The sequence below is a fragment of the Phyllostomus hastatus genome, unplaced genomic scaffold (assembly GCF_019186645.2).
Source record: "Phyllostomus hastatus isolate PE091 unplaced genomic scaffold, TTU_PhHast_1.1 phas_contig_38, whole genome shotgun sequence".
Classification (NCBI taxonomy): Eukaryota; Metazoa; Chordata; class Mammalia; order Chiroptera; family Phyllostomidae; genus Phyllostomus; species Phyllostomus hastatus.
Genome location: NW_025333869.1, coordinates 17487220 through 17559308, shown reverse-complemented (window position 1 = coordinate 17559308; position 72089 = coordinate 17487220). Strand labels below are relative to the sequence as shown.

Sequence of the window (72089 nt, the reverse complement as noted above, 5' to 3'; positions counted from 1 at the left end):
GGAGTGAGACAGACCACACAATCCAGGGTTTCAGTGCGGGGAAATAAAGCCTCAAACCACGATTGAAAACACCTGTGGAGGTTGTGGCGGTAGCGGGAGAAACTCCCAGCCTCACAGGAGAGTTCGTTGGAGAGACCCACAGGGTCCTAGAATGTACACAAGCCCACCCACCTGGGAATCAGCACCAGAAGGGCCCACTTTGCTTGTGTGAAGCAGAGGAAGTGACTAAAATCTGGCAGAGAGTGGAGCAAAGGCCATTGTTCCCTCTCGGACCCCTGCCCCACATACAGCATCACAATGCAGCAACGTGGGTTGCCCTGCCCTGGTGGACAGCTAAGGCTCCACCCCTCACTATGTAACAGGCTCATCAAGACAAAAAAAGGCTCAAACGAAAGAACAGATCAAAGCACCAGAAAAAATACACTAAGTGACGAAGAGACAGCCAGCATATCAGATGCACAGTTCAAAACACTGGTGATCAGGATGCTCACAGGATTGGTTGAATTTGGTTGCAAATTAGATGAAAAAAAATGAAGGCTATGCTAAGTGAAATAAATAAAAATGTACAGGGAACCAATAGTGATGGGAAGGAAACTGGGACTCAAATCAACGATGTGGACCAGAAGGAAGAAATAAACATTAAACCAGAAAAGAATGAAGAAATAAAAGTTCAAAAAAAAGGGGGGGAGGCTTAGGAACCTCCAGGACATCTTTAAATGTTCCAACATCTGAATTATATGGGTTCCAAAAGGAGAAGAGGAAGAGTAACAAGTGTAAAAATTATTTTGAACAAATAACAAAGGAGAACTTCCCCAATCTGGTGAAGGAAATAGACTTCCAGGAAGTCCAGGAAGCTCAGAGAGTCCCAAAGAAGTGGACCCAAGGAGAAACACACCAAGGCACATCATAATTACATTACCCAAGATTAAAAATAAGGAGAGAATCCTAGAAGCAACAAGAGAAAGGAAGACAGTTACCTACAAAGGAGTTTTCATCAGCCTGTCAGCTGATTTCTCAAAAGAGATCTTACAGGCAAGAAGGGGCTGGAAAGAAGTATTCCAAGCCATGAAGGACAAGGACCTACATCCAAGATTGCTCTATCCAGCAAAGCTTTCATTTAGAATGGAAGGGCAGATAAAGTGCTTCTCAGATAAAGTCAAGTTAAAGGCGTTCATCATCACCAAGCCTTTATTATATGAAATGTTAAAAGGATTTATCTAAGAAAAAGAAGATGAAATCTATGAATAGTAAATGACAACAAACTCACAACTATCAACAACTGAACCTAAAACAAAAACAAACTAAGCAAACAACTAGAGGAGGAAGTTAATTATAGAAATGGAGATCACTTGGAAGGTTATCAGTGGGCAGGGGGCGAGGGGAGAATGTGGGGAAAGGTACTGGGAATAAGAAGCATAATTGGTAGGTACAAAATAGGCAGGAGGATGTTAAGAATAGTATGGGTAATGGAGAAGCCGAAGAACTTATAGGTATGACCCGTAGACATGAACTAAGTGGGGAGAATGCTGGAGACAGGGGGGTACAGGGCAGAGGGGTTAAAGGGGAGAAAAAATGGGACAACTGTAATAGCATAATCAATAAAATATACTTTAAAAGAAAAGAATGAGGTTGACATATCTGGAGCTCTTCCACTCCCTTACTGCTAAAACTCACGTGCAGGATTTAGGGAGTGAGATCCTGAGCAAAAAACAAAGGCAGGCCAGCCTTCTCTTCAGCTGTTTACAGAGATGCTAGGGTGAAGTCTAACCTCAGAGAGACACAGGGTCCTAGTACTTATACAGGGGCTAGGATGGCACTGGAGAAGGAAAGGTTGCTCTGTGCAGCAGACAGTGCAGGGCACCAACAGTGAAGAGAGCGAGGCTCTCTGTGGTCTCCATGGTACGCACGACTACTTGTGACCTTGGCCAAGACCCTGATTCAGCTATATCCACTACCCCCATAGTGAAATGAGAGAAGTAGACTTAATCACTCCTGTTGCCCTCCCAACTCTCTGCTGAGATGGGAGCTTCAACACAGGCAAAAGGTTCCATCTCAACAGCTTATGCCTCTTGCAGGAGGGGCTCAGGCGTTTCTTACCACAGGCCACCTTGGCAGTGGGGTCCTGCTTGAGGTGGGCATCTAGCACTGCATCACTGATCTGATCACAAATCTTGTCTGGAAAGGAATGAACATGTGTAAGAATCACAGAAATACTAGGTATAACAAACCATTACAAATATGTTGTCAGTTTATATAACAAATCTACCTAAGAGGATACTTTTTAAAAATGTTTGAAATTTTTTTGAATTTAATTTCTTGTTGTGTCTGCCTACTTTTGTATGATGTATAAAATCATAGTATTCTCTAAAAAAAAAAGAAACACACACATTCTTCAAACTAAAAAGTCTCTCATTCCTCAACATATCCCTTTTAATTCTAAGATCTAGAAAAGTCCTGTATATAGAAGCTAAAGTAGTCAATAACATCAGTGAGATTAGGTGCCAAGATGTAAAATCAGAAGGGACATGCAGATGCACTGTACTGCAAGTTCCACAAGATGCAGTCTGTGGCTGTAAAACACCATGCCTAGTTCCATGACTCTACCCAGAAGGACTCTGTGAGAGAACATCTGTATATCACTACTGTTTTGCAGACCATTTCCACAAGCAGCTCTCCCATCCTCCCACAATCACTCAGTCTCCTAAAGCCTAGGTGTTCTAATAGCTGGTTTTGACCTCCTCAGTCAGTCAAGGTGGTACTGACAACAGTTCAGCATGAGCTGGCATTTGACCTTGTTCTGTATTTGCCTTAAAAGCTCTACATAGATGAGCATGTAGACCACTCAACAGCACTGTGGAAAAATCTGCTCTTGCTTTGGAGTTATGTGAACTGCCAAGGTTCACAAATTCAGAAATAAAAGTGACATCTATTTACACATACTACATTCATTTAGTGTTCAAAATAACCATAAGGTCTGCTCTTAATAAATTAATACAATTTATTCCAGAATTATTTAGATATAATTGGTCTATGAAAACTTTGCATATAATTAACATACACAATGTGGTGAGTTTGGATGTACGCATGCACTCGTGTTACCATCACCAGATCAAGGTAACAAACATATCTATCACCTCTGAAAGTTTCCATGTGTTTCTCTTATTTTTTAAAGTTTCTAAGTTAAGAATTTGGATCCAGAATCAAGTAGTTCTCTCACAAGCACATATTAATTCTATACTTTAAAATGTTAATTTGTCATTAAAGGTGAACTGCCCAATTTTTCCTTCCAGAAAGTGGTATTAAATATATGGTTGCACCTAAAGGGTATTATGCTAAGTCAGACAGAGAAAGACAAAAACCATGTGATTTCACTAATATCTGGAATCTAAAAACAAAATAAACAAACAAAACAGAAGCAAACTCATAGATACAGAGAACAAACTGATGGTTGCCACAAGGGAGGGAAGCTAGGTTATTGGGTAAAAAGGGGGTAGGGGTTAAGAAGTACAAATTGGTAGTAACTTTACATGGGGATGTAAAGTACAGTATAGGGAATATAGTAATAGGGAACTATTAATATTGTAACAATTATGTATGCTGTCAGATGGGTACTAGACTTATTGGGGTGATCATTTTGTAAGCTATATAAATGTTTAACCACTATGCAGTACACTTGAAACTAATATAATATTGAATGTCAACTGCAATTGAAAAATTACAAAAGAGAAAAAAACACACACATTTGAGTTTTTCTATCTATCCACCCACAATGGCAGATCTGGTTGTAAATCTAAGTTTGTATGAGCCCACAGCCTCTATGTACCCCTACTAATACAGACCTCCCACAGCTGAAATACCCACTTTAGGCTTACCCATCAGGACTCTTAGGAGCTACTCACATACTGATCATGATGACTCTACTTGTTGAAAGGACACAGGTCATATGGCCCCGGTTCACACAGGGAAATGGGATAAGGGATATTAGGGATAAAGCTGGAGTCGAGCAAGGGTATCAAGTTAGCTTGACAGACTAAAACGTCATCTAAGGAGGCCCTTCAGAACTGTTTCTTTAGGCTTTGGAAATTTTTATCACTGTCACTTAGTAGCCTTAAGATAGTCAATAGTTAGTTTTTTTGGAAGTTAAAAAAGAAGCATTAATTTTATATTTTTGATGGAGAGGAATTTAGCACTGGAATAACAAGCAGAAAGTCACCAAACCTTAGTGAAAACTGACTTAGTTATGAGGACAGTTAATTTTTACTGGCAAGTGAAAGAATCAGACAAACTGAAGGTCTGCTGTTCAGCAGAGAAAACAACCGATTGGCTGGAATTTTCCTTCTCTGTCCATTGAGCACATTGCTGTCTGTACCATGGGAACACTGGCTACTTCAGGCCAAAATAACCCACTTCCTCTAGGTGTAGCAAACCCCAACCTATACATGGCCTTCAAAAGCCAGGGAGCTATCCAGAATTTGCCAGACATAGCAATGGATCTGAGATTTTGAGTACAGTGAACCTATAAACTTTATAAAACTGTGTATAATAAAAGAGGCTATTTACATTGAATTCAGGTAAGTCACTTACAAAACCCAAGGTTTCCCAACAGTGGCACTATTGACCTTTGGGGCCAGAAAATTCTTTGTTGTAGGGGGATGGTGTTGTGCATGCAAGGCATTCAGAAACATGTCCAGCCTCTACCCACTGAATGGCCATATATCAATTCCCTTCCATAGTTCTGACAACCAAAAATGTTTCTAGATGTTCTTAAATATCCTTAGGTGAAAAGAGACAAAATTGCCCCAGTTGAGAACCACTGACTAAAGCATATGGAAGGAGTAGTGTATTTTGAGATGTGTAATGATGAGTTACAAGGTACGGAAGTTAAATCTCTTTGAGAAAGAACAAGAATGAGGAGGATGAAGAAAAAAGGTAGACTTGGTGGTAAGTTACCCAAAACTTCAACTACTCAAATGAATTTTGAAGAAGCACTTAAATACATAAATCAGTGTGTCTAGCCCCCTGGAGTTTTCCTAGAACAATGGTGTCAAAGTGTGTTTCCCACACAAACAGCAGATTGGGAACCTACTAAAAATGCAGATTCTCGAGCCTCATTCAAGACCTACTAAATCAGAAAGTTTGGGGGTGGGGCCCCACACTCATATTTTACTCTGAAGTTTGAGAACCACTCTTCTAAAACTTGAGGCTCTGATTATGGTCTTCACTGTCACCACAGAAGCCTCCCTCATTTCCCCACATCACAGTTCCCCTACCTTCCAGGTACCAAAAAAAAAAAAAAAAAAGCTTGAATTTTCTTCCTCTTCAAGAAGTCATCTTTACTTCTTTTAGATAACATATCTGAGACTTCTAGAACCTAGAGATCAATCTTAGCACCTATTAGAACCCATGGCCATTCATTTCTAAACTACATGTGCTTTTGTCCCTGGCCAGTATGGCTTAAGTTGGTTGGAGCATCGTCCATGTAACCAAAAGGTTGTGGGTTCAATTCCCAGTCAGAATGCACACAGGAAGGCAACCAATCGATGCTTCTCTCTCACATGAATGTTTATCTCTTCTTTCCCCTCTCTTTAAAAGCAATGAAAAATGATATCATATGAAGATAAACAAACAAACAAACAAACTATATGTGCTTTACACAAAAAACTTAGTGATCCGCGATCTTATTTGAGGGAATCTTCTCTGTTGACTTAAGTTGTTCATTGATAACAAATTAAAGATTTACTAAAAAATACACAAAATGTTTGTAGCTAATGACACATTTTATGTCCATGAGTATCTTTAGACAACCAGCTGCATGTTCTCTGTCACAGCCCCACCATGCTGAGATGCCCGGGATGGTGGCAGCATGAACCCTCAGCTTCATTAACTTACAATTTATCATTTGCATATGTGACTATTTTACAAAACTACAAATATAGTGAAAATACTTCATATTGTTTGTCCAGAGATCCCTTATGGTAACTAACACAAACTGTTTTAAGACTTCTAGTAAAAGCAACTCACTCAGCACAGGTCACCTTTGGTCCCAGTTAACCTACTTACCTGGGTGTCCCTCTCCTACAGATTCAGATGTGAACATGAAGGCTCCTTCTACACTTAGAGAATTGTCACACAAGCCATCCACTGGTCCATTCATCTTTTCACAGTTCTTCACCCAGCTTCTTCAAGGCAACAGTTTTAAGGCTGTTACTTTGCCTCAGTTTTTTTTTTCTTAAATTCAACAGACTTGTCTCTGGCAGGACCACAGGGAGTACTTCTGCCTAACTGCCTGTGAGCATTCGAGAGTAAGGTGAGGATGGGTGAGAAGGGAGGGAATGAATGTGGATGTGTCACTCCCTCTGACTGGTCAGATCTTGCTCCTGAGTGACTCCTATATATGGAAAAGTGAAAGTGCCTGCATAATCATGTGAGAAAACTGGAGGAGTCCATTTCCTGGGAGAGGGGGGGTCTTCTTACCTTGAGGAATTTCAGTCTTTAACTCTAATTTCCCAAGCCTTAGCATCTGGTCAATGTATGGGGAAGAAGGTTGTACAGATTCTGTAGAACTGAAGTTCTTTGGGCCTCTATTTCATCTCTGCAGCTAATCTCCATATTGTTCCAAGGTTAACATCCCATGTTGGAGGGTGGGGAACTGTGGTTACTCAGGGATATAAATGGGCAGCAAGAAATCATTTTTCCAGAAATATAGTTAGGTAAAACAGGGTGCCTCTGCAGCTGGGTGCTCCCCCTACTCCCCCACACTTTGCCTAGATTGGGCTCTTCCCCTTCTTCCATCTTCTCAGAGCAAAAGCATGTACCTGCACTCTAAGTCTGCTTAGATGTTACACAACAGATTCATTTTCGAGGGAAAGCTTTTGAGTTCACATTTTTCTGCTAATAGAAATCACCTAAGCTGTCAACTTCTCTACAATGCTGTCAATCACAATAAGAAGGAAGATGTTTAAAAAGCATCTGGGCTTTTTAAAAGAGAACAGTGTGTGTTTTGGAAAGGACTCTTGAGGGAAATTGCCAGAGTTAGTTCCCCAAAGTATCCAGATGATAAATTAAAGATATACATATTCATCTCTATATACTTGATAAACATCCTGCTCACATAACTCTTGCAGTATTTTTGCTTTGACCAAAAAAATGTAATAAACAGGATTATATCTTTAACCAGTTTATGCACTAAATGATAGCATTTCTCCACTCTCTCCCACTCTCAGATCTAGCTGCATCCTCAGGCCCAAGGACAATAGGGAACTAAGATCACAGAAAATGAGAATGGGTGGAGATAATCACTAGAAAGCAATGAAAAGTAATCAACCAAAACTTGATGCATCAAAGGGTAGACTGTGGGAAGCAAAAAATAGGATGTAATAATTCCAACTAACAATGCTGGTGGCCAAATCCTCTCTGTACTTATAATATGAACATTAAAATTTTTTTTCTGGGGCTTCAGTTCTTGATTTTTGCCAACTGATCATCAGCAGCAGTAATGAAAACCATATTGAAGTGACCTCTTCAGAGATAAAGTAAGACACTTTACATATATGTACTTAATCCGAGGCATTTAATAATGAATAAGCTGGAATGCTCAGGCACAGACTGCTGAAAGTTCAGAGAGGAAAAGACGCCGAGATGGGATGGAAAAATGAGTAATCAAACAGGGACTTTAGACAATATAGCCTGGTCCTTGGTCAGCACACAGGAATTCCCCTGTTTGCACTTAAACTATTTCAACATTGCTGTCTCTTTGTAAATTTCTTCTGGGTACATTGGTTCCAAATCTGGAGGCAATATGAGCTAATGTTTAATGTGAACTACAGACTGAGGTTATCCTACCAGTTAGAACTGTAGCCATTATGTTATAGATATGTTTTGAGAGCAGGGTGAAGTTTAAGTATCAAGTACTCATCAAGGTTGCAAGAAGTCTGAAAACAAAGCAACCTAACTGCCCTCTGAATTCCAAAATGAATCATAGCATCATGGAGTGGGGAGGCACTGGTGGGGTTGCGGGGGAGCATGTTCTGTACAGAGAAGTGACACTTTCAGAAGGCTTCTGCAGCCGGACACAAATTCAGAGTGAGGGAAGGATCTGGAAGATGCTAGTTCAGTACCCATCTCATGTATGAGTCTTACACGACACCTCTACTACATAAATGCTAGACCACCTTATATCCTTCAGCAGACTAATGTTAACAAGAAGCATATCAAGCATGGTGCTGGGAGTGCAGGCTTCAGGCTGGATCTCAGTTTTGCTTACCTACTATGCACTCTGGGCAGGCTTCATAACCTTTCCAGGCTGCTGTTTCATCATCTGTAAAACAACTAAACAATTACCTAACTCATAAGTGTTGTGAGAACTAAATTACGTCATTTGGGTGGGTAATGAGCATAGTGCTATACACAATAAGAGTTTGATAAATATTACCTAATATTATTATTAAGTATCTTCTGTGTACACGTATATGATGTTTTTCTGAGCAAAAATAGGACATTGTATACAGGCAAACCTCAGAGATACTCTAGGTTCTGTTCCAGATCACCCAGTACTGCCACAATAAAGTGAGTATTGCAATAAAGTATGTCATAATCTTTTCACTGGTGGAGGGTCTTGCCTTCAATTTGTAAAATATGCAACATACTGTGAAACACAATAGATCAAAGCATAATATGTTATTTTGTATCTTGCTTCCCTCCTCCAAAATACTGCAGTCCTCTTCACATTTCTCGATACAAAGAGACTTCACTTCTTAGCATTTGAACAATATCCTACAATAGGATATATTGGGTTGGCCAAAAAGTCCATTTAGTTTTTTCCATAAAATAAAAGATATGTTTTTCATTTTTATCAATAACTTTATTGATTTGGATATTTTGAATATGTTGGCTATCTCCTACTATTGGCTTTTAGTGGGTAGAGGCCAGGGGTGCTGCTAGATATCTTCCAATGCATAAGACAGTCTCACAGCAAAGAATTATTTGGCCTAAATAGCAATAGTACCAAGAAACTCCATGAACCACTTTTGATATGTTTGATCAGTTACAACACCGTCATACACTGCACAGATCTTGTTTTGCATTTCAGTAGTGTTATTACCTTTCTTGAAATAATAAGGCATAATACACTAAAAACGTTGTGCATTTTTTCCATCTTCAATATTAAAATGGCTGTACAAAAATTCACCAATTTTAATGTTTTTTTAAATGCACTCGATGTGATAGCTCTCACAATACAATCTAACAAAATTGTTTTGGATGAATTTAAAGACAACTAAGCACTACTACAGCTGTTGCACATTAAAAAGTAAACAAACTTTTTGGCCAACCTGATATCAACCATTCATCCCCTGATGGCTATTTTCAATTTCTCTGTTTAATATTACTGTGCTGCTGTAGTGAAGATATTTAGTCATCAGCACACTTTTGCAAAAGATAAAATGCAAGGCCCTGGCAACACTGAATTAGCAAAAAGATTTCCATTTTATAATAAAGTTTTACCAGTGACATAAAAGAAGTAGCAGAAAAGGAAGAAATACTTCAACCAAGAGTTAAAATCATAGCTTCAATCTGCTCCTTTCAAAAAGAATTGGCAGATCTTGGCAATGATGTACTTATTTAGAGTTGAACTCACAAGGACTTAGTAGCCCTAATTTGTTATTATAAACTCAAATTAAAGCTTTCCTTATGCACAAACTGTCCTGTTCTCCCTTATGCATGAATTGTCCTACTCCCCCCCCCCACCCACACTGCCAGCCCCACTAGCGACCAAAATCCAATTCAATGTGTCAAAGGCCTACAGTTGATTTCACTTTAGCAACAACCTTCAACTCTGAATCTTTGCTAACTAGCTTCTGAGGAAACTTGGCTTTGAAAACAAATCTGACTTTTAGCCAGATTTATCTTGATGAATCTCTGAATGAAAAATACCAGGGGGAAGACCATGTTGCCAATAAACAGTGCATGTAAGCCACACTGAGTGGTTTCATGAAGGAAATCTGAGGGCACCTGATCCCAGGTAATACCATGAGGCAGCAGAAATAGTGGAAAACGCCTGGCCATGTGGTGTCCTTCTCTGGCCCCTGCACTGCCATGCCTGATGGCTGTGCCACAGGCAGGAAAAAGGGTAGTTTTGATGACCTAAAACTTGGGCAGAAGTGGAGTGTGCATCCAACTGAAATGCTGTTTAAATGAGAATGTTTCTAAACTTTGGCAAGAAGCTCCCCTAACCTAAATGGCATTATAACCACACGGAACATTATCAAGATGATTTATTTCTTTGCCCTTGTTAATTTAAGCACAAACCTTTCTACCATATGTTATCCTGGAACATGAATTACTCATTTATGAAAGAAATATAAAATTGATTCAGACAGTATATTTTTAAAATTTTAGGTAATTGCAGCAATATGTCATCTTCATTCAGTAAAAAGTCCAAATAAGCACCATGTATGCAAATAGCTACTCTGAAAAAGAATAGAGAAATATGGAAAGGCTTCATGGAAAAAGCAGAACCTGAGCTGGACCCAAAGGAATTAAATATATATTTTTAAATTGTTGCAGGGGAGGGAGGTGGAGATGGCAGGAATTATAGGAATTACAGGGGGACAGTAAGGCTCAGAGGCCAGGTCGGAGGAGGGCTGGAAAGCCAGACAAGCCAAGAGTTGGGACTCAGTGGTAAGTAGCCATGCAGAGGCAAAGAAATGGGAGTTTCTACCTGACAGAGAAATCCAAGCTAGATTAATGAAAGAAGATTCCAAAATTAGAGACAAGAGTTAAAACTCCTGCCTTGATCCCAAAGTAAACTGAAGAGGAACAGTCTCTGAGATGGTCATATAATAAAAAGCAAATCCAAGATGGTGGAGGAGTAAGTGGAAGCTACACTAACCTCCTCCCTGAACCAATCTGGAATTACAACTAAACTGTAGAGAGATCATCTAGAATAACCCATCTGAACACTAATTGGAGAGAAGCCTTATAACCACAGACAGACAGAAGAAAACACTTCACTACAATGTGACTGGTAGGTAGTGCATAGGAAATTCAAGAGGGCTGGCTGGGCTCCTGTGGGCAGGAGCTAAAGTGACAGAGGGATATTTCAGCGGTCAGGGGTTCCCCCTGAGAAGTGTGGTGTCTAAACCCCAAGCTGGGATCCCTAATATCAGAGCTGAAAAGGAACTCAGGTAACATCCAACTGTGAAAAGCAGCAAGGTTTCTGTCTACCAGAGAGAGATGGCTGGAGTTGCAGAGCCTCTTTGATGCAGACCCCGGCTTGTGGGGTCCACCATGTTGCGGATGTGACACAAGACATTCACACGGACTACCGAGTCCTGTGGAGGAAAAGGGCGAATGACTTCACTCTCAAGGGGAGCAAAAGCCATGGCCTCTGCCATGACAGCCCTTTATTGGGTTTCTCTGCACATTACATGATGGTACTCTTTTACTATGTACAGGTTGGCTTTAGGTGGTTACCTTTTACAGAAAACAAAGGAGCTGATGCTGCTAATCACATCACAGAAGAAGGATATTTGCAAATGAAAACAGAAAAGTAGTTGAACTGGTTACACTCCGTACTGGGGAATTATAGCATGGATTTTAGGAAGTTACAGTAAGCACTTGCTGTCTCAATTCAGGGTGAGGGAGTTTTAGCAAAAGCTAGTCTCAAAGCAGCCGAGGTACATTGCAGGCCTCATTCCCCATGGGAGAACCTATTAGTGGGCACGAGTCCTGTGCATCTTCAAGTGGAAGCTGGGGCCATGCCACACAGAACAGTCTCCTACACCTCTTAAAGGGCCAATGTACAAAATTTCATTTGCAACTACTTACCCTGGGCCCCAGCAAAGAGAGGGCAGAGTGGACTACAGACACTTGAGGGGAGCCTGGGGTTGGTGGCTCTGAGGAAAGAAATGAAAGAACAGCCACCAGGATCCCTGTGCTGAGTCATTCTTCATACAACAGGAGTCATCTCTCTCAAGCACAGCACCCCTGTCTGAATGGCATCAGCCTAAAGGGAAGCTACACCCCGACCCACAGGAATTACTCTGCCTCATCCTGTGGTGCTTACACCTGGTTGCTGATTACAGCTTAAAAAAATCCATACATATATTGTCATTTTTCAGAACTTTTCTTATTGAAATCATCCCCTCTGCCCTGATGGCTGTGGTTCAGTTGATTGGGCATCGGTCTACAAAACAAAGCATTGTTGGGTTGACTCCAGATCAGAACACATGCCTAGGTTGTGGGTTTGCCCCCCCACCCCCAGTCAGGGCATGTACAATAGACAATCAATTGATGTTTCTCTTCCACATCAATGTTTCTCTCCCTCTCTTTCTCCCTCCCTTCCCCTCTCTCTGAAAATAAATAACTAAAATCTTTTTTAATTAAATAAAATAAAATCGTCCCTTCCCCCAAACACATATACTCCTAACTTCCAAGGCTTGAAAACCTGGAGGTTATTTCAATTTCTAGTCCTTTATTATCCATATAAAATTTCCCACAATAGTGCCTTGGAAATCTCCCCCTTCATTTCCATGTCCATAGCTAGTCACCTTTGCACTGACCCTTGTCATCTCACATTTGAGTTAGGCACCCACTGGGCTGAACCTCCCACCTCAACATACCCAGAAGGCAATGGAATGACATATTTAAAGTATTAAAAGAGAAAATAAACTGTTGATAAAAAATTCTAACCAAAGTATCAATAGTTAAGAGATCAATATCTCATATTCAATAATGTATAAGTAAACTGTACAGATCTATAAGAAATAGAGGACTTGAACAACATTATAGATGAGCACTAACTGATGAAAACTGCACCCAACAACAAAATACATACTCCTCTCATAAGCCCATGGAACACTTTTTATGATAGACCATATATTACATGACAAAACAATTCAGTAAATTTGAAAAGATTAAAATTATACAAACCATCTTTTTTTTTTGCAATGGAACAGAGTTGGAAATCAGTAACAAAAGGAAAACCACATAACTTACAAATACAGGGAAATTACCTACATAATCTTGGACAATAATGGACTGAAAAGAAATTACAAGGGAAATTAGAAAATACTCTGAGATGATGGAAAATTAAAACAAATCATATCAAAACTTACGGTACACAGCAAAAGCAGTGCACAAAGGGAAATTTATAGCTATAAATGCTTATATTTTAAAAAAGAAAAATTCCAAGTCAATAACCTAATTTTATGCCTTAATAACTCAGAAAAGGGAAAGCATGTTAAACCCAAAGTTAGCAGAAGAAAATAATAAAAATTAGAGCAGAGATAAATGAAATACAAATGAGAAAAACAAAACAATCAACAAGATGAAAAGTTGGTTCTTCAAAAAACTCAATGAAACTGATGAATGTTTAGTTCAATGAAAAAAAGATACCAAAGAGAGAAGACAAATTATTAAAACCAGAAATAAAAGTAGTGACATTACTACAGAACTTACAGAAATAAAAATGATTAGAAGAGAATGTTATGGATAATTATATGCCACTTAGATAACCTAGATGAAATGGACAAAATTCTAGAAACATACAAACTATAAACATTGAATCAAGAAGAAATAGAAATATGAAAGACCTATAGCAAGTCAAGAGAATGAATCAGCCATCAAAAACCTTACAATGAAGAAAAACCTAGGAACAGGTATCTTCACTGATAAAACCTCCCCCAATTATTAAAGAAGAATAAACACCAATCCTTCTTAAACTTTTCCAAAAGATAAAAGAGGAGGTAACACTTACTAACTCATTCTATTTCACCAGCATTACACTGAAACCAAAGCCAAAGACATCAGAATAAAAAAAAAGTTATAGCCCAATATTCCTTATGACTCTACAAGAAAAAGCCTGCAACAAAATATGAGCAAAAAATATTCTAGCAAAATTTTTATACACCATGACAAAAGAAGATTTATCTGAGGAACGCAAGGGGATTAAAATATAAAAATCAATATAACATATTGGTGGAATGAAGGGGAAAAATTGCACAATCGCATCACATTTGATGTAGAAAAAGCATTTGAAAAATTCAAATCTTTCATGGTATAAACACTCAACAAACTAGAAGTAGAAGACAATTTCCTCAACATGATTAAGGGCACTTATGAAAAACCTATAGCTAACATTATACTCAATGGTGAGTAACTAAAAGCTCTCTCCCCAAGATCAGAAACAAGACAAAGATGCCCACTTTCACCATGTCTGTTCAACATTGTACTGGAAGTTACAGTCAGAGCAAATGGGCAAGAAAAAGAAATAAAAGGCTCTGAATTAGAAAGAAAATAGTAAAACTACCTTTATTTGCAGATAACATAATCTTGTAGATATGGATTTCTAAGGAATCCACATACAAAACAGAAACCGAACAATAAGAACTTATAAACTAATTAAACAAAATTTCAGGATACATAACCAACACACAAAATAAGTTGTGTTCCATATACTAGCAATGAACAATGTGAAAACATTTTAAAAATTTTTTTCTCATTTACAATAGAATCAGAAAAAGATAAAATAGGCTGAAGACTTGTACAATGGCAACTATGAAAAATGCTAAGAGAAGTTAAAAAAATGTAAGTAAATGGAAAGATATCCCATATTCACAAACTGGAAGATGATACCATAAGATGGCAATCCTACCAAAAGTAATCTACAGATTCAAAGCAATCTCTAAAAATCCCAGTGGCCCCTTTTGTAGAAATGTAAAAAACATATCCTAAAATTAACATGGAGTTGCAAGGGACCTCAAATAGCCAAAACAATCTTGAAAAAGAAAAAGTCGAAGGACTTACTCTTTCCAATTTCAAAACTTACTACAATGCTACAACAATCAAAGTAATATATGATATTGGCATATGGGTAGATATATAGACTACTAGGATTGAATTGAAAGTCCAGAAATAAATTCACAGATCTATGGTCAATTGATTTTTGACAGGGTGCCAAAACCATTAAATGATGAAAGAATACTTCCTTCAACTAATAGTGCTGGGACAATTAGATATCCAGTTGCAAAAGAATGAAGTTAAATTCTACCTCACACCGTATACAAAAATTAATTCAAAATAGATGAAAGATCTAAATTAAAGAGCTAAAATCTTAGACTAACACATGAATAAATCTTCATGACCTTAGATATGTCAATCAGGTGTAGGTATGATATTAAAAGCACAAGCAACCAAAGAAAAAATAATTAATTATACCTTATCAAAATTAAATACTTTGTGCATCGTGGGACACTATAAATAATAAAAGTGACCTAGAGAATGAGAGAATACTTGAAAATCACATATCAGATAAGGATCTAGTATCAAGAGTATATAAAGAACTCTTACACTTCAATAAAAAGAGCAATGAAAGAGTAAGAAAGAAAAAAGAGAGAGAGAGGGAAGAAGGCAGGAAGGGAGCAAGGCTGTAGAGGATACCGGCCAGAAGTATCCATCTTGGCTGTGGATGCTCGTCGAAACAGGAGAAAAAACATATACAGAGACAACTAGTTCCTGTGGGGAAATAGGAACAGAAGGGCCACTCTCTCTAGTGGAGAGCGCGCTGTATCTATTCCCAAGCAGATTTTTATTGAGAATACAGACTTAGTTTGTGGATTCACAGACTGGCAGAAAAGACCAAAAGAAGTAGGTGACTTACAAAGGTGCAGACAGAACTCCTGCTGTGATTCTGGGCAAAGTTTGGAATTTTATCATTTGAAAGGTCTAATAGGGCTCAAAGGGCTAGTTTTTGTTTCCTGGTTTGAAGTGATAGTTGCACAGCATTGCCTATGTACTAAAATGTCACTGAAATGTATACTTTAAATGGTTAATTTTATGTTATTTAAAATTTTCCCTAATAAAAAAAGCAAAATAAGAGATTAATGAACTCAGGATTATGATTAGTCTGGGTGGAGGCATGATGATGAGTGACACAGGAAGGAAAGTGGCCTATTATTAGATACAGGTTATTGTCAAGAGTCAGCTTACATTCCCACAACTAACAACTTACTCAAAGGGGAAAAGCTAAAAGCTTTTTCCTTAAGATCAGGAACAACATAAGGATGCCCACTTTTATTCAATATAGTATTATAAGTCCTGGCCATAGAAATCAGACAAAGGAAGAAATAAAAGATATCCAGATTGAAAGAAGTAAAACTGTCATTATTTGTGGACGACATGATACAATATGTAGAGATTTCAAAAGATTCCACCAATAAACTACTAGAACTGATAAATAAATTCAGTAAAGTAGCATGATACAAAATCAATATTCAGAAATCAGTTGCATTTTTATATACCAACAAAAAACTTTAAGAGATTTTTTTTAAAAATTGCATTTACAATTGTATTAAAAAGAGTAAAGTACCTAGGAATAAAATTAATTGAAGAGATAAAAAAGAAGCCTGTATTTAGAAAACTATAAGACATTGAAAAAGAAATCAAAGAAGATAAAAATAAATGGAAAGGCATACTATGTCCATGGATAGTAAGAAATAATATCCTTAAAAGGTTCTTACTACTCAGCAATTTACAGATTCAATGCAGTCCCTATCAAAATACCAATGGTGCTTTTCACAGAACAAGAACAAATAGTCCTAAAGTTTATATGGAGCCACAAAACCCTGAATAGCTGAAACAACCTTCACAAAGAACAACAAAGTTTGAGGTATCATGCTACCTGATATCAAACTATACTACAAGGCTATAGTAATCAAAATAGCATAGTACTGGCATAAAAAAAACAGACACATAGATCAATGGAACAGAATACAGAGCCCAGAAATAAATGCATGCCTACATGGTCCACTGATATATGACAAAGGAGGCAAGAATATACAATGGGGGCATTAACAGTCTCTTCAGTAAAGGGTGTTGGAAAAACTGGACAGATACATGCAAAAGAATAAATTCAAAATGAATTAAAGACAAATGTAAGGCCTGAAACCATTAAACTCCTAGAAGGAAATATGCACAGTAAACTCTTTGACATCATTTCAGCAATATTCTTTGGATATGTCTCCTTGAGGAAGGAACACAAAAGAAACAAACAGGTGGGACTCCATTAACTAAAAAATTGTTGCACAGAGAAGAAAACCATCAACAAAATGAAAAGACAACCTACCAAATGGAAGAAGATATTTGCTTATGATACATCCACTAAGGGGTTAATATCCAAAATTTATACGGAACTCATACAACTTAACACCAAAAAACCTCAAACAATCCAATTTTCAAGAAAAGAACAGAGGACCTTTATAGACATTTCCCCAAAGAGAGGATACAGATAGCCAATAGACATATAAAAGATGCTCAACATCACATCAGGGAAATGCAAATTAAAATCACAATGAGATATCACCTCACACCTGTAAGAATGGCTGTTATCAATATATCATGACTTCTGGCCAAGATGGAGGCATAGGTAGATACACTTTGCCTCCCCATACAACCAAAAGAAGGACAACAACAAATTTAAAAATGAAAAACAACCAGAACTGACAGAAAATGGAACTGTATGGAAGTCTAACAACCAAGGAGTTAAAGAAGAAACATTCATTCAGACCAGTAGGAGGGGCAGAGACAGACAGCTGGGGTGGAGAGGACACATGCCAAGGCAGTGGCTGGACCACCCAGGCAGGTAAGGTGGTGGCTGGCAGAGAAGACAGTCTCACATTTGTATGTAGATAAACTGGGAGGAATAACAGGGGAGTGAGACAGACCATGCAACCCAGGGTTCCACTGCAGGGAAATAAAGCCTTAAAACCTCTGACTAAAAACCTGTGGGGTTGAAGCAGCAAGAAAAACTCCCAAACTCACAGGAGAGTTCACTGGAGAGACGAACAGGATCCTAGAATGTACACAAAACCACCCACCTGGGAATCAGCACCAGAAGGGCCCAATTTGCTTGTGGGTAGAGGAAGAAGTGGCTGAAAGCTGGAAGAGAGCTGAGAAGGTGGCATTGTTCCCTCTCAGACCCCTCCATCTCATACAGTGCCACAACATAGTAAAGTGGGTTTCTTCACCCTGGCAAATACCTAAGGCTCCTCCCCTTACTATGTAACAGAAGCACTGAGACAAAAAATATGGCCCAAATGAAAGAACAGATCAAAGCTCCAGAAAAAATACAACTAAGCAATGAAGAGATAACCAACCTATCAGATGCAGATTTCAATACACTGGTAATCAGGATGCTCACAGAAATGGTTGAGTATAGTCACAAAATAGAGGAAAAAGTGAAGGCTATGCAAAGTGAAATAAAGAAAAATGTGCAGGGAACCAACAGTGGAGGGAAGGAAACTAGGACTCAAATCAACTATCTGGACCAAAATGAAGAAATAAACATTCAACCAGAACAGAATGAAGAAACAAGAATTTTTTAAAAAAATGAGAAGAGGCTTAGGAACCTCTGGGACAACTTTAAATGTTCCAACATCTGAATCATAGGGTTGCCAGAAGGAGAAGAGTAACAGCAAGAAGTTGAAAACTTATTTGAAAACATAATGAAGGATAAATTCCCCAATTTGGCAAAGGAAATAGACTTCCAGGAAGTCCAAGAAGGTCAGAGAGTCCCAAAGAAGTTGGACCCAAGGAAGGACACACCAAGGCACATCATAATTACATTAGCCAAGATTAAAGATAAGGAGAGAATCTTAAAAGCAGCAAGAGAAAAGGAGACAGTAACCTACAAAGGAGTTCCCATAAAATTCTCAGTTTATTTCTCAAAAGAAACCTTATATGAAAGAAGGGGCTGGAAAGAAGTATTCAAAGTCATGGAAGGCAAGGAATTATATTTGATATTACTCTATCCAGGAAAGCTATCATTTAGAATGGAAGGGCAGATAAAGTACTTCCCAGATAAGGTAAAGTTAAAGGAGTTCATAATCACCAAGCCCTAATTATATGAAATGTTAAAGGGACTTATCTAAGAAATAGAAAAAGATAAAAAATATGAACAGTAAAATGACAAACTCACAACTATCAACAACTGAACCTAAAAAATAAAAACAAAAATGAATTAAGCAAATCATTAGAAGGGGAACAGATTCACAGAAGTAGAGATTACATGGACGGTTATCAGCAGGGAGTAGCAAAGGAGAGAATGGAGGAAAAGGTAATAAGAAGCAGGTATAAATAGTAGGTACAAAACAGACAGGGGGAGGTTAAGAATAGTATGGGAAATGGAAAAACCAAAGAACTGGTATGTACAATCATGGACATGAACTAAAGTGAGGGAATGCTGATGGGAGGAGCGGTAGAGGATGGAGGGGAATAAAGGGGGGAGGAATGGGACAGCTATAATAGCATAATCAATAAAATATATTTAAAAACATAAAATAGAATACTCAAAAAAAAAGAAAGTGAAAAAATATCACCAAACAATAAGTGTTGGTGAGGATGTGGAGAAAAGAGAACCCTCATAAACTGTTGATGAGATTGCAAATTGGTGCAGCCACTATAGAAAACAGTATAAAAATTCCTTAAAAAATGAAAAGTTGAACCACCTTATGACCCAACAATTCCACCTCTAGGTATGTATCTGAAGAAATCCAAAACACTAATTCAAAAAGATATAAGCATCCATATGTTTATTGCAGCATTATTTATAATAGGCAAGATATGGAAGAGGAATGGAGAAATAGTACATATGTACAATGAAATATCACTCAGCCATAAAAAAGAACTAAATCTTGCCATTTGCAACAGCACAGATGGACCTAAAGGGTATTATGCTAAGTGAAATATGTCAGAGAAAAACAAATGCCATATGGTTTCACTTATATGGGGAATCTAAAAAACAAAACAAATGAACAGAAACAAACTTGGATACAAAAAGAAATTGATGTTCGCCAGATGGCAGGTGGGTGAGGGATGTTTAGTCACTATGTTGTACACCTCCAGAATCTAATATATTGTATGTTGAGTGTTACTGAAAAGAAATTTTTAAATAATAATAAACAATAAAAATAAATAAACACCACTCCTTACCCACTCAAAAGAGTCATCTTTTGCTCTTGGTGATAGATTTTACATTATGCCATAATTATTCCATGATGAGTGCTTATTAATTACATTATTATTATAGATTAAATAGACTAACAAAATTGAGTTATGCAAGGACCAATGAACAGTGTATATAATGAAACATGATTATGATTAAACAATTGCTATGTAGTTGAAGTCCAAATCAAAGATATTTTAAAAAATCATCTGGCTCCATAATGGTCAAAGGGGCTCAGGGGGCTGGGAACCACATCCCCTGATAAATGGTGCTGTGCTTCATTTGATGTGGTAGCCACAGCACTAGTTAAAGGCTTGACCTGCTGTAGGTGAGGAGAAAAGGAGAAAGTGATGGTGGGGACAGGTAAGGGTTCATGTGTCTGGATAGCATTCCAGTCCAGGTGAATTGGTTGCCAGAGTCAAGGGTAACTTTCTAAAACTGGAAAGCAATACAACATCCCCCAAACCTCTGGACTTTCTGAGGTTGGTTTCTCACATAGAAATAAAAGCAAAATATTTCACATTAAATGGTGTTGTGAACTTCTAATCACAATATTCAGTTATATTAGGATTCTTTTTAAAAAGAACATTTATTGGTTTTTATTCTGGTATAATTTATAGAGACTGTGGAAAAATTTAGAGAAAGGGAAAGATCCCATAATGTTGTGCCATAGTAATGTCAGATACTAATAATAAGGGAAACTGGGTTAGGGATATACAGAAACATTGTACCGTCTTTGTCATTGGTAAATCTAGAGCCATTCAAAAATTTAAAAAATATTTTTAACTAAATATCTACCCTGGCTCAATCATTCCTGTATTCATTCGCTTCACTCACAGTATTATTTACTGAGCACCTACTATGTGCCAGGTACTGCTTCTGAAGATACAAAGATCAAAAAACCCCAACATGATTCCTGCCATCAAGGAGCTTACAGTGCAGTGGAAAAATGAAATAAACAACACTAAGGGATTGTTAAATCATAGAAGGAAGGTGTCAGTCACCTCCTTCAAAATTAAAAATTTCAAATCATGTGCATGTCTGCATTTGTCATTACTGTGGAGGGCCTACCATATTTCTGATATATAGTGGGTGTATAATTCATGTTCAGAGAGTGAATGAGTAGAATATGAAAATGGGAGGATGAATGGATGGGTGAATGCATGGATCCCTGTACAGATAAGGTTGACTAGTGCAGGGAAGTCACTACTCTCAAAATTAAAAATGATCTCCTTGAGTCTTCATTGTAAAAGGAAAATTTTGCCCTGGCTGGTGTGGCTCAGTGGATTGAGTGCCGACCTGTGAACCAAAGGGTTCCTGGTTTGATTCCCAGTCAGGGCACATGCCTGGGTTGTGGGCCAGGTCCTCTGTAGGGGGCACACAAGAAGCCACCCCACATACATGTTTCTTTCTCTTTCTCTCTTCCTTCCCCTCTCTCTAAAAATAAATAAATCAAATCTTTTTTAAAAAATTAAAAAATAAAATGAAAGGAAAATATTTTTTTCTAAGCAACAGTTTATTAGAATGTCAAAAGGTGATATTTGACCACTCACATGACTGATTTTTTTTACTGTTTTTCTGCTCTTCTAAGAATATTTTTAATGAAGCAAACTGTTCTTTTTTTCATTTTTTTGAAAGGAAAATCTTTAAGAAGCTAAAGGCTTAGGCTGAAGACAATACAGTCTGGCAATTTGACAGCCAAGGAACAGGATTTCCAAAGAGGAGCAAAAAGCAGCTCTGGAGCCAAATAAGGGAAATCCATAACAGGAGGCCCAGCCTCCAAGTCCTAGCAGGAGCAATGATCTGAGTCTAGTCTTACAGCAGAAGGCCAGGTTAGCTATTGGTATCTCTGCAAGCCAGACCTGTGCTGGAGCACAAGACATGGGTAGGAAGCAACATGCTCTATGGGGGTGCTGTCTCAGCATTGACTATATAGGCAGGAAGGGTAGATGGGCAATATAACAATAATAGGCTGCACTCCAGCTGCACAGGGATGCACCCATTACCTATCCTCCCATTATTCTCACATTGCATTCGTTCACTCAATGAACATGATTAAACACCTGCTATATGCCTGGAATAGGGCAGGGCCTCCACAATAAGGACAAACACAGGTATACCAGGTGACACGGGGAGAAAATGTTTTTCTCCAGGCAACAAGAAGAACATTTACTGAGGCTTACAAGCTTGGGAGAGCACGAAACCTTCATGACATTTCAAGCACTTCAGTGAAGCTGGGGCAAAGAGTATGGGCTAGGGATGGCAAGACAGAAGACTGGAGGTGGTGACAGAGGCCAGACCATGAAGGGCCCTGTGGGTCCTATAAGGAATTTAGACTTTTTCCTGATGGCAAGAGAAGCCAGGAAGGGTTTCAAGCACAAGATGTGCCTGGATGGGGCATACAATCAGATGTAGACATTTACAGAAGACATTTGGCTAGCTGCTGTACTGTTGTGGGGACACTGACCTAGGAGAGCTACCCTGGAGGCAGGGAGATCACATGGCATAGTCAAAAAGTAGAACTGGGATTGGATACATCACTGAATGTAGGAAATACAGAAGTGGGAGGATTTGGGGATGACTTCCAAGATTCTGGCCTAGGTGAATACACAGAATGCCAGAGTAGACTAATAATGACAATAAACCCAAACACTGTGTGTTCCCAGGGTGTGTTAGCCACTACCAAGAGGTGAGTGAGTGCTGGCGTCCTAGGGAAAAGTGGGTTTTCAGTGACCTATTCCAGTTTCTCACCCTGCAAATACTAGCACTGCCTTTTACGTGCACACTCCAGGCTTTCTTCCAAGTAATCATCTTGCTCAACAGGTCAGGATATATTAAATACACACCCAAAAAGTTTAAAGTAAACATTTTTAGATATAAAATATAAAAACAATCCCATACCCTTATAAACCAATTTCTACAAAAATTTTTATATAAATATGTGATTCTATATTAAATAAGCAATGTTCTGAAGTTTGTAGTTATCACTAAATAAACAGTACTCATTTTATATAAGCGAGCATACTCACCAAGGTAAAATATCCAACTGAAGCAAAAATGGGGCCAACATGGGTGTGTTTAAAATTAGCCAGTAATTTCAGAGGAAAAATCAGGAAGTTGGGTGGGATAGAAAAGCAGCATATGATTGGCTAGTTGATTTCCCAACATAGGGTAACCTTGGTGAAAAAAAGGAGGATTACATAAGCCCATCTGTTTTTCAGACAAGGAATCACAAATTGTGAGTGCTTCTATGAAATTTTCTACTCAGCTAATGATCACTACTGTAGAATGACTTTTAATATTTTTAAATTAAAAATTTCAATTACAGCAAAAAGGAACAGTATCTAACTTTCCATGCTAATATCTGAAGCTGCATATGTTTAAAAAATGAAGTCACCCTTTCTCTATTTTTCAAGCATACATTCTTCTCTATTCTTTTGTCAAATACAAACCATCACCTCTCCTACAACAATATATTGTTGGTACCTGATTCAATATACCTTTGCCTCCTTTAGTTTGTACCAATGCAAACTTGAAATATTTTAATATGATATGTTAAATTATAACTAGGATAATTAAAATATAAAATACCTCTGATCTGTTTATTCAATACAATCATTGCCATAGGAACAAAGAAAAAACAAGTTAATAAGTGCATATATTTTGTGTGAATGAAAATATGTACACATTCATTTTAATATTTTATTAACATCAGAAAAAATCAATAAAAAGCTAAGAATAAGGTAAAAAATAAAAAATAAAAATTTCAATTACAGTTGACATTCAGTATTGTATTAGTTTCAGGTGTACAGCATAGGGGTTAGACATTTATATAACTTACAAAGTAATACCCCAATAAGTCTTGCACCTACCCATAGTTATTACAATATTATATTCCCTAGCTCTACTTTAAATCCCCATAACTATTTTGTAATGGTCATTTGTACTTCTTAATCCCTTCCTCTTTTCCATTCAGTGTTCCCAACCCTGCTTTCCTCTGGCAACCATCAGCTTATTCTCTGTATCTATGAGTTTGCTTCTGTCTCTCTTGTTCATTTATTGTTTTTTAGATTCCATACATAAGTGAAATCATATGGTATTTTTCTTTCTCTGTCCAACATGTTTCACTTAACACAATATTTTCTAGGTCCATCCATGTTGGCATAAATGGTAAGTAAGACTTCATTCTCTTTTATGACTGAGTAATATTCCATTGGTGTATATGTCTTTTCTATTTCTTATATATTTTTTGTATATATTTAGTTTGTGGTTACCATGTGCTTCATATGTACCAAGCTATGTTTATAGCAAGATATTCTAAGCTGATGGTTGCTTAAGTTTGAACACATTCTACTACCACTGCCATTTTACCCCTATACATGTATGTTTATGTTATTACTTGTGTGTGTTTGTTAATTTACCTTTGTAATTATACATGATCATCCCACTTTTGCCCTTTAACCTTTGTACCAGCTTCATCTAATCTACTGTTGATTCCCTCTAATGTATTCTTCATTTCACTTATTGCATTCTTCATTCCTGACTTTTTAAATGTTTTCTACCTTCATTTTTCTTTTCTATCTCCTAATTAAAGTTCTCACTGAGATAATGTGTTATTCCCCTATGCTCATTGAGCATCCTTATAACCAGTGTTATGAACTCTGCATCTGGTAGATGGCTTGTCTCCATTTTAGTTATTTTCTGGAGTTTTGTCCTATTCTTTCATTGGGATTATATTTCTTTATTTCCTCATTTTTATTTCCTCTTTGTGTTTGTGTCTATGTATTAAGTAGATCTGCTATATTTCTCAGAGCGGCCTTATGTAGTGGATGTCCTATGGGGCCCAGTGATGTAATCTCCCTGATTACCTGAGCCAGGTGCTCCAGGGGTGTCCCTTGTGTGGGTTGTGTGTACTCTCTTGTTGTAGTTGAGCCTTGATTCCTATTGGAATATCAGTGGGTGAGACACCCTCAGGCTGATTGACTGGGAGAACTGGCCAGTGAACAAGCTGTTGTGTGGGGGCTGACCCCATGGAGCAGGATTTGCTTTAGCAAGGCTCAATAGCTTGCTGAGCCCACTTGTGGAAATAATTGGGCAGTGCTCTGGTGTGGTGTGAAGCGGGCCACTAGGTATGTTTTTTCTGGGGCTTCTTGGGAGGTGCTTCCAGTGCAAGCCAAGGTCAGCCACTGCCTGCGTCCAGCCTGTGGCTGCCTGCTAGGAGCTACAAAGTGATCTTCAGTTGGTTGCTGATGGTACTGGGCTTTTAAGCACCTGGGAGTGTTATGCTGTGAACCAAAGCCAGCTGCCTCTAGTGCTGGGCTAAGGGCTGCTTAGCAGGAGGCACAGGGCATGCCAAGGCCAGCTGACACTTTTGACACCTTTGAGACATTTTAGGAAAGTCTGTAGTGTGGGACCAAGCTGGTCCTTTGTGTGGGTTAGCTTTTGAAAGAGGTTCCAGCCAGGCACATGATTTGGGTGGAGTTGGATCTCAGAGTATAACCAGGGTAGCCAGATTAATAGAGCTTCAAACTTGGTGCCCACCTGTACCAGCAGGCTGTGTGCATGGAGAGCTCAACAAAGGAGCAATGGCATGTACATGCATCTCCCTTCCAGCCCTTGCCCTGAAGCCAGACAATTCAATTCCTCCTCATATGTTCCTGGTACCCCTCCAGCAGCTCTCCCTTCTCTGGTGCTTGTGTTTGTGACTGAGGGCAAGTGTTTGTGACTCAGTGACTCTGTGTATGGGCCCCTTAAGAAGACTCCTGGGATTCCAGAAACACTCCATCTCATGCAGACTGAGTCCCCACTAATCTTCACAGCCAGCTATCATGGGGACTCCTCTTCCCAGCACTGATGCCCCAGGTTAAGGAGCCCTGTGTGGTGCTGGGACCCCTCACTCCTCAGTGAAGACCTCTACAACTGAGATAGCCCTACTGATTCTTTACTATCACACATGGGTGTGGGACCAGCCTGTTTTGCATTTCTGTTGCTCCTACCAGTCTTGATTGGCTCTTTATGTCCTTAGTTATGGGAGTTCTGTTCAGTTAGTCTTCGGGTAGATGTCCCATAATTTAGTTGCAACCCCCCCCCCCAAAACAAAATAGCAAATCTGATGTAGCTATGAGAGGAGGTGAGCACAGCATTAACTTTCTCTGCCATCATGACTGGGAGTTCTTGACTTCTAATATTTTGAAAGTACAAAAAGTACTGAGTCAAACCTATGAATCAATTCATAGCAATCAATGTGAATGTTAAGTATACTACACATGGTCTCAAGGAACTAGCTATCACCTCTTATCTCAAAACTTCATCACTTATAAGACATCTAGGATGCAGACATCTGTCAGCATCTCTAAGAACCACATGTATGCATATAACTTCTATTTTGAAATAAAAACATAATGGACATGACCAGTCAGTATCAATCAATTTTATTTTAAAAACTGAAAATTATCTCAACTGACCTAATTAAATATATAGTCATTTAAAATATCATGTCCTTCCTTCTAAATCAACTCATCATAAACTTGACAACATAGGTGGGAAATCTGGGAAGTGTACAGATTGACAGAGAACCATATGAATTCAGTTCACATTTTACATAATGGGGCTGAATTGCTGACCTAAAGTTTCACAAAAAAGTTTCTCAAAAACTATGGCAGAGACAAAAGTCAAGTCACCTCTTTCCCAGAATGGAATTTCTTCACTAAACAAATCCCCATCCCAAACAACCAAACAGGGAGTTAAAACATTTTAGAAGCAAAAAGTGTAGAGAAAGATAATCACAGTTATGCAGTAATCTGGCTTTAGTTTTCTCTTGATATTTTGTCTTTCTCTTATTTACCTAGAAAGTATTTTGATAATAACAAATAGTGTTTGGGGGCCTAAATATTTTATTATTATTTTTAAATATATTTTATTGATTATGCTATTACAGTTGTCCCATTTCTCCCTCTTTATTCCCTTCTGCCCTGCACACCCCTTTCACTCACATTCCCCCCCCCTTTAGTTCATGTCTGTGGGTCATACATATAAGTTCTTTGGGTTCTACATTTCCCATACTATTTTTAACCTCCCCCTGTCTATTTTCTACCTACCATTTATGCTACTTATTCTCTGTACCTTTTTCACCTCTCTCCCCCTCCCACTCCCCTGTTGACAACCTTCCATGTGATCTCTATTTCTGATTCTGTTCCTGTCCTAATTGTTTGCTTTTGTTTTTGTTTTAAGTGTGGTTGTTAATCATTGTGAGTTTGCTGTCATTTTACTGTTCATATTTTTATCTTCTTTTTCTTAGATAAATCCCTTTAACATTTCATATAATAAGGGCTTGGTGATTATGAACTCCTTTAACTTGACCTTATCTGAGAAGCACTTTATCTGCCCTTCCATTCTAAATGAAAGCTTTGCTGGATAGAGCAATCTTGGATGTAGGTCCTTGCTTTTCATGACTGTGAATATTTCTTTCCAGCCCCTTCTTGCCTCTAAGGTGTCTTTTGAGAACTTAGGTGAGAGTCTCATGGGAACTCCTTTGTAGGTTACTGTTCCCTTATCTCTTGCTGCTTCTAGGATTCTCTCCTTATTTTTTATCTTGGCTAATGTAATTATAATGAGCTTTGGTGTGTTCCTCCTTGGGTCCAACTTCTTTGGGACTCTCTGAGTTTCCTGGACTTCCTGGAAGTCTATTTCCATTGCCAGAATGGGGAATTTATCCTTCATTATGTTTTCAAATAAGTTTTCAATTTCTTGATTTTCCTCTTCTCCTGGAACGCGTACAATTTGGATGTTGGAATGTTTAAAGATGTCCTGGAGGTTCCTAAGCCCCTACTCATTTTTTTTGGAATTCTTGTTTCTTCATTCTTTTCTGGTTGAATGTTTATTTCTTCCTTCTGATCCATACCATTGATCTGAGTCCTAGTTTCCTTCCTATCACTGTTGGTTCCCTGTACATTTTTCTTTATTTCACTTAGCATAGCCTTCATTTTTTCATTTAATTTGCGACCAAATTCAACCAGTCCTGTGAGCATCCTGATTACCAGTGTTTTGAACTGTGCATCTCTGATAGGTTGGCTATCTCTTCATCATTTAGTGTATTTTTTTCTGGTGGTTTGATCTGTTCTTTCATTTGGGACTTTTTTTTTTGTCTCTGAGCATACCTGCTACGTATAAGGGGCAGAGCCTCAGGTGTTCACCAGGGCTGGGCAACCCACATTGCTGCTCTGTGATGCTGTATGTGGGGAAGGGGTTGAGAGGGAACAATGGTGCTTGCTCCACTCTCTGCTGGATTTCAGTCACTTCCCCTGCTACCCACAAGCAAAGTGGGCCCTTCTGGTGCTGATTCCTGGATGGGTTGGCTTGTGTACATTCTAGAACCCTGTGGGTCTCTCCAACGAACTCTCCTGCGAGGCTGGGAGTTTCTCCTGCTGCCACCTCAACCACCACAGGTGTTTTCAATCAGTGGTTTGAGGCTTTATTTTCCAATGCTGGGACCCCAGGTTGCATGGACTGTCTCATTCCCTAAGTGTTCCTCCCAGTTTATCTGCACATGAATGTGGGACCACCACTGCCTAGCCAGTCCACCAGCTGCTGCCTTTCCCACAGTGCTCCACAATCCACTGCTTCGCTGGGTCTGCCAGCCGCCACCTTGCCCACCCTGGTCCTCTACTGCTGCTTTGCTGAGAGTCCCCTCTGCCCAGTGGCCCATCTCCACCCCTCCTACCAGTCTGGATGGATGTTTTTTCTTTAATTCCTTAGTTGTTGGACTTCCATATGGTTCAATTTTCTGTCGGTTCTGGTTGTTTTTTGTTTTTAAATTGTTGTCCTTTTGGTTTTGTGAGGAGGCACAGTGTGTCTACCTATGCCTCCATCTTGGCTGGAAGTCTGGGGGTCTAACTATTTTAAATGAAATATGAGAGTGAGAGAAGGAACCACACATTATTTCTCTCCCACTCTTTCTCCCTTACATCCCCTTCATCTAAAAACAAGTAAATAAAATCTTTTTAAAAAGGTTAGAACAGAAGCAATTGAAATAGAGTCTAAAAAACCAATACCAAAGATCAGAGAAACCAAGAGCTGGGTCTTGAAAAAGATAAACCAGATTGATAAATCTTTAAGCAGACTCATCAAGAAAAAAAGAGACAGCCAAATAAATAAAATTAGAAGTTAAAGAGATAAGTAAAAACTGACACCACAAAAATACAAAAAATTATAAGAAAATGTTATGAACAACTATATACCAACAAATTGGACAATATATTAGAAATGTGTAAATTCCTAGATATGTACAATCTTCTCATACCGCATCAGGAAGAAACAGAAAATCTTAACAGACTGATTACAGCCAATGAAATCAAAGCAGTAATCAAATAACTCTCAACAAAGAAAAGCCCTGGACCAGACTGCTTCACAGGTGAATTTTGCCAAACATTCAAAGAAGAACTAATATCTACCTTCAAACCATTGCAAAAATTCAAGAGGAGGGAAGACTGCCAAGCTCATTTTATGAAGCCAGTATTATACTACTTTCAAAACCCAATAAAAATACTAAGAAGAAAGATAATTATAGACCAACACACTGATGAACATAGATGCAAAATCCTCAAGAAAATATTCACAAAACAAAAGCAGCAACATACTGAAACAAAAATGCAGCATGATCAAGTGGGATCTACTCCTGGGATGCAAGGTTGGTATAATATCTGCAAATAAATTAACATGGCACACCACATCAACAAAAGGAATAATAAAAATCACATGATCATATTAATAGATGCAGAAAAAACATTTGACAAAATCCAGCACCCATTTCTGATAAAAACCCTCACCAATGTGTGAATGGAGGAGATACACCTCAACACAATGAAGACCATATATGACAAACCACAGTCAACATCATACTCAATGGGGAAAAACTACAAGCATTTTCCTTAAGATTAGGAATAAGATAAGGATGTCTATTTTCACCACTCTTATTCAACTTAGTATTGGAAGTCCAAGCCACAGCAATCAGATAAGAAGAAGAGATAAAAGGCATCCAAACTGGAAAGGAGGAAGCAAACTGTCATTGTTTGCTGATGACATGATAGTGTACATAGAAAATCCTAATAGAGGAGGAAGCTGAACACCAAAGAGAACTGGTGATTTATTTTGGGTTACTCAACTAGTAAGTAACACCACACTCCAAATCATCACTTCCAGCTCCAAGTACTGGCTCCTTTTCCCACACTGTGCTCCTTAGTAAAACTACTTCAATTTTCTTTCCTATCATAAATTGCAATGACCTTTGAACACTTGTTACTTATCTGCGACCAGCTACTCTAATGCTTTCTGCTACCAGAGCTTAGAAAAATGACTTTCAGTGCCTCATTTGCAGAAAGCTTGCTGTTGAATGCTCCAGAAACACACCCAAAAAGTTCTTGGACAATGAGGCAAAGCCATCTCTAATTCCACTGCTAAGTGTGATCTGCTTCCACTGGCTTTTGAGCCATAAGGATCACTTGTACCATAGTACTGTGTCTAATGCATCATCAGACACCATAAAGGAGAAAGGTACACTGTTCAGTCTGAGCTCAGAACCTATAGGGTGAGCTAAAGGCACTGCCAGCATTGTGCCCACCACCCCCCTCCCCTGCCACCACCACCCAGGCAGCCCTCCATCACCTTCCTTAGAACTGCAGCACTAACTCAAGTGGCATCAAACACTCTTTTCCCCTCCCCAATCCATTCTCCACCACACACACCTTCTGTGTATACTTGGGGCTCTTGTTATTCAGGGCGATCTCCTAATTAGCAGCCTGAGCATCACCTGCCCACTTGTTAGAGATGCAGAATCTGGGGTTCCACCCTAGATTCAGAAATTAAGACCTACACTTTAACAAAATCCTAGTAATTTATAAGAAATTGAAATTTGAGAAGCACTACTCTAGGAAAGGACAAAGCAAGTGAACTTACTCCTGTCTGGATGCCACCCCCTGCTGTCCTTGGGTACCAGTTCTTCAGGCCAAGTTCTAATGATTCAGTACCAGACCACCTACTCACTTATTCCCCTAGCGTATCCAATTCAGCCAGGTTTTGTTTAGCAAAATAGCTTGGGCTACTTTACCTTAGAGTATAAATAGCTAATAATACCTACAAACAGTAGGCTCCAATGGATTGTTTACTGAGAGAACACAGTGGTGCCAAGAAAGTTTTAAAGTCAGAAAAACCTGGGTCTGCATCTCAGCTCTCTCAATACTCAGCTGGGAGAATCTCAGAACTTTAAGTTCTCTCTGAACTTCCCTTTCTGCTCTGTAAAATAGGGATAGTGTCTGCCTTACATAGGGAGTAGACATACTGCAAAGTATCTTGCATACCATGTCTGGCATATAGTAAGTATTCTCTCTTCCTTTTGAATGAATAAACTATAATGTCAGAAATAACTGAATTTCAAAATAGTGTTGATGCAAATGAATATCTAGTCAGTATCCTTCCTGCTGGTGTGGCCACATGGGAGGCATTTTGGAGTAGGTAAGCATTTCTTGTGACATAAAATTGCATCTATCAATCACCATCAGCTTAGTTTCACTGCACACTTGATAACTTCTCTTGCACTAACCTATACTTCAGAGTCCTCTGATTAAAACACCCTTTTCCTTCCTCCTTGAAGAAAGTGTTTAACTGTCAAATTAAAAGGCCAGAAATATTAGCAGTGGTGGAAGTAGGTTGAGCTGTTTACACTGCAATAGTTCATGTTTAGCACTTAAACTATCATTTCAGCAATATCATCAATGTACAAATTATTAACTAGAATTATTTTTATTACTCAATGTAACTGGTAAAATTACACTTTACCTGACTTTTAACTTTTCAGTCTGATTATTGACTTTACTTGAAAGAAATTAATTTGAAAAATCTAAATGAAAATATATGAAAAAAATTTTTTAAAAATTATCGGACTGAACATGTTGTAAGAATTAATAATGTTTCATTAATTTATTAAAATACAGAAAAGCACAAAACATGAATGAAAAAAGTATATTTAACTAAAGTAAAAGTTAACATATTTGCCAAACAAGAAACAGTATAAACCAAACTAAAAATCAACCTACCACCTGAGAGATTTCCCAACACAAGTAGCCAACAAAGTCAGTAAGAAGACAAATAAATCAATAATGAATATAAACAAATAATATGAACATGCAATTCCCAGAAAAGCAAACTCACTGTCAAATAAACATGAAAAGATTTGTAACCTCTCTAATAATTAGAGAAAATGCAAATTAAACAACAAAAAGCTACCACATTATACTCCTGTAATGGGCAAAAATATTGAAGTGTGACATCACTAAGTATCAGAAAGGAAACAGCACAGCAGGAAGCGCATATCTTGCTGGTAGAATTGTCTAGCAAACTCATATACCCACTTTGGAAAGCACTTGAACACTGTCTGAGTAGCTTGACAAGCCGGGGGTGAGGTGGAACCAGGAACTGCACAGGCAGGCCTCATCTGCCCTACAGCAGTGTTTTCCAGAGTGGCTACTGAGTACAACAGGGGCCCTGGGAGCTTATTATGAATGCAAATTTACCACCCCAGCCCAGACTTCCTGCCTAGCTGGGATGCATTTTTTTAAAAAGATTTTATTTATTTTTTGAGAGAGGAAGGTAAGGAGAAAGAGAGGGAGAGAAACATCAATGTGTGGTTGCCTTTCATATGCCCCTTACTGGGCACCTGGCCCACAACCTAGGCATGTACCCTGACTGGGAATCAAACCAGTGAGCCTTTGGTTTGCAGGCTGGCACTCAATCCACTGAACCACACCAGCCAGGGCACTGGGATGCATTTTAAGAAATACTCCAGCAGATTCTGATGCATGCTCAAGTTTCAAAACCACTGCCCCAGAGAAACTCTCACACTTGAGTTCTCACCTATTTCAACAGGATATTGTATCGGGATATTAGGGACATGTTTTTTGACACATTTTCTAGGAAGGCTGTCTGACAAACTGGTTCACTAAGATAGAGTGTCACTGCAAGTCAAGGGACAATGTGTAGATAATCAGGTTTCCTCAAAGTACACATTTACACAAAGAGGTACATACAAGGATGTAGATATAAAAAGAAAACATTTAGCTCTGGCCAAGTCACTGTTTGTTAGAGCATCACCCCATATACCAAAAGATTGCAGATTCTATACCCGGTCAGGGCACATGCCTAGGTTGTAGGTCCAATCCCTGGTTGAGGTGCACACAGGAGGCAGTTGATCACTGCTCCTCTCTCACATGGGTCTCTCTCTCTCTCCCTTCCTCTCCCTTCCCCTTTCTCTAAAACCAATAAACATTTCTTCAGGTGAGGATTGAAAAAACATTTAAAAGTCTAAAAATAGCTGCCAACAGAAGAATGGGTACAACAGTACATTATACGGCAGTTAAAATAAATAAAATAGATATTTGTGAATCAGCAGGGATAAATCTTAAGATATAATGCTGAATGAATGCAAGTTGCACAATTACACCTACAGTGTGATACTATTTAACATTAAGTTCTAATATCACCAAAAATGATGTAATTTTGCATAAATAAACATTTGTATGAAAGCATCAGGAATACGTATCTGGGAAGTCCATCTACTCATCTCTAGATAATGCCTACTTATGGGCAAGAAATGAAAGAATGGGTTGGAGGAGCACAAAGAGAATATCAGCTATAAGACTGTAGGTTTTTAAAAAACTATCACACATATGTTAAAAGGTTAATATTTGTTAAATCTGGGTTGAGGTAAGATACATTACTTACAATATTATTGTATATTTTTGTGCATATTTGGAAAATTTCATAACTTTAAAATTTAAAAGTAGTATTTTGTTATATTTGTGAATACTGTACAAGAAGAAATTTTTCAAAGTCACAGCCTAAAGAGTTAGTGCTCCCCCCAGCCCCAGCTTCACTGGGGTATAATTGACAAATAAAATGTGTATATATTTAAGAGTAGTACTTGAAGTTTGATATACATATACATTGTGAAATATCACCATGATCAAGCTAATTAATGCATCCATCTGGTCATATACTTACCATTTATTTATTTATTTGTGTGTGTGTGTGTGTGTGTGTGTGTGTATCTGTGTGGTGAGAACACAATGTAAAAGAGGTAGGGCTTTTAAAAACTGAATCTTTGTGACATCTAGTGGTAGCAGAAACAGCTACAATTTAGTTATAACTAGAATCAACCTTGATTCAATGTATCATTTATATCTGAATTCTAGGTTTAATTAAATTGTCACAAAATTTAAAAGCTTGTGCTTTTGGGGGGGGTGGTCAAAAAAAAAAGCTTGTGCTTTTATTTTTATTTGTGTTTTTAGTAGTCTATACTTGAATATTTTTTATGAGGATGACACTTTGGAATAGGTTATCTTGCATATATTATGTGGTTCAACCACTGATCTGAATGTGTATTATTTCATTCATAGAGTTCCCCAGACAATGTCCCCCTGTCCCCTTGCCACCCTACTCTTTGGATCAGTGAGAGCAGTAGGAACAAGCTCTGAGCTTCTCCCTTACAACCTGCTACACACCCAGCTGGCTAGGTGTCCCTCCCTGCACCAAACCTGTACCTCTGCATGATCTTTCTAAGCCATATAAGGCCCCACAAGTTTTCCAGGTTCCCAGCTCTTCCTATGTTCTTTACATCCACACAATCAGCTTCCAAGCCAACCTATAGAAGGTGTCACACCCACTAGTTTTCTTTTTTTTCTTCTTTTTTGTTGTTGACACTATTACAGATGTCCCCATTTTCCCACCATTGTTTTCTTTATATCCCCTACTAGGCTGTGAATGACTTGAGAGTAGGAACCATGCCTGATTTCCTACTCAGCACGAGCATAAGCATGAACTTATATGAGCATATAAGTTCACCTCAGAACCTAGGACTATTCTTGGCATGTACTAGATACACATTAAATGTTCATTAAATTAATTTCCATTACTACAACCCAGATTCAGACCTTCATCACCTGAAGCCTAAACAATGGCAAATAGCATCCTAAACCCAAACCACCCTTAATACCACCACTTAAGGATCTTAAAATATCTCTTTGCAAAATAGCACCACTTTCTCATCTTTCATTCCCAATAAATTTGTTCAATGTACAGTCCTCATTTCCATTCTTATTGCCACCAGATACTGGCTAAACTTCTTAGCTTAGAATTTAATGTGCTTCACAATTGGATTCAGATCAACATTCTTGAACTTCCTCCCTCACTACATCCCTGCAGGGACCTGCTAGTTTTCAAGAATTGCACAGGCAATCCGGGCTTTGTTCCTCTGCTCACCTCGTCCTGCCCACACACAATCAATTCTGTACCTTTGTTCTTTGTTTTTTTGATGCGTTTTGGTCCCGCACTTCCTTGAAAACTGTAAGCGAGTTCTCTCCTTGTAGAAAGTTAAGTACTAACTGCCAAACTGGTCATTGGAAGCCTGCGCCATTATTTACCATCTTGCCTGTGCTTTGCTCAACAACTGGAAGAGGGCTTCTCAAAGGAACTAACTACCTCTCACACCAGTGTGTGCACTAAAAATCTAGCTAAGTCCTCAGAGTGGAGCCAAATAAGAGATATGTCGAAATGAGGAAAATTAGGCAAATGATGAAAGACCTTTGAGGAGTCAGCCTTGTCGGGCATCCCTGGCCCTACTTCCTCCTGCTGGAGGGGGGAGGCTGGCTCTTCAAGTCGCCCGTCCCCGACCCCAGCTTAATGCCTGGCGCAAGCACTGGTTTGTCCTCCAGCGCTGCTGCATGAGTAGCAACCCTGACGTCTTGGAGTACTATAGGAACAAACACTCAAGCAAATCCACTCGTGGGATAGACCTCAGCGAGTGTGCAGTGTGGATGCATGCAGACCCTGGCTTCGTTTGGAAGGAATTTCAGAATAATTTCGTGTTCATTGTTAAGGCTACTTTTCGTACATTCTATCTGGTGGCCAAGACCAAGGAAGAAGTGCAGGTGTGGGAATACAGCATCATATAGCCTGCAACTTCGGCCATCTGAGGGGTGGTGCAGATTCTGTGGGAGCCCCTCTCACACACCCTCCTCCCTCTAGCCATTTCCTGCTCGCTTCCCTCACAGTGCCCACACTTCAGCTCCTTCTTGCCTAGAGATGGCCCAAGCTCTAATACCACAGCTACTGAGGAAACCAGAAGTAAGCCAGAGTTTCCCTGCCTTACTGATTATCTGATTCTGTCCAGCTGTGAGACTGGAAGAGTGTGCCATGCCAGTTTACTCACCAGATACGACAGCTGGTCAAACTCAGACTGTTCATTGATGTTCATTCGATGATGTTTTTGTTGGTGGCCTGCAGCCGCTGTCCTACATTAACTCTGCCTACCCCTCACCCCATGGGAATGGATCTCAGGAGACATCTTACTACCAAGGCCTCAGGCTTCCCTGATCTGGATAGAGATATCAGTGGGCCCTCTGGGGACCACTTTTCTTCACCATTCTGGAAACTTCCTTAAATTCCACCATTCAGGTAGATAAAAACCAAGGTTCCTTGTCTTGTGGGGTAAAAGAAGCAGACATTGTATCCAACATGTCACCTCCCCACCCTGCTAAGCCAATCCATCTCTCTGAACAGCACCAAAAGGAAAAGCTCCTATGGGGTGGACACAACAGCATCAAGAAACCAGAATGCACCATGGCACCAAGAAGAATCTTTCTCCGTAGCTTAGACAACATGAGACCATGGAAAGCTGATGTAGAAGGCCAACCTTTAAGACACCAAGACAGGCAGCATAGTTTAAATTTGCCATGCAGGTTCTCCCCAATGTGCTCCACAGCTTTAACCAGTGAATGAAGATAGCTACATGCCGATGGGCCCCCTAGCCATCATCTCTGGTCTCAGATCCCCATGCAGGTCTGATGATTACATCCCAATGAACTCAGGAAACATCTCCAGCCCACTGCCTGAGTTACCTGCTAACCTGGAACCTCCCCCAGTGAGTAAAGATCTCAAGCCTCAGAGGAAACCATAGTCATCTCCCCTAGACCTGAGAAATCTTTTTACCACCCAGGAATATCAATCTCTAATCAGGACCCACACTGTGCTTTGCAATTAGACCAGCTTCCTCTCTCCAGAAAAAAAAATGGCATTAATTCTGCAAGATTTTTTGCCAATTCTGTTTCCAGAGAAGAAGAAGAAAGCATCACCCAAATAAGGAAACACTGAACAGTCAATTCCTTGAGCAGGGGTGCTCTGATGTGCACAAAGAACTTCAGCCTAGATTATTTAGCCCTGGACTTCAATCAGCACCACCAGACCCTGTACAGCAGAAACTTATCTTTTCAGAAGAACAAGGAGTAGACTATATCCAAGTGGATGAGCAGAAGACATGAGCTCTCCAGAGCACAAAACAGAAATGGACTGATGAGAGGCGATCCAAAGTAGAAAGAGGAAGAGAAAGAGAAAGGGAGAGTGAAATATCAATGCAAGAGAGAAGCATTGACTGATTGACTTCCTATAAGTACCAGAATAGACTGGGGATCATACATGTCCAGACTGGGGATAAAACTTGCAACATAGGCATGTGCCCTAACCAGGAATCAAACCTGCAACCTTTTGATTACAAGATGGCATGCCAAACAACTGAGCCACACTGGCCATGGCAATGGTTTGAGATTTTTCACTAGAATCACACTGATGTTCACCACAGGTCAAGATCCAAAGAGAATGTCTAATTTCCATGGGCTTGGCAAGAACCTTTGGGAGAGAGGACCTATTTGTATACATTAAATGGAGAAAAGAAGGAAGCAGTGTCCTCCAAGAGAGGACTCACTCTGATGGACTCCAGCCCCTGCCCTCGCCCCCACATGTTGCCTATGTTTGCTTCTCTGGCTACACTTGTCTGTGCACAGAGCCTCGAGGATGCTTAGGGTTGGCTCTACAGCCACAAGAGACAGAGATGGAGGATTCCACAGCCATGGACTGGCATGTAGAAAACTCAATTCATTCAGACAGAGTAGGAACAATAACAACAAGACTTAAGAGAATATTTTTCTGAGTTTGGTTAAAAATCTTGCCAATGGTGATTTGGAGTGCAGACTGAAGCCAGTGTTACTGACAGGAAGACATTGTTTGATTCCAATACCTGAAATTGACCTCTCTCCTGTACTTCCATGGAAATTAAAAATTTTCCTAGCAGAGAAGCCTCAGCCTCATCTGATCCTAACACCTGAAGACATGGTTGAAGAGATCAAGAACAGCAATGGTGGGAGAATATGCACTCCTTACATCATAGGTTGCAGCAGACAAATAATTTCTATGTCCCAAAGAAAGACAATCCAAGTGATGGAGCAGTGAGTCCTGGGCTCCACAGTAAACATATCAGATGACACCAGTGGCTTTAAGGACATAATGGTTTAAGCTCCTACCTGTGGCTGGGTATTCTATTCCCATTGGCCTTTCTCCAGTGTATTTTCAAGTGAATCATATACTATCTTCCTTTAAAAGACCTTGAAAGCTTGGGTGAGTAGATATTATTGCTCCCATCTTGAAGAAAAGATATTTGAGAACCAGAGGAGGGTGTACTTTGCCCACGATCACTCATGGATCTGAGACACAGAGTCAGGTTTAGAATAGATCTGGCCACACTGCCCATTGCAGGTTCATTCCACCATCTCACACTGACTCTGAGAGCTTTCAGGAAGTCAATCAGTTTGGTCAGCCTCAGAGACCTATGGGTAACATGTGCAGACATGAGACTGATCATCCTCTCCTCTCCCTTTCATAGAAGTGTGTTTACTTTTATGCTTGAATGTATGTCAAGCTAGGGTTTCTTTGCATGGTGTGCAAATGGGGAACTCTGACATAATCAGTAATTACCATCAGAAATAACTCCTGGCAATTGGTGTAAAATCCATTCTTGGATTGCAAGGTCTACTTGCAATGTGTTTCCCATGGGTAGGCTAATGCTTCCCATGGGAAGTCATAAATTTTCCCTGGCTATCCTGTTCCAGACCCAGGCTCTTCAGTGATAAAGAATTATGATCAGGAAAAAACCACAAACAATTAAAAACCAATGAGTTGCATTTCCAGGTTTCCTGGCTAATTCCCCATCCCCTGCTTTTTGGAGTACTAGGGTTTAGGAGACTCAGACAAAAGTCTCACTCGGGCATGGGATTTTATTTGATGCCTTTTCCCGATCCTTCTAAGCACCTGTGGCCAGAAGACAGATCTGAACAACTGGGAATTAAGCAGTTACTGCTCTAATGTTTCAACTGACACTGTATCCTTTATATGAGGATGAATCAAATAGGCAGGCAGGTCCATGACAGTCAGGGTTACTCAGGACAGTTGTAGGCTTTACTGCATGGTTTGGGGGTTTCAGAGTGCCCCAAAAGTAAATAAATGCCAAAGACTTGGTTTTTTCAGATCATAAAGAAGTAAGTTTGATGTTAAAGGCAGCAGGATCTGGTAACATCATTTTCTTCCTGGATCAAGGTGGAAGGAAACTGCTGAATCAAGTCCTTAGTGAGTGCAGAAAGAGCAACGAGAGGGCTCCCTCACCTTGGTGCCAGCTCCATTTTACCACACACAGAGGCTGGAGCTGTAAAGAGCTGCTTTCTTCCCTAAGTGACTTGCAAAGAGTCACAGAGCCTCAAGCAAGAATCCAGGGCTGCAGATGGCCAGCTCTCATAGATGGTAGCTTCCTCATATGTGGGGCACCTGTGTTTAGACCATGGAGTACCTGACACAGGCCAGCACAGAAAAATTGCATGCCCAAGTATAAAGAACTACACCAGATTGAAAATAGAATGGAAAAGAAGATACAGCTGAAATTATGTTGATAGTGAAATGTCATTCAGTTGACAAAAGAAAATCTGTTTCTGTAAAACATTTCCAGAGACACATTTACTGCAGGAAGCAATACACACTTCAGTGGCATGACTTGTCTGGATGTGATTAATTAGCGATTTTAAAAAAACAGATGACTTCACTCTCATTTTGGGAGTGTATGTAATTATGTCCTGCTTTGATTAAAACTGCTAATGGAAGGCTACTCAAAAGCATAATGATTCAGGGATACAAAGTACAAATAGTTTTTGAGCTGGCAGGAGCATATGTTCCTGAAAAAGTCACAAGTCAAAATGATGCTGGCCAAATCTTGTTTTTTGATGAATATAAGGCATGTGTAACAGAGGGTTATGATTTTGACCAGGTTCTGTGATTATTTTTAACAAAAATCATCCCAGATTCCATTTCAAGTCAAGTGCATGTATAATGTCTGCACACTGTACAGGGCTCTCCTTCCTCAGAGATTTGGGAATAAAGAGAATAGGACAATGCAGCAATTAATTCCACATTGTTTTCTGCAGTTTCTTTTTGTTTTGTTTCTTTCCATCTTGTTTTGTTAGGAAATTCCTCCACTTAAGGAATTGTGCAGTACAGAATGGGGCACTGAGGGTCTTGAGTCTATAAGTCCCTAAGGCCACAAGCCCACAAGAACTTTGGGAGTTTAGCTTTTTTGCAAAGGGATGTGCCCTGAGGCCCCACACGCAGCCTGGCTGCAAGGGCATGGAGTGAGACAGTGGGAATCAGTGCCCAGACCACCACACTGCGGAGCCAGAATTGACCGAATCACGGCTTTTAGGTCTGAGTTGAGATTGAAGGCTCCCCACAGGCCTGGCTTTCTCTTCTCAAGGCCTCCTCTGTCCCCATTCATACCATTTTGTACCCACAATCATGCCAATTTTAAAAGTTCACTGTTCTTTTACTATTTCATTTCTGGCATTAATAAAAGTTTTATAAGGGAGGGGGAAAAGCCATTGATTGAAATTGGGATAAGCCCTTATAAATTTTAATTGGAAGACAGATAGATGGCTCATGTTTCTGAATAATGTGTTACACCAAGTTGATCTGTAATATTTTGACAAGAGACTGGAGACAGTGACAGCAGGAAAGTGACAAGTTAAGAAACCCATTACCTGTGGCTTCAGAACATGAGAGAAAGAGGAGCAAATATTAGGCTCACTGTATTGCACTGAAAGTATGATAACCACAAAGAGGTCGAGAATGACACCAACCTTATAAATTGGGCACTTGGAATATAATGAAGCCACTTATGATACTAAAGAAGTGAGGAGGAGAAAAAACTCCTAGGAAAATAAAGTCATCTCTGTTTTAAACATAGCTATTTTTTAATGCTCTTAGTATACCCAGATACATTCAATAGTTAAAATATGTCAAACAGAACAGGGCAACAAGACGAGCCCCAGCACATACCAGCTGAACAGCTCTGAACAGTTACATTATGAAAGTTCATTTTTCCAGACATTCAAACACAGGCTCATTTCAACAATCTCATAAATCCCTAATAAAGCCTTTGGCATTAGTAAGTGCTCAGTGTTAGTTCTCTTCTCTCTCCTTCATGGATTCTCTGCCTGACTCCTTCCCACCCAGTCACAAGTCCCCTCTGTCTTGCCTCAGTCTTTATAGTGTGTGTTTAAGCTGGATAATAGGCATCAGCCCTGCTCCTAATTTAGAGTCAGGCTCCTTGGTAGGAACACAGCCCTTCCTAAACACTGACTGCATGGCTGGGCCAAATCCTTGCAAAATCCTCTCGTGTGAACTATGCCCTTCACTAACTCTCTCCTACCTTGATCTCCCCTGCCCCCCACCCTACCTGTCTGTTCATGGACAAGAATCAACTTTGAATAAGGCCTCCCACCTCCTTCCCTAGAGCCACAGTACTGGCACCCAGCTGATAGTGAACATGGAAGCTACCCACTCCATTGTTGCTGTCATCTGACTCAAGGCCCTGTGGTCTTATGACAGTTTACCAATCCTCAGTTCTAGGGCACCTCCAGTATCCACTGACTCTGTTCTACCCCTGTGTTTGTTATGGGCTGTTGGAGAATGTAATTTAAGAGTTCTGTTTGATAAGATCTCCGTTTACCTAGCACAGTATCTAGCATGTAATAGCAGCAGTAGTAGCAACAGCTTCACTATTTAGTGCTTTCTAAATGAGCTTTCTAAATGTTCAGCACTGCTTGAAAAGCTTTACATGAATTATGTCATTTAATCTTTTTTTTAAATCCTCACCTGAGAATATGTTTATTGATTTTAGAAAGGAAGGTAGGGTGGAACAGAGGGAGGGAGGGTGAGAGAGAAAGAGAAACATTGATGTAAGAAAGAAACATTGATCAGCTGCTGCCTGTACCATGCCCCACCCAGGGATCAACCAGTGATCAACCAGTGATCAACCAGAGAACAACCTGGTATTACCTTGCAATCTTTTGGTGTAGAGGAAGATGCTCCCACCAACTAAGCAATGCAGACAGGGCTAAGGAATTTAATCTTCATAACAACCCTAAGAGGTAGGGTAGTGCCGATGAGAAAATTGAGGCAGAGTAGGCATTCATAAAGTGTTTTTAGAATAAATAAACTTAGTGTGGACCCACAGAGTTGTCCAACAATCATTTTACTCATTCATTCCTCTGCCAGATATTTTAAAATTTACCCTCACTCAAGTACCTGACCAACTTTGGCCCTTCCCACCTTTACCAAGAGGATCAGGGGTATATATTGAAAAGTCTCCAGTGTACCACTATCCCAAATGTTAATCTTCTGCATTCAAAATGTCTTTCTCTATACTTTTACCACTCCTGGAAGTGAGAAAGAAGGATCCCCATAGTGCTTTCATCCCTCTGTAATTTCGTTCCACATCCAGTTCTTCTGGAGCCCTGCTCTAACCCTCCTGAGCCACACCTTCAGTGTTACTTCTCAACTCCCCAAGTTTCCTATTGCCAAAACACACACAAAAAAACCTTCTTTTCTAACCACAAAGGGAATCCTTTCTCAAGTGCATTACATCAAGTCACTCTCTCTTTATCACCACATTTTTCCAAAGAAAAGCTTTACAATCTCATTCCCTTCTTTACCAGAATTCATGCCTTTAACCACATGATCTGAATTTCACCTTCTTGTCCTAATGAAAACTGTAAAAAAATCCTTAAGGCCATCATGGGTCTTCCCATACATCACTTCCATGTCTCAAGTTCAGACCTAGACCTTTGATGCTGATGTTTAGAGCCTCCATGATCTGGTTCCTAACAGTCCCTCTAGGCCTCTCATTGGCTAGTTTTCTTCTATCCCCATGGGTTTCACAGGCTCAAAACTTACCTCTCCTTTACAGTTCTTCTAAAGTTCTCTCTTTTATGAAGCTTGCTCAAATCATATCATCCTCTATGTTTAGCTTCTATTTGTACCAGTTAATAGTTCTTCATACACACTGCCTCATATTTTATGTGCATACAAGTTACCCTTTTCAACTATTCAAAAGCTCTGTAAGGGCAAAAGTGAAGCCTTATTCTTATATTCCCATGGTAACTAGCCCATCCAGGACTGGAACAAGACAAACAAGTGTCTAGGGAGCAAAATTTAAAGGCACTCATTCTCAGGTTCATGTGTTTGCGGAGTCAGAACTTAAATTTTGTACTTCATTTGGTTTACTCTGGCAAGCCCTGGTAATTTGTGATTTTTTTTGACAAAGATTAAGAATGAATAAATCAACAACAAGTGAATCACAAAGATGATAGTATACTTTGGTTGATGATTACTTATCTTTGGTTGGAAATAATGGGACATAGAAACATATAATGTAATAAAAAAGGTACTCTAAAATTGACTATGGTGATGGTTGTACTACTCTGAATGTACTAAAAACCAACGAATTGTAAATTACTTATTTTAGACGTTCGGCCAGGATGGAGGCTTAGGTAGATATACTTTGCCTCTTTGCACAACCAAAACAAGGACAACAACAAATTTAAAACAAACAACAACCAGAACTGCCATAAAATGGAACTGTATGGAAGTCCAACAACCAAGGAGTTAAAGAAAAAACATTCATCCAGACTGGTGGCAGGGGTGGAGATGGGCAGCTGGGGCTGAGAGTATGCACAGGAAGGTGGAGGCTGGAGGACAGGGTGAGGTGGCAGCTGCTGGTGTGGGAAGTCCCACATTTGTGTGTGGAGTTAGACAGACCACACAATGCAGGGTTCCAGTGTGGGGAAAAAAAGCCTTGAAACCCCTGACTGAAAAATCCTATGGGAGTTGAGGTGGTGGAAGAAACTCCCAGCCCCGTAGGAGAGTTCATTGGAGAGACCAACAGAGTCCTAGAATGTACACAAACCCATTCACCCAGGAATCAGCACCAAAGGGACCCAATTTGCTTGTGGGTAGAGGAGGAAGTGACTAAAAGCTGGCAGAGAGCTGAACAAATGCCATTGTTCCTTCTTGGATCCCTCCCCCACATACAGCGCCACAACACAGCAAAGTGGGTTGCCCACCCTGGTGAATACCTAAGGCTCTGCCCCCTTATAATGTAACAGGCATAACAAGACAAAAAAAAAGAGATCCAAATGAAAGAATAGATCAAAGCTCCAGAAAAAGTATAACTAAGTGATGAAGAGATAGCCAACCTATCAGATGCAGAGTTCAAAACACTGGTAATCAGGCTGCTCATGGAATTGGTTGAGTATGGTTGCAAAATAGAGGAAAAAGTGAAGGTGATGCAAAGTGAAACAAAGGAAAATTTACAGGGAGCCAAGAGTGAAGGGAAGGAAACCAGGACTCAAATCAACAGTTTCCACCAGAAGGAAGAAATAAACATTCAGCCAGAACAGAATGAAGAAATAAGAATTCAAAAAAATAAGGAAAGGCTGAGGAACTTCCAGAACAACTTTAAATGTTCCAACATGTGAATCATAGGGTTGCCAGAAGGACAAGAGGAAGATCAAGAAATTGAAAACTTATTGGAAAACATAATGGAGAACTTCCCTAATCTGGCAAAGGAAATAGACTTACCAAAAGTCCAGGAAGCTCAGAGAGGCCCAAAGAAGTTGGACCCAAGGAGGAACACATCAAGGCACATCATAATTACATTAGCCAAGATTAAAGGTAAGGAGAGAATCTTCAAAGCAGAAAGAGAAAAGGAGACAGTTACCTACAAAGGAGTTCCCATGAGACTCTCAGCTGATTTCTCAAAAGAAACCTTATATGAAAGAAGGAGCTGGCAAGAAGTATTCAAAGTTATGAAAGACAAGGTCTCACACCCAAGATGACTCTATCAAGTAAAGCTATCATTTAGAATTAGAGGGCAGATTATGTGCTTCCCAGATAAGGTCAAGTTAAAGGATTTCATCGCCAAGCCCTTATTATATGAAATGTTAAAGGGACATATCATATCTAAGGAAAAGAAGATCAAAACTATGAACAGTAAAATGACAACAAATTCACAACTATCAACAACTGAACCTAAAAAAAACAAACAACCAAAACCAAAAATGAACTAAGCAAACAACTAGATCAGGAACAGAATCACAGAAATGGAGATCACATGGAGGGTTACCAATGGGGCAAGGGAGGGGGGAATTGGGGGAAAAGGTATGGGGAATAATTAGCATAAATGGTAGGTAGAAAATAGATGGGGGAGATCAAGAATAGTATAGGAAATGTAGAAGCCAAAGATCTTATATGTACAATTTTATGTGCAACCCATGGACATGAACTAAGGGGATTGGTGATGCTGGTGGGAGGGAATGTGCAGGACAGAGGGGAATAAAGGGGGAAAACGGACAACTGTAATAGCATAATCAATAAAATATATTTTTAAAAATTACTGCAACAACAATTTAAATAAAACTTAAAAAATACTTATTTTAGTCATACTAGGAACAACCTCAGGATGAAACCAATAGAGGAAAAAGGCAGAACCAAAAGAAAGCCAAGTGAGGAGAGCTAGAACCTTGAACTATCATGTTTACATTTTGGTTAAATATTGGTTCAAGATTAACATTCATTTGAGATTTAGCCAAAAGTGTATGTGTTGCATTTTTATCTTCATGGTCTATTATATCTCCTTTTTCAATGACAGGAATCTGGTTTAATTACATATGTTTAGATCCTTTATATCTCCCCCTCCCATTCTTTCATCCATTTCCTCCTCATCTTCTGTTAACTTTGTCTTCCATGACACCAGCTCAGCAAGAAAATTAAAATACTTCAACCAAGCTCAGGGTGTCATCTAGCAACAGTAAGTCTGCCAGAACAGTAGCCATCCCTACTTCTGGTGTTGAGAGGGTCTTGCTGCCATGGTCTAGAAATTCTAGGGCCTAAATACAGACTCAGCATAGATGTCTGCCCACAGACTATAGCTGTACCCCTGTCTCCATAGGCACTTGCCATCTTCTCTGTGAGTCTTCTCCATGCCAGACAGAAGCTGCTTCTCATACACCAGTCCATTTCTCTGGTACCGTGATCACCTGCTGAATTCCCATGAGGACTCTTACCCCAGAGGTTGAAACTGTTTCATCTTTTTTACCCCATTCTACTACCCAACCCTTATGGGAACACTTTAGACAAGACTACCCCCTGTTCCAGAATCACAGTGCTTCACCCCGTGACTACTCAACACTCACAGACTCTTAATGTCAAATCCCAGCACCAGAGTGAACCCTTTGGAGATGGGCACAGTCTCTGCTGAGCCCAAGAGATCTCTGAGACTGTTTTCCAACTGTATCCTTGTTCGATAGTGCCCACACAGGTTGAAGCTGAGGCCTGGAAGAATACTGTGCTCTCTTATTCCCTTAGACACTCTTGCTCAGGTGGAGTGAATCCATGCTGGGGGCACAGTGACTGGTAGTCTGACACAGAAGTCATCTACCTCTTCAAGGCATGTTGGACTTATTTCTCAAAAATGTACAGAACTGATATCACAAGATAACATTTCTTTTATTTTTAAGTCATTTTATTGATATGCTATTATACTTGTCTCAATTTTCCCCCCTTTCCCCCACTCTGCACAGGACACCCCCTCCCTCCAGCAATCGTCCCCTTAGTTCATATCCATGGGTTGTGCATGTAAGTCTTTTGGCTTCTTCATTTCCCTATACTCTTCTTAACACACCCCTGTCTATTTTGTTCCTACTTGTTATGCTTCTTAATCCCTGCACCTTTTCCTCATTCTCCTTTTTTTACCTCCCAGCTGATAACCCTCCAAATGGCCTCCAAAGCTATAATTCTATTCCTGTTCTGGTTCTTTGCTTAGTTTGTTTTTCAGATTCAGTTGTTGATAGTTGTGAACTTGCTGCCTTTTTAATACTCATCATTTTGATGTTCTTCTTTTTCTTAAATAAGTCCCTATAACATTTCATGTAAATATGGCTTGGTGATGATGAACTCCTTTGGCTTTACCTTGTCCAAGAAGCACTTTATCTGCCTTTCCATTCTAAATGACCCAGCTTTGCTGGATAGTGTAATCTAGGTTGTAGGTCCTTGCTTTTCATGACTTTGAATACTTCTTGCCAGTCCCTTCTTGCCTGCAAAGTTTCTTTTGAGAAATAAGCTGATAGTCTTATGGGAACTCCTTTGTAGGTAACTCTCTGCTTTTCTTTTGCTGCTTTTAAGATTTTTTTTTTATCTTTAACCTTTGGCATTTTAATTATGATGTGTCTTGGTGTGGTCCTCTTTGGGTCCAATTTATTTGGGACTGTCTGTGCTTCCTGGACTTTTATGCCTATTTCCTTTGCCAAGTTAGGGAAGTTTTCTTTCATTATTTTTTTCAGGTAAGTTTTCAGTTTCATGCTTGTCCTCATCTCCTTCTGGCATCCCTACGATTTGGGTGTTGGCACATTTGGAGATGTCCCAGAGGTCCCTAAGCTTATTTTCATTTTTAAAAAAATTCTTGTTTTTTCTTTTTATTCTGGTTGAATGTTTATCCCTTCCTTATGTTCCAAATCATTGGTTTGAGTCCCAGCTTCCTTCCCTTCTTTCTTGGTTTCCTGTGAATTATTATTTATTTCACTTAGTGTGACTTTCATTTCTTCCTTTATTTTTTTTGCCATACTCAAAGAATTCTCTCAGCATCCTGATAACCAGTGTTTTGAACCCTGCATCTGATAGGTTGTCTACCTTCATTTCTCTTACTTCTTTTTCTGGGGTTTTGTTCTGTTCTTTCACTTGGGCCATATTTTTTGTCTCCTCATTTGGCAGCTTCTTTGTGTTTGTTTCTGTGTATTAGGTAGAGCTGCTTTTACTCCCTGTCTTTATAGAATTGCCTCTCCAGAAAAGGAGGAACAAAATTAAATTAATTAAATGGTGTGGAGTGGAGCCTTAATTAACTGTCAGAACAGGGCAACCTGCTTCACCACTTTGTGGCTCTGCATGGAGGGAGGGCTCAGAGAGAGGAAAATGCTGCTGCCTGGCTTCTGGAGATTTGCCCAGCATACACTCTGTTTCAAGTCACTTCACCCACTTCCCATATGTGACTGGCCCCCTTCCAGCTGCTGCCTTGGTGGTGAAACCCAGAGTGGGTGGGTTTGCATGCATTCTAAATCCATGCAGGCCCTTTATGTGGCAAAAATCTGTCAGTTTCTTCTGCCACCCCAACCCCCACTGGTTTTTACAGCCAGAGGTAATGAGGATTTATTTTACCAATGCTGGAACCCTGGGCTGTGTGGTCTGGCCTGAGACTGGGATTGCTCAATTCCAAGGTATCCCTCCCAATTTTTATCCACTACACATGAATGTGGACCATCTGTTCCGCTGCTACTGCTGCCTCTCTGTGCCACCCTGCCTCTCAGCCTATTTCTGCCTGTCTCCACAACTCTGAGCCTCCTATTCATCTGGATGAATGCGACTTCTTTAAATTCTTGGTTGTCAGATTTCTGTACAGCTTGATTTTCTGGTGGTACTGGGTGTTATTTGTCTTGAGATCTGGTTGTAATTCTTTCTATAGTTGTGCAAAGAGGCAAAGCATGTCTACCTACATCTCCATCTTGACCAGAAGTCCACTAGATAACATTTCTTTTAAATGAAACCAATATTATTATTTACCACTATTTTTTTCCATTTTATCTTCCCATTTAAGCAACTAGGTAGTTCTGTTATCTTACCTCAGTAAAGGTATAACCAGAAACAGATTTTTTAATAGAGCCTCTTCACCAAAAACCAACAAACTCAGTAGTTAGCTTCAGACCACAACAGAGCACAACCTATAAAGAACACACCTAAAAGGTGGACTCAGCAGGCATCAGAGTCCCATTAATATGAATCCAACTCCACAGGGCCAGCCCTTGCATAACAGATTCTTCACTGAAGTCATGGCCATTCCTCACAGCCAACCAGCCTGGGGGTTAGTCCCACAAGGGGATTATCAACAGTAATCAAGGCTCTACTACAACTCATACAAGGGACACCCCTAGAGGACCTACCTTAAGTGACCAGGGAGACAATGCTACAGGGTCCCTCAGGACACCTACATCATAAGGCCCCTGTACCAAGACTGGGAGACATAGTAGTTCTACTTTATACATAGAAACAAATACAGTGATTTGACCAAAAAGAGGAAACAAAGAAATACATCCAAAATGAAAGAACAGAAGAAAATTCCAGAAGGAGAATTAAACAAAATGGAGACAAGCAAACTACTTGATGAAGAATTCAAAAGACTGGTTATAAAGATGCTCAATGAACTTAGGGGAAGAATGGATTATTTTGGGAAGCTTTAACAAAGAGATAGAAAACATTAAAATAGAGACAAAAATATAAAACAGAACTAGCTAGAAATGAAGAATATAACAACTGAAATGAATACACAGAGGGAATCAACAATAGATTATATGCAGCAGAGAACTGAACCAGTGATTTAGAAAATAAGGTAGTGGAAAACACTCATCAAAACAGCAAAAGGAAAAAAATAAAAAAAATTAGGACAGTTTAGTGGGATTTGGGGATACCATCAAGCATAACAACATTTGCATCATGGGGGTACCAGAAGCAGAAGAGAGAGAGCAAGGGATTGAAAACCTATTTGAAAAAAGAATGACTAAAAACTTCCCTAACTTGGTAAAAGAAATAGATGTACAGATCCAGGAATCACAGAGTCCCAAACATGGTAAACCCAAATAAGCCCATGGCAAGACACATCACAATTAAAATGTCAAAAGCTAAAGACAAAGAGAGAATCTTGAAAGCAGCAAGTGAAAGACAGTTAGTTACCCACAAGGGAGCTCCCGTAAGACTGTCAGTTAATTTCTCAACAGAAACATTTCCAGACAGAAGGGACTGGTGTGAAATTTTCACAGTAATGAAAAGTAAGAACTTACAATAAAAAAATATTGGGTTGGCCAAATGGTTCATTCTGCTTTTCAAGTAAAAATAAAAGACACATTTTTCATTTTCACCAATAACTTTATTGAACAATGTATTAACCATTTGTTCCACTACCTTCTGCCATCTTTCAGACAATTTTGTAATTCCATCTTCCAAAACTTTTTATCTTTTTGAGCAAAGAACTATTCCAGATGCCTACTACAGTCTTCCAAGGAATTAAAATTTTTTTCATTAAGAGAATCTTGTAAAGAGCAAAATAAATGGAAATGTGAAGGTGAAATGTCTGGTGAATACAGCAGATGAATCACAACTTCCCAGCCAAGATGTAACAGTTTTTGCCTGGTCATCAAAGAAACATTCAGTCTTGCATTATCCTGATGGAAGATTATGCATTTTCTGTGACTAATTCTGGATGCTTTTTGTCAAGTGTTGCTTTCAGTTGGTCTAATTGGGAGCAGTACTTGTTGTAATCATTTGGTGTTCCAAATGATTAAGGAGTTCATAATAGAGGGCTCCCTTCCAATTCCACTATATACATAACATCACCTTGTTTGGGTGAATACCAACCGGCCGTTGGTGTGATTGGTGGTGGGTCATTTTGCTTGCCCCATGATCTCTTCCATTCTGCATTATTGTAAAGTATCTACTTTTCATTGCCCATCACAATTTGTTTTTAAAATGGAACATTTTGATGATGTTTACATAGCAAATTTCTTGTGGAAATATGGTCAAGAAGGTTTTTTTTTTCACTTAACTTATGTGGAACCCAAACATTAAACTGATTAACATAACCACACTGGTGCAAATAATTTTCAGTGCTTGATTTGGATATTTTGAGTATGTCAGCTATCTCCCACATGGTATAATGGTGATTGTTCTCAGTTAATGTCTTGATTTGATCTCTCTCAACTTCAACTCATCTACCCAACCATGGAGCATCATCCAGCAAGAAATCTTCAGCACAAAACTTCAGAAACCACTTTTGACAATTTGATCAATCACAGTACCTTCTCCATACACTGCATAAATCTTTTCTTACATTTCAGTGTGGTTTTGGTTTTACCATTCTTGAAATAATAAAGCATGATATGAAGCTTCTATCTTTGATATTAAAATAGCTACACAAAACTTCACCAATTTTGATATCTTTTTTAAACACATGCTGATATGACAGCTATCACAATGCAATCTAACAATATTGTTTTGAATGAAGTTAAAGACAACTAAGTGCTGCTAGAGCCATCTTACAGGGAAAAAATAAGACAAAGTTTCTGGCCAACCCAGCAAGGCTATCATTTAAAATTGAAGGAGAAATAAAGAGCATCTCAGACAAGAAAACCCTACAGTAGTTTGCTATCACCAAACCAGTATTACAAGAAATGTTAAAGTGTCTTCTTTAATAAGAAGAAAAACAAAACAAAAAGGGGAACATAGTTAAAAGAAAAAATGGCAATACATGCATACCTATCAATAATTACTTTAAATATAAATGGCTTAAATGCTCCAATCTGATGTGGACTCTGGTAAGTGGTGTTGTGGATTCAATGAACAAATTCATACAGACTACAGAAGTCCTGTGGAGAAAAAGGGACAGCTCAGCCACTCTCTGAGAGAGAGAGGGCTTCAACCCTTGCCTAAACAAGCTTTTATTGCTTTCTAATAGCATACATCAAAGAAGGTTCTCATTCATTATGCCCAGATTTGCTTTAGGTGATTACTTTTTACAGATAACAAAGGAAAGGATGTTACTTATTATTTCTTACAGGTTAACAAGAAAAGAATGTTGCAAATGCAAGGGAACGATAAGAATGATTGGTCTGATTATACTCCCTCCTTGGGAGAAGTATCACAGACTTCAGGAAGTTACTTTAAAGATATGCAGTAAACATTTGCTGCTTCAACTCAGGGTGAGTTTTAGCAAAAACAAGCCTCAAAGCATCCTAGGTATAACGCAGGCCTGGTTTCCCACAGGAAAGCCAATCTGTGGGTTTGGCTTCCTGTGTGCTGACTTATGCCTGCTAGTTTTCCGATAGGGCTGGGCTACATTTGCCATTGCCAGGCAGATTGGTTCCCTATACCAATCAAAAGGCAGAGGGTGACTGAGTGAAGAAGAAGACCCATACACATATGCTGACTATAGGAGACCCACTTCAGACTGAAAGACACCCAGACTGAAAGTGATGGAAAAAGAAATTTAATGCAAATAAAAATGAAAAAACACTGGGGTAATAATACTAATATTAGACAAAATAGATTTTAAAACAAAATGTATAAGAGACCAAGAAGGCCCCAGCAATTCCACTTCTGGATACTTAGCTGAAGAAACTCAAAACACTAATTTAAAAAGACATATGCATCCCTATCTTCACTGTGGCATTATTTACAATAGCCAAGACATGGAAACAACCTAAGTTCCCATCAATAGACAAATGAATAAAGAAGACGTGATACATATATACAATGCCAGATTGCTCAGCCATAAAAAAAGAGTGAAATCTTACTATTTGTAACAACACGGATAGACCTAGAGGATATTATGTTAAATGAAATCAAACAAAGAAAGACAAACACCATAATTTCACTTATATGTGGAATCTAAAATATAAAAATAAATGAACAAACAAAGCAGAAACAAACTCAGATACAGAAAACATTTTGATGGTCACCAGAAGGGAAGGATTTAGGAGGCTGGGTGCAAAAAGGGAAGAGATTAAGATGTGCAAATTGCTAATTACAAAAACAGTCACAGGGATGCACAGCACAGGGAATATAGTCAGTATTATCACGATAACTATGTATGGTGTCAGATGGGTAGTAGACTTCTCATGGGATCACTTTGTAGGGTATATCTAATCACTATGTTGCATACCTGAAACTAATATAATACTGTATATTAACCGCAATTGAAAAATTAAAAAAATTAAAGTTAATATGTATTTCAAAGCTCTAATAAATAAAGAGTATGACACTGGCATAAACATCCACAGAGACATTAAAGAACCATAGTTTGGTAACACAGACTAAATTACATGGGGAATTACAAAAGTTTCAGAAGGGTTAGCTGTGTGATGTGCTGGGGCCCAGAGAAACTTTGGCTTCTCACCTGCTCCCTTGTCCGCAAAGATCCCTGCATTCCAAGTGTGAGGTGCATATACCAGGGTCTGCTGGACATAAAACGACCTGCAGTCTGGGTCAGTGGACCAGTGTGGACAGTGGCTGATGACCAGAGGGGCTTCCCTAGGTGCTGACTCATGTAGGACCTCAGAATCTTTGCATAACCCTCAAGTTAGGGAAAAACAAACAGTTTTATAATTCTCAAAATAGAGAGCTCTTGTAATGATCAAGACTGAAATTCCCATTTGCCCTGTGGGATGTGTGCTTTAAGTTTAAAATAAATTTTCTTAAAATTAAGCCTGATCTTTATTCACAAAACCTTTTTTCATACAAACGAAAAAAAAGTGAGAACTAAAGGATGATAAAATTGTTAACTTTGTTCTTACTCCCTAGCCTGAGGAATAGAATATTATTAGCACCTCCACATTTATTTACATACCCCTGATCCTAGAGGGAACCATCATTCTGAATTTTTTGTTAATGCTTCTATTAGCATGTAAATGTATCCTCAAGCAAAATATTTAGTTTTTGTATATGTTTTTACTTTTTATAAATAGAATAATATAGTAATTATTTTTTTTCTATTCAGCTTTATCTTTTTGAGGTTTAATCATGATACTCTGCTGGTATGAATGTGACAATAAATGTGACACAATTTAATCATCCGTACTTCTGTTAATAAAGACTTAGATGATTGTCGGGTTTTGAATATTAGGAACAACGCTACTATGAATACTCTCCTAGATGTCTTTCTGTGTACATGCATAAAAACTTCTCCATATACATACTTTGGAATGAGCTTATGATCAACATTTCTAGGTAAGACCCATCTCTCTTCCATACTGCCTTTATTAATTTACACCCCTGACAGCAATGTATGTGAACTCCCTTGCATCTACCTCCTTAGAAGATTTGAGATGATCAGACTCTTAACCTGCAGAAAAAAAATGCCTCTTCATGGCATTTATGTTTCCATGCCTATACCCATTTATGTTTCCATGCCTAGGGAAGAGAAAAACCTCATGACATAGATTTGGAAGAGTTTTATAAAGGAAGTAAAGTTCTCCCTAAAGTTCAAGGCTAGACCTGAAATTTCCAGGGGGCTAGGGACCACAGGTCACCCAGTGTCTATTCAAGGAAGCACGCTGCATGGCCTGTACCCAGTGCAATTGTCCACTGATTGTTCCAGAACAAATAATGCTTCTCTGTATCCTTACCCATCCTTGCCCCATCAATAAGAAAGGATTAAGTGGCACTACAAAGCATCACTTCCAAGCAAACGGGGGAAATCTTTGCAGGTGGATCCCAGGAGGAAATGCCAAATCTAAAGCATGTTGAATATTCCTGACACAGTGGCATCCTGTCCCACTTTTCACAGACAATTACTTTCATCTCAGGTAATCTCGTCCTCAGATACACATATTCTTTACAGTTTATCTCTCATTTGCCCCTTTTAGCTGCTTTGGGAAACTCTCATGTTCTGGCAGTGAGATCATATGAATAACCAGTTGCATTAGGGAATCCAAAGCAGGATTTTAAGGCCTTCCTGGAAGCCCATTTATAAAGCTATCTGTGGAGAAAAAAAATAGACTTCAAGTTTGTAAGAAAAAATACAGTTGGGACTTCATATTTTGAAACTTGAAACAAGCAGAAAAATTTATTGCTCTTAGCTTGGTTCATCCTATAAATCTTGATCATTGTTTAATGCAACCTAAAAAGCAAAATGAAAAGTAAATATGTTTTAATACAATTAGAACTGTGAAAATGTACAAGCCAAAGAAAATAGAGTTTAGGAAATTTCTATGTGACTCTGTAAATGAAGTTTTTTCATCATTTAAAATAAAACCCAAATTCAATATAATAACTGTATCCTTGATGTATTTATAACCCACCCTCTCTTCTACTTCTCTTGCTATCCTCTATTGATATCCTTATCCTTCCTGCAGGAATCTTCTTCCTGTAGGTACCCCTTAAATGCTATATTTCTAACAGTTTCACTCTGAGCCCCCTCCTTTATTCTGCATGTTCTCCTAGATGCCTTACTCACCCTCTTAGCTTTGCTTAACCCATGACTGCTGAATTCCTATCTCCTGCCTGGACCTCTCTCCTGTCCTCCAGACCTGTGTTATACATCAACTGGCCTTTGGCTATTTTCACCTGCCTATCTCAGAGTCACCTGAAATTCAACGTGTCTACAACTGAAGCCATCATTTTCACAAAACCTACTTTCTGTTCTTTTGTTCCTCAACTCAACAAATGGTGAAGCTCAAAAATGTACAGTCCAGCTGCCCAAGGCAGAAATCTGGGCATCATCCTTGAATTCTTTCTCTTCCTTATTCTCCCAGTCAATATCAGATCTCAGTTCTACTCATCGCTGATGTTTGCACCCTGGTAATTTTGCATCTGGATGACTGTAATAACTTCATAAGTGGTCTCCTGTTTCCACTTCTGACCACTTAAATCCTCTCTCCACTTTCTAATCCTCTCTCCACTTTCCACTACACACATCTAATCCTTAAACCCTTTCAACAAGTCCCACTGCACTTAAGTCCAAAATCTCTAACCTGACAAGAGAGCCCTCTATGCATTTCTTCAGCTTCACACCATCCTCCTAGCTTCCTGCAACCCAGCCACAACACTGTACTATGTCAGTTCCTTGAAAGCATCTTCCTATCTGGGTTTATCTCAGCTGATAAACTTCCTTAAACTTCAATTCCTTGAGGAGGCATATCCAGGCTGGGTCATGCTTCCCTGCCCTCTTCTCTCAGCACCTTCTCCAATGGCCTATGGCCCCCAAAGGGCAGGAACCCAACCTGTTTTGTTCACTGGTATTTTCTAGCACCCTGCATAGTACCAAAACATTTAATAAAAGTTTTCCCACTGACTGATTATCACCCAGTTCTTCCAGCTCCACCTTCTGAAAAGCTTTTAAAAACACCATTTGCTACTGTCAGCCATCAATGTCAGCTCTGCCTGGGTGACTACAATAGTCTCACAAAGTTCTTGTGTTCACTCCATTCTCTTTCATATGCTGTAGCCAGATGGCCTTTTGAAAATGAAGTTCTAATCATATTAACCTTTAGGATAAAATCTAATAATCTAAGCACAGGTTAGAAGTCCTTTCATGGATTAGCCTCCACCTTCTCCCCTTCCTTATCTCCTCCCTCCCTGCTTCACACTCGCTATAGTCTTTGCTAGCTGGGTCTTCACACTTGCTGTGCTGTCAGCCCCCATCCCAGCACTGAGTGACAAATAACTGACTTCCGTCAGGAAGCCTTCGCTGACCAAGGTTCCTCAACTAGGCTGCTGTCCCACTTGTCAGGGCACATGGATTAAGGTGACTAAACGTATCTGTCTGCCAGGACAGTCTCTGTTTACACCTGCTGATCTGCTTCACTATCAACACTCCTCCTTTCACTCCCAAAGCATACTGAGATTTGGACAATAAATTACCTGGTCATTCTACCAATGACTATTAATCTCTTAGTCAGTTGTCTGTTTCTCCCCTAAACAAGGTAAAAAACTGTTTTATTCACAACAGCATCAGGCACAGTTGTTGGTGTGTAGAAAGCACTGTATGTTTCTTAAATGAAAACATTTATATACTACTGTAAAAGCATATACTTTCATCAAGATACTTATTTGGTTAAAGGGTTTGCTGCTGAGAACCAAAATATTGCCCCCCAAATGTAAAGATTATATATTTCACCAAATTATTTTAAATACGTACTTCGAAAATTTCAAAACCTAACTCCAAAATACATATATCATCCTCTGCACAAGAGGGCACACTGCTACCTCAACACAAACTTCCAGCTACTGTGCCACTAGTGCCGACACATTTGAAAGGAGCCAGACATATGCCCATCCTCACCTTGTGGCCAGCTGTGCATGTTCACAAAAGGGCAGAGCACCAAATGGGGATGTGGAAAACCCTTATTAGGGAACTGGTTTTCTTTATATGAAGCAAAAGACCCATCTACCAACCAACTCTGGCCTCATATGCACAAGGCTTTTCCAAAGTAAAAAAAAGAAAATCTGGTTTTCACAAAACAGTCTCCTAAAGATACTTACATCGGAGAGCACTGGTTCATCAAGTTCTTCCACTGTGCTCAAGTTAGGTGCCCCATATCGATCACTAATTTCAGCTAGTGTCTTGCTTGAGTCTGCTGCTGTACCCTACAATCATAAAATTCATTTTTTTCTTTTTTAAATATATTTTATTGATTGTGCTATTACAGTTGTCCCATTTCCCCCTCATTTCAACTTTTAAATGATTTCAAAGTTTACACTGATTTTCTTTCAATTTTGATATGAAATTTCTGAATGACATCAAAGTTCAGCCTTGTTAGTTAGTGGAATGAATCAACATGTGTTGATGATAAGAGAATTCTAGGAATAAATTCTAAAACTTGTGTAAAAATACATTCAGAAATATAAAACATATCATTGTAAGTAAGCATGTGTCAATATGTCATAAAATTCTTGTTTTTAAAAATACAAACAGAAACAAAATGTCCAATTTTTATCCACTTTGAGGTTTTGCTTTAAAATTTAAAACATCATATTTGTGGCTTGACATTACTAGAATATATATTTGGCCTATCAGTTTTGATAATCTACTGATTAAAAATTTAGCTACTGCCTTGGCTGGTGTGGCTTAGTGGATTGAGTGCCAGCCTGCAAACAGAGGGGTTACCAGTTCAATTCCCAGTCAAGGCACATGCCTAGGTTGCAGGCCAGGTCCCCAATAGGGTGCTCATGAGAGGCAACCACACATTGATATTTCTCTCCTTCTCCTCCTTCCTCCCTTCCCCTCTCTCTAAAAATAAATAAATAAAATCATTTTAAATATGTAGCTACTAATGTATCATAATAAAGCTTAACATAGAATAAATTTTCTTTTCACCTTTGGGGATGAAGTATCTTCACCTCTAGCTATATTTTCCATCTTCATTTTCATCTCCTGTAATACATAAACAAAGAAAAATACTTTGAATATACTTTTCATTTTGATTACATGTTTAATTTTCAAACATTTTTATTTTTACATAAAGCTATGATCAATTTAATAGTGGAAATGTTAGCACTCTTAAAGGAGTTATTTGAATACAATTAATATAAAACTGCCAGTCAGTCTTTTTTAATACTCTATACTAATAGAAGACAACCATGTTTTGTTTACAATTAAATATAATTTTTAAAAAATGAAATGAAATAGACTGAAACATCAAAGCTGAAGCCAAATATTAGCAAATATAAAAAGTGACAAAACAAAAATATTAATAAACTCTTAGAATATGAGGTTTTAGAGAGAACTTGCAGTTAAATAGAATGATACACACAGTAAGAAAGAGGTAAATATTTCTGAAGAAATTAACCTGGCCCCAGTCACTATCCAGTACATGAATCCTTCCACAGTACCTGAGCAATGCCCTCTATAGTATTGCGAGCACATGGGAGGCCTTGTTCTTGATGTGAAAAAGTTCTTCCAACCAACAAAGCTTTGCTATGGTCTCTATCTTTTCATTTTAAGGCAGCAAGATGACCTAAATGATCTTGAGCTGATTCATTTTGACTGTTTAAAGATTAGTGATCTCATGAACATGTATATGGTCACCATAATTATAGGAATACATCTGGTATATTTCTCAAGGCCATTCCATTCTTCTGTAACATCTTAGCCCACCACCACATAGCTATAGTGGCAAGGGGTCCATATTCTCATAGGACCTTGTCCCCCAGCCAATGGATGAATACCTGACACAAATTAAGCCAGTCAGAATCCTTCCCTAAGAAGCAGAAAAAAAAAAAAAAAAGGAATCCACTACTCTCAGATGGTAGGAGCCACAACATTGTGAAACCCAAGAGTCTTCAAGGACTATGTCTTTCACTGTGTGCAGCAAACCAGGCAATTGTGAGAGAGACTGAAACTAAGGACCAGAGAATAGCAGAGTTGAGAACCCAGGTAACATTTGATTTTCATCCTCCCAATTGTACCAGAGCCCTTTGAGGTTTAGTTGTAAAACCCTTTCTTCAATGCAAGATCCTTCCAATAAATTTCCTTTTGCAAATGATAGTTTAAATTGTATCTCTGCGCCACCAAGAGGCCAAAGTGAAAAGACATAAATGGACCTGCCTCTGAGCAATAGGCAAGGCAGGTGTACTTTGCAGGAGAGAGGTGAGAAGTGATAAACCACTAGAAATATGGACTATTGAAGTTATTGTGGTTCTGGTCACAAGGTCTAATGATGCATGCAGAGAGTAAATCATGAGTTACAAAACAATCCAATCCCTCCTATAAATCATAGAATTTCAAACATTCAAATATAGTGTGAACCTTGAGGGGAAAAAAGACAGTTACTAAGAAGGGTATCACTGGGCTCAAATTTTTAAAACAGAGCCTAGCAGCCATTTCTGCACAGGGGTTTCTCATGCAAGCTGCACTCCACAGAGAAGCCATCACTGAACTGCCTGACTGCACTGTGTTTCTACTATCTGAGCCAGCCCTTATGAGGAAGTTCCTAGAATCCTATTTCATCCAGCAAGACTGAGGCTTTCCCCATCCCACTGGAGCAGTGCAGTTCCAATCAGGAGTGACCAATCAGGACAGTGCCTTTTGGACTAAACTGGGGTTTTGGAGTCCTCATTTGCACAAGGATGGACCAATTGGGGACTTAGGGCAAGGACTTCTGCCCATATAAATCAGCTCCCTGCCTGACTCAGAGAGTGCATTTTCCCTTTCCAGGGGAGAATGAAGACTATGTATCATCCCCGACTGAGCTAAACCACCAAATATATATAACCAGAGCAGAGTGAAGTATGCCATCACAAAGCAGAGCAGACTAGCAGCACAAAGCAGACCAGCATGGAGCAGAGCAGAGCAGAGCTGTGTAGCAGGAGAGGGACTAGGCCCCAGGGCCACTTCGCCTTGGAGCTGTTCAGTGTACTGCTTTCACAGCCTTGCTCACCACTATTGAGCTGTTTTGCACTGAATAGTTTCCTTCTTCACCACACTCCAAATTGGGGATCCTTGGTAGTATTGAATATTGTGCAAACAACCATTGGTTGACAATAGCAATCAGGGTATCTCAATAAAAAATACTTTCAATTCTCTTATCATTTTGATCATTGTCTTCTTGATATTCTGTTTTTTCTCTTTTCATTTTAGATCATGGAATCTTAACTGAATAGAAAAGGGGTATGTATTTGTATTTATGTGTGTGTGTGTGCAGGCATGTATATCTGTGTGGCCTACTATACTCAGACTAAAATAGCATCAGCATCTGTATATTTTAAAACCATGCATAAAGCTTTGAATTTATCCTTTAAAAGTACATCTTTTTAAATTCATTTTACCCTTACAACTTTTTAAAAATTGTTTTAAATAATGAAGCTGTCACCTAAGCTGTTAATAAACATAGTTTATAAAATCTGCTTCTGTTTTTATTTAATTATGTAATAGAAGAATAACATTTATATAACAGATGCTAGCTATACAAGTACAATATGAAATATTCAGCTGAAAAGTATAGCTCAGTCATTCAAAAGTTCGGTCTATATGACACATACTTTTGGGATAACAAGAAACATTGGTCAAACTAGAAGCTTGACATATCACACAGACATAGTAAATGGAGATGGACTTTTTGACTTAAGTTACTGCATAGATTATTTAATAAAAGGCATGAAAAATCCACACTGACAACATATTTTAAATGTAAATTATTGTTGGTAACACATCAAACGTGATGAAAAGAGACACACTACTGTGTCAGAGATCAGAATACCCTGATATTACAAAGAACTTAACCTTCAGTACCAACCACCTTAATTAGAAACAACAATCAACCACCACAATTAGAAACAACTATCTCTTAATTAAAATGTTGATAATATCACTATTAGAGAACCATTAATATCACTATTATAAAACTGCTCACAAAGCAGTTTTGAACCATGATCTTATTTGATCCTTAAAATAACTCAGTGAGCTATTGCTAATAATATTATACTGTTATCTCTTTTTTAAAAAATGTAAACTGAGACTAAAAAAGTTGTAAGATTTGTTTGAGTCACACAGCTAATGTGCAGCAGGTCTTTAGACTATGAATCCCATGATAACATCTAGAAAAAAACAGGTTGAGAATCCTGAGAGGTTTTAAATAAAACAAACATTCATAAAACTTCAAATTACCTTCTCTAACTGTTCTTGAGCTCTCTGTAATTCTTCTATTCTCTGTCTCTCTTTTTCTTGCATTTCCAACTCCAGCTGGAATGCCAGCTGTTGCTGAATATTAAAAAAAATAAGGAAGTCATATTAGAGTCAAATCAATGGCAAGAAATTTCCTTTATCATTCTGAAATGTCCCAGGATAATTAACTCTATACCCACCTAAATTTCAGAAACTTACAAAAATAAATGATCACAGCTATCTAATACTTTAGCTTTTATAAATATTTCCTGAACTATAAAATTATAAGGGAAGCTTCCTTAATTGCAAATTGTAGGAAAGCAGTTTGTACAAAATCAAGTCATCTCTGTTCTTCTTGAAGCAACAAATGAGATTAGAGTAATTTTTTCAGATAAAAACTCATTAAGTATAGATGGATGGGTCTTCAAACAACCAAAACTTGGTTACAGAGAGTGAATGAGAAAACCCTAAGTATATTTTTTGAAATCATTCATAGTCAACAATATATTTGGTCCCAACTCAACATACATACCGTACTAAATTCTGTGGGCTGAATCTGACTCACTCCTGTTTTTGTACAGCTTTCAAGCTAAGAACGATTTTTAAATTTTTAAGAGGTGGAAAATTATCAAAGATAATAATAATAATTATCATGCAAAATTCAAATTTCAGTCTCTATAAATAAAGTTTTATTGAAACACTGCATGGTCACTTCTTTGCTGCTTTTGCACCACAACCACCACAACAGCACAGTTAAGTAGTTGCAACACAGACCACAGGTGATGCTCTTTTCACTCTGCATCCCTGCTCAGCACACTAGGAATCACAGTGACACCATTATAATTCGACAGTTTTGCAGTGCCACAGTAACACTATACTGCAATACCAATTTTTAATCAGCGTATACCCATCATGTATTATATAAATAGAAAATGGATTTGAATGTTGCCCTTTTAAGACAGAGTGGAGAGTGGATTGTTTAATTATCAAATTAAATGGCAAAGTATGGTGCTTTTTAAAGCAGTGGGCACTGTACTAAAACAATACAATAGTATCAATATTACCAGATTAAGCACTCATTACAGTATTACCAAGTCACATGAAAAAAAGATCAGAAATATTTTTCTGATAAAAAGTTATAACAATTTTTTTACCACAACAGAACTTCTTCACAAAAATTAAAATGAGGTTGCAACAAAAGTACGTTTCCCAGTGGCTCATTTGTAAGTCAAGAAAAGAAACACATTTTCCTAATGTGATTTAATTAAAACATGTTTGATTTCAGAGTCCAGGAAAAAAAATAGCTTATTTAACAGTTTTAGCCTTAGGGTGAGAAAAGTTGCTCACAGAGCTGATGACATTGGGAGAAACATCAATAGTAAATTAAATACAAAGCAAATAACTCTGAGTGGTTTTCCTTAGCTCTTGATGAGTGGACAAACGTTCCCAACACTGCTCAGTTGTTATTTATTCAAGGAGTCAGTGCTGAATTTCAAGTGACTGAAAGTGAAAGTGATTGAAGAATCAGCCTCTATGAAGTCTTCATGGGGCAACTACAAGCAATAATATTTTCAAAAAAGTTGAGAAACATTAATTCAGTCCATCAAAAAGTAAAATCTGCCAAGATGCGTTTCAACAAATGATAATAAAAATATGCATGGAACAGTAAAAGGCTTAGTTGGACAAATTAACAAAGCTCGTGAAAATCCAGTGCTTAAATCCTATGAGAATTCATTGTATTATTCAACAGCAGCTACTCAAGAAAATCTGTCACGTGCATTGAGCCAGTAGTGTCAACAGTGTCCTTCATTCACTCTTATGAACTTAACCATCATCAGTCCTGTGGGGTTTTGTCAGCATTAGGAGATGAATAAATCTTGACTTGCCCTACCACATGGCAATTTCATGGCTTAATGATGGTAATGTTTTATTGTGAATTTTTGAGCTCGGGGTCAAGACTGAAATTTTTCCAAATGAGAAGGACTATTCTCAACCACTATTATCAAATATTAAATGGCCCTGGAAATTAGCTTTTTGCTGTAGACTTAATAATTTTTTAACCAATTCAACCTAAAATTATAAGGCAAAACAGCACTTATATATAAAACTTAAATTGCAGAAAAATCATTTCAACAACTAATGTTTGAATCACAATGTCACACTGCTTTATATACTTCCAGTACTGTCAGAACTAGAATGATAAGCTAGGTTACCATTCCCACACAAATATGCAGCAAATATATTCTCCAAGCTCAAACTGTAGTTTTGGAGTGTTGTTAGGTCACAATATAAGTAAAAAGAAAATTTCCATATATCAAAATCCATTTAACTGTGTAATTGATAAGCTTGTACCAACCTTCAATTGGACATGATTAATAAATAAGGCAATGGCATGCTAAAAGGCAAATATCAAGAAAAAATCTAACAGAATTCTACAAATACCTTCTAAGAGATAAATATGCTCAAAATTATATGCACATGGACTGATATTAATATTTGGCAGGACCTTTGTGTGAAAAGATACTTTCAAAGATAAATACATAAAACCTCATTTCAGGTCAGCACTAACAAACAAACATTTTCAATCAATTTTGGTGATAGGGAACATTAACTTTGAACTCCAACTAAATGAAATGTTATCTTTTTAAACAAGAATTTAATTCTTCTCAGTAGTAAGCTATATTGCAAAAAAATCTATTGAAATGTTATTATTTATTTCACCAATAAAACACTTGTGGAAATTTGTTTTCTCTGTTGCTATAGCTACCTAATACACCATAAGACCTATCCTCAATTTTGCCTCTAAAATATCTACCTTTGAGGGAAGTGTTTGCCAGCCCCTAAGCCAGAAACAATTTCTCACCATCAATCTGGCACTACCTCATAAACATGCTAATAAGCTAATCCCATTAAGAGCATTTTAAAACTATAAATTTCTCTGACATTTTTAAAAATGTCACACCACATGTTTTATGGAGTTTAGAGGGAGAAGAAGGGAGGGAGAGAGAGGGAAAGAAACATCAACATAAGAGAGAAACATCAATTGGCCACCTCCCACAGGCATCCCAATGTGGGATCTAACCCGCAGCCAAGGCACGTGCCGTGACCAAGGATTGAACCCACAATGCTTTTATGCACAGGATGATGCTCCAATCAACTGAACCACCTAGCCAAGGCTAAAACTACATTTTTAAAATTGATTTTACAAAATTATACATTTTACCACATAGAAATAATAAACAGTGGTTAATACATTCACAAAAGGCTATTAAGAGTAATTTCTTTGCATTCCTATATTAAGACAGGTAGCTGACATACAGGAACATATCATTCAATCAACTTTCAGACATTGGTAGAGGAGGTTAAGTAACTCTAATATCTCAAAAATAATGCAAAATACAGTTCTTAAATATCAACCGTACTGGTCAACATAAATAGTTTCTTAACATTTCAGGACATTTTCAAAACCCAATTCTTTTCTTCACACAAGGAAAGTAAAATCATTAGAAAGATGCTCAAGTGAATTTTTAAAAGCTTTTATTTCCAAAATAGGCTATTCAGCAATAAAAATACTATCTTGTTCATGAGGACCTGGACTTGTTGGAGAGTACCTAATTTTTAAGGAATTTCAAGTCATTATTATTATGAATACCTGCCCTTGCAATCAACAGGTAGGTGACCAGCATCCTGAATCACCAGCTCATTTGATTGAGGTGGAATGTAGAGGTCTGTTTCCTTCATTTCAGCCTCACTCTCTTAAGCTTTTCTCTGTTGGTCCAACTCTCCACATGTTCCTTCTCCTATTCTCATCTGTATCTGCCCACCAACCTACTTCTTTAACTGGCCATAAAATCTTTTGCAGAATATCACTATATCTTTCACTCCCAATACAATGCTTACAGTTTTATGCACAGTGAATTGCTTTATAATAGTCAACATTCGATAGATAGAGAAATGTTACATTTCTAGTATTGACAAATTTTATCTAAGTAAGATAAACTAAATGAGTGAAAGAAAGTTAAGTATCTCCACATTGACGATATAATTTCTCTTGGGGAAGGAGAGCTGCTGGGAAGTTTTTCTTATTCTGTTAGATGCAAAACAGACAGAAGTCAAAGGATCTGCTAAGAGGAAGGGCATATCCTCACTCAATGTTGGGGCCACTCTAGTGGACACTTGCCTGTTTGGATGATTATTTGACATGCAACTCAACACTTTGCAACTTCCCCAGAAGAATAAGCCAAATGATTAAAAAATGAAGACTAAGAAAAAGCAAAGTTTTCAACAACCATATCCATTCCAAGGTGCCTAAAATATTCTACCCAGTATCAAGAATGGGAGATTAGAGACTTCTGGACAAGATGGAGATGTAGGTAGATACACTTTGCTTCCTTGCACAACCAAAAGAATAACAACAACAAATTTATAAACAAAAAACAACCAGAACTGCCACAAAATGGAACTGTATGGAAGTCCAACAACCAAGGAGTTAAAGAAGAAACATTCATCCAGACTGGTAATGGGGGCAGAGACCAGCAGCTGGGGAAGAGAGGACATTGCAAGGCAACAGCTGGAGGAGGACTGGGTGGGCAAGACAGCAGCTGGTGCACTGGGTGATCCCACATTTGCATGTAGATAAACCAGGAGGAACAACTGGGGAGCCAGACAGACCACACAACCCAGGATTCCAGCACTGGAAAAGTAAGCCTCAAAACCTCTGTCTGTAAAATTCTGTGGGGGTTGCAGCAGCAGGAGGAACTCCCAGCATCACAGGACAGTTCATTGGAGAGACCCACAGGGTCCTAGAATGCACACAAACCCATCCACCCAGGAATCAGCACCAGAAGGGCCCAATTTACTTGTAGGTAGTGGAGTGACTGAAAGTGGGGTGAGAGCCAAGAAAGTGGCATTGTTCCCTCTCTGACCTCTCCCCCACATATAGCGTCACAATGCAGCAAAGTGGGTTGCACCACCCTGGCAAATACCTAAGGCTCTGCCCCTTACAATGTAACATGTGTGCTGAGACAAAGAAATATAGCCCAAATGAAAGAACAGATCAAAGCTCCAAAAATAGAGCTAAGCAAGGAAGAGATAGCCAACACTTCAGATGCAGAGTTCAAAACACTGGTAATCAGGATACTCACAGAATTGGTTGAGCATGGTCACAAAATAGAGGGGAAAATGAAGGCTATGCAAAGTGAAATAAAGGAAAATATACAGAGAACCAATAGTGGAGGAAAGGAAACCAGGACTCAGATCAATGATTTGGAACAAAAGGAAGAAATAAACGTTCAATCAGAACAGAACAAAGAAACAAGAATGAAAAAAAATGAAGAGAGAATTAGGAATCTCTGGGAAAATTTTAAACATTCCAACATCTGAATCATGGGGGTGCCAGAAGGACAAGAGGAAGAGCAAGAAATTGAAAACTTACTTGAACAAATAATGAAGGATAAATTCCCCATTCTGGCAAAGGAAATAGACTTCCAGGAAGTCCAGGAAGCTCAGAGAGTCCCAAAGGAGTTGGATCCAAGGAAGCACACACCAAAGCACATCATAATTACATTACCGAAGATTAAAAATAAGGAGAAAATCTTAAAAGCAGCAAGAGAAAAGGAGACAGTTAGTATTCAGTCATGAAAGTCAAGGACCTACATCCAAGATTACTCTATCCAGCAAAGCTATCATTTAGAATGGAAGGGCAGATAAAGTGCTTCCCAGATAAGGTCAAGTTAAAGGAGTTCATCATCACCAAGCCCTTATTATATGAAATACTAAAGGGTCATATCTAAGGAAAAGAAGATAAAAAACATGAACAGTAAAATGACAGCAAACTCACAGCTATCAACAACTGAACCTAAAAACAAAAGCAAAAATCAACTAAGCAAATAATTAGAACAGAGACAGAAATGGAGATCACATGAAGGGTTATCCAAGAGGAGTGGTTGGGGGAGGGGCAGAAGATACAGGGAATAAGAAGCATAAATGTAAGTACAAAATAGCCAGAGAAAGGTTAAGAATAGTATAGGAAATGGAAGGTGCCTCATTAGCACAGTACGTAGTGTGTCAATCTCATGATCTCAAGGAAATGGAGAAACCAAAGAACATATATGTATGAGCCATGGACATGAACTAGGAGGGCGGGGGAATGCTGGTGGGAAGGGGGGTGCAGGGCAGAGGGGAATAAAGGAGAGAAAAAAACTGGACAACTGTAATATCATAATCAATAAAATATATTTTTAAAAAGAATGAGAGATAAAAAAGCTATTTTCCATATCTATACTTCTTATTAATGCATTAAATAACTGGCTTCTTTCCCTTTTTTAAATATAAAAACTCAAGTTGAAACTCTAGAGTTAAGTACTATATGGTAGAACTATAGGGGTGACTTAAATTTAGTTGAGAATCTCCCCATAAATTAAATTGGTCCAGAAGCCACTCTGGAATTCTCCCCTATCCAGTTAATACTCCATGACCCATTCATCCAACCATTGTCTTCCCAACATTTTCATTTCCTCAGTCCTGCTACCCTAGACCTACTTCAGTCAAAGGGTCTGCCTCTGCCACATCTTCACTCAGATATCCAGATCTAAGTGCAGAAAATCACATAATCACTAAACCAGATCAGATGGAAACTTTATAAATGCTTGATCTTCCAACTATATCAGGGTACTCATACTCAGTGCTACAAAGTAATGCTAAGTTTCCTCAATCAAGTCTCTGCCATTCTCCAAAGCCATTATTTCAAACCCTTCACCATTCCGCCACACCTCCTACTTTACCACCTCATTCTTTTTTAAAAAATATTTTATTTATTTATTTTTAGACAGAGGGGAAGGAGGGAGAAAGAGAGGGAGAGAAGCATCAATGTGCAGTTGACTCCCACATGCTCCCGGCTGGGAATCAAACCTGTGACCCTTTGGCTTGCAGGCTGGCCCTCAATCCACTGAGCCACACCAGCCAGGGCTACCATCTCATTCTTAAAAAAATGATCATGGTCCCTACTTGATAAAGAACAATCACACAGAAACTACTTTCAACTTTGTGCCACAAATCCTATATACCCACGTGCACCTATGCCATACTCTCCTCTTTCCTTGACTCAAGGAATAAAAGAAGTGCCCTTCTACCTACATGATCTTTGTTACAGACTCAATTTCCATTTTTTCTCCATGGAAAGCTGACTCTAGAAATCATCCCCTCTATTTATTAACGTCAATCCCTCCCCTATGTTGCAAAAAATAAAAAATAAAGAAAAAAAAACAAAAAAAACCCTTCCTTAAAAATCTGCTCGAAAGTATTACCTGTACTTACCATCTCCCTTGCTATAGTCCACACTGCTCCCACCAAAGTCATGACTAGTGGCCTTGAATGAGCACTTTGCAGTTTGCTCTCACCCAATCAGCCTACACATGGTTGACCACGGAGGTCTCACTAAGACACTCTCTACCCCTGGCTTGCTTGGGAGCTCTCTCTGAGTTTTTCTCCCTCACTGCTGCTGCTTCCCCAGCAAAGACGACATATACATCAAGATGAAGATGTAAGAAAACTACCCCTGGCTGGCATAGCTCAGTGGATTGAGCATAGGCTGTGAACCAAAGTGTCACAGGTTCAATTCCCAGTCAGGGTATATGCCTGGGTTGCAGGCCATGACCCCGAGCAACCGCACATTGATGTTTCTCTCTCTCTCTCTTTCTCCCTCCTTTCCCTCTCTAAAAATAAATAAATAAAATATTTTTTAAAAAGATGTAAGAAAACTGTATATGAGTACCTAGACATAGGAGCTTTTCAATATTTGTGTTGCCTCACACCCAGGCTGATACTGTTAATTTCAGTCACGTCTGAACTTTATTACTCATCTCACCTGCTGAAAGATAAGCTCTTCTGCTTTGAGCCTTTCCATCATTTCCTGCTCCGTCAGAGCTAGTTCTCTTTCATGCTCCAGTTCAGCCATTTCCTTTTGTCTCTAGCATTGTATAAAACAGTACCTAATTAGTACACATAACTAGAGATAAAACAACTTGTAAAAACAATTGGAAAGCATCTTAATTGCCAACAGTAGGGAAAGGGTTAAGCAAAATATAGTCTATCCATTTGAGAACTGTATAATACTTTGGGGAAACTTGTTTTATTTGAATAAAAGGCATAGAATTAAAGTTGTACATTTAGTGTGATCATAATTATGTAAACAAATCCACACACAAATGTAGAAAAAAAGATTAGAATACCTAAAAATCTAAATAGAAGTCCTCTTTGGAAATTTTTTTCTTTCTACTTTTTCATGTTGTCTAAGGTTTTGTATGATAAGCACACTACTATAGTAAGAAATAATAATACTGAGCTTTTAAAAAGCAAGTAAATGGAACCAACTATTTTTCTCTTGTAAATTTCTAAAAGATCCATACTTACCAGTTCCTCCATAGTCATATTTTCCTTATACTTGTAAATCCACAATGCTAAATATTCTATTGGATCCACTGGTCGAATTCTCGCCACTTCTGCAAGACCTTGAGTTAGACATGTCCCAAGGTGCTCTTGAAGATATGTTGACTCCATTTCTAACTCCTAACTTCTAAAGGATAAATGTTTTTGCATTAACGCAGGAAATTTTCATTTAAGACACAACAAAAGTCCAATGAGGCCAACAAAGCATTACATCCTGTCACCAGTCATGGGCACCTCACATCAGGGATGATACCAGCAAGCTGGCCTTAGGAAACTTCTAATGGTTTCCAAAAAAGGCCCCACAGAAGTCACTACAATTAAAATAGTTTCAAAATCTTGAAGAGCCCTCAAATTCAAGAGTCAGAAAATGAATACTGTCATTACTGATTGTGAGAGGACTATATGCCAAGCAATGCATGTCCCATTTAATCCTTACAAAACACCTGGAAAATAGATGTCATTATCCCCATGGTGCAAATGATGAAGTCCAGGCACAAAGAACATAAGTGAACAGTCCAGGATCACACAGGTGGCACATGGTTAAGGTAAGATTCATACCCAACTCTTGATTCCAGAGTTGTTACCCTAACATCTGTACTAAGATGCTACTCCCAAGTCATGGGAATCATTTTTAGAAAACATCACAATAGTTCACCTCAAAAAAAAAAGTCCATGAGTCTCTAAGTCCAAAGAAAAAAAAACAATTAATCTTCAAAGAACAGCATATGAGGCTCCTGACACTCTCACCCCAATTTTCTTTTGAGGCCACCTCGACAACTCTTTTGCCTATATTAAACCCTGGGCTCTAACTACATTAAACACTCTGCCATTCTGCTGATAACACCTTGCACATTTCCAACTCCATGACTATTTAACAGGATGATGCCTCTCTCTCTCTGTCTCTCTCAGCTTGGAAAGTATGCCACACCTGCAAGATAAAGATCATCTCCCATTCCCTGAGCTTACCCAGGCAATGAAAAAAATTCCTCCTTCCCCAATTCCTGATTCTCCTGGTAATTCTAGCACCTGTCTGGCACCATGCATAGTCATTAAATATTGACTCTACTCCCTATGCTGCACTTTACATCCTGTGTCTTTTGTAACTAACAATTCGTACTTTTTAATCCCTTCATCTTTTTCACCAAGCCCCACCCCCCTCCCATCTGGGTGTGTGTGTGTGTATACATTGAGTACCTATTATATGATACTGAGTACCTATTATATGTTGGGTATGAGCATTGTAGGGGGCAGAATGTTAGTGTGCCAAGACCTATCTCTGGGCAAATGCACCTAACACTTTGCAAAAAATTTTTACAACAATGGCATTATGCTAAGTCAAATAAGTTAAAGAGTCCATTAAATCCACATAGCTTAACTTACACGTGGAATCTAAAAATCAAACCAAAACAGAAACAGACTCATACAAAGAGAGATAAAACTGATGGATGCCAGAACAGAGTAGTGGAATAGATGAAAAAAGGTAAAGACAACATAATCAATAATATTGTGGTAACTTTGCACCATGACAGATCATTACTAGACTTAGTGTGGTGGTCACATTGTTAGGTATATAAATGTTGAATTACTGTATCATACACCTGGAATTAATATAATACTGTGTTACAACTATGCTTAATTTTTTTTTTAAAAAATGACCTCCTGAGATTAAACCATAAACCCCAATACTGCTCTCTCTCATGCTGTGGTGGTGAGAGTACAAAATGGTATAACTACTGTGGAGAAGAATTTGACAATACCTATAAAATTACATATGTATTTACTCTTAGACCATTCAGTCTCATTTCTGGAATCTTATCTTACAAAAATATTAAGTCAAATATGCAAATGGTTATTTTGCACCCCAAACTGGAATGTGACTGTGCAGATATAAAAGGAAATGAGGAAGATCTCTAAAATAGGGAGGGATCTCTAGAACATAGTGTAAAGTGAAAAAAAAAACAAGATGCAGAAATTTTATGCACTATGACATCCTCTGTATTAGCAACAGCAGTGGGGAAAGGAATGTGTATGTGTGTATAGGCAAATGGAATCATAAAAACTGAAACTCTAAAACTGCCACAAATGAACTTGATTCTTTAACAAGGTAATGTTGACAACTACACAAAGAAAAGAATTATTACAACTGAGTTCAGAGCACTGTATCTTCACTGTCCTTCTTCAAGGGGATATACTCTA

The 72089-nt window shown here is 38.7% G+C and overlaps 2 protein-coding genes and 1 pseudogene across 3 annotated transcripts in view; 1 reads left to right on the top strand and 2 right to left on the bottom strand.

Annotated features, from left to right (window-relative positions):
- MAT1A (methionine adenosyltransferase 1A) overlaps positions 1–6377 on the bottom strand; it is a 20009-nt gene extending 13632 nt beyond the window's left edge. The window contains exons 1-2 of one of the 2 annotated variants that reach the window (XM_045842367.1): positions 6061–6377; positions 2098–2175 (exon numbers count right to left, since the gene is read on the bottom strand). In XM_045842367.1, the coding sequence (XP_045698323.1) occupies positions 2098–2175; positions 6061–6154 (172 nt within the window). In that variant the 5' untranslated portion in view covers positions 6155–6377. The remainder of the gene's footprint in view (positions 1–2097; positions 2176–6060) is intronic. The other variant, XM_045842366.1, reaches the window with a different exon arrangement.
- A 12686-nt stretch (positions 6378–19063) lies between these two features.
- LOC123821151 lies at positions 19064–41774 on the top strand (annotated as a pseudogene).
- A 13161-nt stretch (positions 41775–54935) lies between these two features.
- On the bottom strand, positions 54936–70004 carry DYDC1 (DPY30 domain containing 1). The gene is made up of 6 exons (XM_045842374.1): positions 69858–70004; positions 69313–69414; positions 61452–61544; positions 58164–58220; positions 57329–57433; positions 54936–54965 (listed from the first exon to the last, which is right to left on the bottom strand). The coding sequence occupies exons 1-6, from the start codon at positions 70002–70004 to the stop codon at positions 54936–54938; spliced, it is 534 nt and encodes a 177-aa protein (XP_045698330.1).
- Positions 70005–72089: the final 2085 nt, after the last annotated feature.

What these genes read in the sequence shown, in the direction of transcription:
- DYDC1 (XM_045842374.1), bottom strand. Translation starts at nt 70,004, where the DNA reads ATGGAGTCAACATATCTTCAAGAGCACCTTGGGACATGTCTAACTCAA. An exon ending in ATATGACTATGGAGGAACTG is followed by an intron (nt 69,415 to 69,857) that starts GTAAGTATGGAT and finishes ATACAATGCTAG; the next exon opens with AGACAAAAGGAAATGGCTGA. An exon ending in AAGATACTTCATCCCCAAAG is followed by an intron (nt 57,434 to 58,163) that starts GTGAAAAGAAAA and finishes TTATGATTGTAG; the next exon opens with GGTACAGCAGCAGACTCAAG.